This window comes from Bufo bufo, chromosome 10 (genome assembly GCF_905171765.1).
Source record: "Bufo bufo chromosome 10, aBufBuf1.1, whole genome shotgun sequence".
NCBI classification, from domain to species: Eukaryota; Metazoa; Chordata; class Amphibia; order Anura; family Bufonidae; genus Bufo; species Bufo bufo.
In genome coordinates, this window is record NC_053398.1 from 100,564,727 (window position 1) to 100,636,815 (window position 72,089).

Consider the following 72,089-nt stretch of genomic DNA (forward strand, 5'->3'; position numbering starts at 1 on the left):
AAAAAACCACAAATGATTTTAAATAAGATCGTCTGCAGCCTCATTTATTATCAGGGGACACTTTTAATATCTGACTGCTGTATAATGCATTGCACTTAGAGTCTTTTCAAATACAGAAATCACAGCCACATTAAGTCACATTGCAGCATTTTCATTTTAGCTAATGTTTATCTGTGATTTGAATTTCTTGTTCTCTTGTTAACTTTCTACAGTGGTGGCACAAAGCAATTAAAAATGACAAATTGAACCTGCTGCTATATCTTTGTTATAAGAGCACACTTCACCTCCCAGTCTGCTATCTAATGTGCAGAAAAATTAGGTTTGGAGACTGAGATTTGGGACCTCTTATTGTTATGGTGGTTGCTTTTTCACAGAAATAAATGTCAATGTGTGGTTGTAAAGGTTCTATTTATTTTGCACTTCTTGTAGAGGTGAAACAAGTAACCACTGGCGCCCAAAGCCAGGGCCGACCTACGGTTAAATGGCACCCTATGCAAAAAGTATTTTTTGAGCCACCCAACACACAGAGCACACACCTCCATAACTATTATAGGATACTAAATAAGGATGAGCTGACCCGTGTATGTATGGGTTTCGCCGGGTTCAGACGAACTTGACCCAAACCCCATTGAAGTCCATGGGGACCTGAACTCTGGTGCACTAAAATGGCTGTACAATAGTCGTTGTAAGGGCTAGAGGGCTACAAAAGGAAGCAAAATGGGGGTAAGAGCAGAACAGTTGCCCTGCAAACAAATGTAGATAGGGAAATGACTTAAAATAACATAGAATAGAAAAAAAAATAATAATAATAATCTTGAACTAGGAGGTGGAGGTCAAAGTGGAGTAGGAGGTTAAGGAGGCGGTGGATGTGGCGGTGTAGGTGGAAGCAGTGGTGGAGGAGGAGGAAGTAGCCAACACTGTTTTTGTTATTTTTTTATTTTTAGTTTTTTCCCCCCATTTATTTATTTATTTTTTATTTATTTTAATAAATTTGGGAAGACCCCAAAACATTGGAAAATAGAAAAGAGAATGCGAAGAGACTGGAGTATAACAATGGCTGGGTGCGGCCGGTATACTTGTCTACTCAGCACAAGGTACGGACAAGTCCTGTAGGACCCATGCCTTTTTAATTTTAATGAACGCGAGCTTGTCCATGTTGGGTGTGGACAGGCGGCTGTGCTTGCCTGTTATTACCCCCCCTGCCATGCTAAACACATGTTTGGACAATACACTGGCTGCAGGGCAGGCCAGCACCTCCAAGGCGTAAAGGGCAAGCTCAGGCCAATTTGGAGACCCAGAAGTTGACTGGGGCAGACCCATCAGTGAGTAAGTGTAGGCATGTGCACATATACTGTTCCACCATGTTGCTGAAATGCTGCCTCCTGCTAAGACGTTCCATATCAGCTGGTGGTGCTGGTTGTTGTGGCTTGTTGGCAAAGCTTTTCCACATTTGGGCCATGCTAACCCTCCCTTCTGAGGTGCTGGCGGTGCACCAGCAGCACGTTTACCAGCGTGCGCTTGTGTGGCGTGCCAGAACCGCAGGGGCGACACGTGAGGTGCACGGTGGGCTGATGAAGGGCCAGTAATAATACAGTTCATCGGTTTACTCACGGTTAGCAGAAAGCCTCCATGGGCCAGCAGCACAGTGATGAGGAAGACAGCACGAAATCCTCCGGGGCACACTCTGTGGTAGGGAAGCACCAGCCTAGATGGAGGTTGAGGTGCCCTTGATGACAGCGGTGTTTAGGGTGCTTGTGTTGGCTGGGTCCCTTGGTGGTATTTGTCGTGACGCCAGTACCATTTTTGGTGGTACAACCAGTTGTAGTAATATTGAAGAATGAAGTAGACAGTGGTAGGATACAACTCACAACTTTTACTGTAGCTGGTTTTTAGTTGCGGCATATACATCAGAATACAGTCTCTTGATATTTAGAGGAATTCTGTTGATCCACTGTTAATAGGTTTGGCTGGGTTCTGACTCAGGCTGTGGTTCTGTAGGTCTTACTGGTAGGTGACTTTGCTTCTAGGTCCCTTTTAAACCAGTGCAATTTGGTGAGGTTGCCTATGGCTAAAGAATCCTTCACCTAGACTCCCAAAGGTCTTTAATGCCTGGGTAGTGTAATGCCCCACTCTGACGATGTGCGGAGGTCAGCCAGGATTGCAGCACGAGTCTAGTATTTGTTTTGATGCTGTGCTGGATCTGCCTCGCATCAGGTGCACTGGGTGGAGTCATTAGTTTAAATGGTCTCCAGCTAAGTGCTCTGAGTGGATTATACTGTTCATTATGGTCTGGGAAGTTTGGAGGGAAGGTTGGCTGTTTGTTCCTGCTCTCAGCAGATAAGTGTCTTTTCTTGTTGGTTGTTTATGTCATCTATCCCATCCAGGTTCTGTGCGAGCAGGCTGCTCCTTTCTCCCCACTTCACCATCTCAGGGAGTTCAGGGTTCTGTTAGTATAGGCTGGAGGACACAGCAAATCTACCTTCAAGGTTTGTCTGTGGGCTGAGCATTGCACGGAAAGAGGTCAGGGATAAACTAGGAGGTGACCCTTCCCCTGTCTCTCGTCCTGAGCCTGGTTGGTGTGTTATCTGTTAAACTGTGCACGTCCGCCGTGACAGGTGGTGGCTATTATCCTTTGGTTTTAAGTCCTTTCTTTACTTTGTCCCTTCTTGGACTAGACTCTTTACCTGAGCAGATGTGTGCTTGATCTGCACGCTCTCTAACTAACTACAGACTGAACACAGATTAGACCTGAGCTGGGCTGGATATCCCAGAATAGTGCTATCCCCATCTAGTGGTGGGATGTATAAATTACACTTGACCAGCCTATGAATAGGGATACAACAGGTGATGCAATGCAAAATGAGATGCAACACAGTAATGCAGTTTTACAGTAATTTTGCAGTTCCCACATGTCCTGAGCAATGACAAGCTGTCCTCTGTGGAAGGTGTATCGTCTGTGTTTTCTGTATCCCCCCAGACACGCTCCATTGATGCCAATAAGCTGCTTTGGGTGCCACCCTGCTGTGAACACGGTTCCTCTTCCTCATCATCCTTCTTATCCTGCAGAACTGTGCCCCGGATGGACAGTTGTGTACCTGCCCTCTGTTGGTGCAGGAACCCACCCTCCGAGCCACTTGTGAATGACTGGTCAGATAACTGTGGAAATGATCCCTCTTCCTCCTCCTCTTCCACCTGTGCCACATCCTCTTCCATCATCACCGGAAGTGTTTTTTCAAGGAGATAGTAACGCTGAGGACTGCGTCATCGGCACTGGCCATGTTGGTGGAGTACTCAAAACAGCGCAACACGGGACACACATCCCGCATGGAGGCTTACTCCATGTTGAAGTGGTACTGTTCCGCAGAGCGACTCACGCGTGCGTGCTGCAGCTCAAACTCCACTATCGCCTGCTGCTGCTCGTACAGTCTCTCCAGCATGTGCATTGTGGGTACGTTGCATATGTGGCATTGAGCTGGAAGGCTGAAGTTACACTGCAGTGCAGACAGGCAAGCAGCAGCAGGGTGAGAACGCAGAAAGCATGGACACACCGCCTGCACTTTCTGCAGCAGCTCTGACATATTGGGGTACCTGTGCTCCACCAAATTCAGTACATGCGCCAGGCAGGGGATGTGCATCAAACCGGCTAGCCCCAGAGCTACAACGAGATTTCACCCGTTATCGCACACCACCAGGCCAGGCTTGAGGCTCAGCGCCACCAACCACTCATCGGTCTGTTGTTCCATGCCAGTCCACAGCTCCTGCTCCGCGGTGTGTGTTTTTCCCCCCAAACAGATGAGTTCCAAAACAGTCTGCTGTCGTTTCCCCCTGGCTGTGCTGAAATTGGTGGTGAAGGTGTTACGCTGACCGGATGAGGAGGCAGTAGAGAAGGAAGTGGAGTAGGAGGAGGCAACGAGAAATGTCCTGCAATCCTCGTGGCAGTAGGACATGCGCCAAACTGCTATCCGCCCCAGGCCCAGTGGCCACTGCATTTACCCAGTGTGCAGTTAGGGAGATATAACGTCCCTGCCAGTGCTTACTGGTCCACGTAGCGGTAGTTATGTGGACCTTGCCACAGATGGCGTTGCGCAGTGCATACCTGATTTTGTCCGCCACTTGGTTGTGCAGGGCAGGGATGAATCAACTGGAAAAGTAGTGGCGGCTTGGAACCACGTACTGTGGGACAGCCACAGCCATAAGGTTTTTAAAAGTCTCTGTCTCCACCAGATGGAATGACAGCATTTTAAAGGCCAGGAATTTTGAAATGCTGGCATTCAGGGCCAGGGATTGCGGGTGGGTAGGGGAATACTTCCTCTTTCTATCCAGTGTTTGGGGGATGGACAGCTGAACGCTTCCATTGGACAGTGTGGACATGCTGGTTGACAGTGGTGGTGTTGCTGCCACATCCTCTGTTTGCGGAGTGGCAGGTGCCACTTTTACTCCAGAGGGGGAGGAAGAGGCCGAGACTGCAACAGAATAGGGAGCAAGAGGAGCCTGCTCTTGCACCCTGCTCCCTCTTTTGCTGTGCGGCTGGCGCTGTGTGACCACCACCTCTTCCTCCGAACTGCACATGTCACTCGCATGATCTTGATTCCATGTGGAGTCTAGGACCTCATCATCCTCCACATCATCTTCCACCCACTCTTCACCCCTGCCCTCCTTGCCGGTCTGCACACGGCAGAAAGCCGCAGCAGTTGGCACCTGTGTTTCATCATCATCATCATCAGAGACATGCTGCGGTAGTCCTCCCATGTCCACATCCTGAAACATAAGTGGTTAGGCATCAGTGCACTCAATCTCTTCCACTTCTGGGGCAGGGCTAAGTGGATGGCCCACGTAAACCCTGCTGACAGTACCCCTCCCTCTACTGGTGGACTCCGGACACTCAGAGCCCATCTTCTCAGGATGAGACCTATGGAAAGCCCTGATGAGACGAGTGGCCTTAATGTCCGCCACTGGGACCCACATCCTTTCCTCAGGACCATAACCCTCCCAATGAACGAGGTACTGAAGAGAACCGCGGATAATGCGAGAATCCACAATCCTAGAGACCTGAAATTCAAGATTACCATCAACAATAATCGGAGGAGGAGACAAAGAGGAGGGTACAGTGGGTTGGACATAAGGTTTTAATAGGGACTTGTGAAAAACATTATGGATCTTCCAAGTCTGAGGAAGATCAAGACGGAAGGCAACGGGATTGATGACGGACAAGATCTTGTAAGGCCCAATAAACTTAGGACCCAACTTCCAGGAGGGAACCTTCAGTTTGATATTCTTTGTAGACAACCACACCAGATCAGGTCCGGACCAGGCACACGTCTCTTATCCGCCACACGCTTATATCTCTCACTCATCCTCTTCAGATTACCCTGAATCTTTTGCCAAATAAGTGACAAAGACGAGGAAAATCTCTCCTCATCAGGTAAACCAGAAGACCCCTCTCCAGAGAATGTCCCAAACTGCGGATGAAACCCATATGCACCAAAAAATGGTGACTTATCAGAGGACTCCTGGCGACGGTTATTTAAAGCAAACTCAGCAAGGGACAAAAAAGAATACCAATCCTCCTGATTCTCCGCCACAAAACAGCACAGATATGTCTCCAGATTCTGATTGACGCGTTCGGTCTGACCATTCGACTGCAGGTGAAAAGCAGAAGAGAACGACAACCGAACCCCCAAGCAAGAACAGAAGGCCTTCCAGAATCTGGTAACAAATTGAGTGCCCCTATCAGAAATGATGTCTGAAGGAATGCCATGCAATTTAACAATATGATCAACAAACGCTTGCGCCAGCGTCTTAGCATTGGGTAACCCAGGAAAGGGAATGAAATGTGCCATTTTGCTAAAACGGTCCACTACCACCAGAATCACAGTCTTCCCCGAGGAACGAGGCAGGTCCGTAATGAAGTCCATGGACAGATGTGTCCAAGAACAGGAAGGAATGGGTAACGGGAGGAGAGAACCCGATGGCCGTGAATGAGGGACCTTGGCACGAGCGCATGTCTCGCAGGCTGCCACAAAACCCTCAACCGTCTTACGAAGAGCCGGCCACCAGAATCTCAGAGCAATGAGATCCACTGTGGCTCTACTCCCCGGGTGCCCAGCAAGGACAGTATCGTGGTGCTCCTTAAAAACCTTGTTTCGTAAAGCGAGAGGCACAAACAACCTCCCAGGAGGACAAAGATCAGGAGCCTCTGCCTGGGCTGCCTGAACCTCTGCCTCCAAATCAGGATAAAGAGCAGAGACGACCACCCCTTCAGCCAAAATGGGACCCGGGTCTTCAAAGTTCCCCCCTCCCGGAAAACAACGTGACAGGGCATCCGCCTTCACATTTTTAACCAAAGGGTGGAACGTAACAACAAAATTAAACCTAGAAAAGAACAAAGACCATCTGGCCTGTTTCGGGTTCAGACGCTTGGCCGATTCCAAGTATGCCAGATTCTTATGGTCGGTAAACACAATAATTAGGGTGTCTAGCTCCCTCTAACCAATGGCGCCATTCCTCAAAAGCTAATTTGATGGCCAACAACTCCCTATCTCCCACATCGTAATTTCTCTCTGCAGAGGATAGTTTCCTTGAGATAAAGGCACACGGTCGCCATTTGGCAGGAGAGGGACCCTGAGATAAGACCGAACCCACACCCACCTCAGAAGCATCCACCTCAACAATGAAAGGTAGAGAGACATCAGGGTGTACCAAAATGGGAGCGGAAGCAAAACTCTCTTTAATACTAGAAAAGGCTGTTACCGACCACGAGGAAAAATCCACCCCCTTTTTAGTCATATCAGTGAGTGGCTTAACAACAGAGGAATAATTCAAAATTAACTTTCTGTAATTATTGGCAAAACCCAAAAACCGCATCAGCGCCTTCTGATTCTCAGGAAGCTCCCAATCAAGCACAGCGCGGACCTTCTCAGGGTCCATCCGAAAACCAGAAGCGGAGAGAAGAAAACCAAGAAATTGAATCTCCGGAACCGCAAACACACATTTTTCCAGTTTAGCGTACAATTTATTCTCCCGCAGAATCAGCAAGACCTGACATAGGTGGTCCCGATGAGTCTTGAAATCAGGAGAAAAAATCAAAATGTCACCTAGATACACCAGTACAAATTTCCCCATTAAATGATAATGATAAAAAATGCTGTTCACAAAATGTTGGAAGACGGCTGGAGCATTCATCAAACCAAAGGGCATAACCAAATGCTCGAAATGACCCTCAGGGGTATTGAAGGCCGTCTTCCATTTGTCCCCTTCCCTGACCCTGACTAGGTTGTATGCCCCTCTTAAATCCAACGTAGATTTTTTTTTAGCCCCAACAATCTGGTTAAACAGGTCCGGGATCAGAGGAAGCGGATATGGGTCACGAATCGTGATACGGTTCAGCTCCCTGAAATCCAGACAAGGTCTTAAAGAAGCATCTTTTTTCTTAACAAAAAAAAAGAAGCAGCAAACAGGGGACTTCGAGGGTCAGATGTGTCCCTTTCTCAGGCTCTCAGAGATATAAGTACGCATAGCGACCTTTTCAGGTTGGGAGAGATTGTATAGTCGTGATTTTGGCAGCTTGGCGCCTGAAATGAGATTAATAGGGCAGTCGTACTTCCGGTGAGGGGGCAACTCCTGGACACCACTCTCGGAAAACACATCCAAAAATTCAGAGAGAAAAGATGGCACAGTCTTGGTAGAAACCTCTGAAAGAGATTCCGTGAAGCAATTTTCTCTGCAAAACTCACTCCAACCATTTATTTCCCTTGCTTGCCAATCAATGGTGGGGATATGTTTAGTGAGCCAGGGTAGCCCCAACACTGGAGGAGTAGGTAATCCGCTTAAGACGAAACATGACATATCCTCAACATGAGCATCACCCACAGTCAAACGGATATTGTGAACTATGCCCTTTAACAATCTTTGACAAAGTGGAGCGGAATCGATAGCAAAAACAGGTATATCCTTTTCCAAAGTGCATACCTGGAAACCATGCGTTGTTGCAAATTTATTATCAATGAGATTGACAGCTGCTCCACTATCTACAAAAATCTCACAAACAATGTTCTTGCTGTCTAGCGCCACCCTGGCAGGTAGGAGAAAACGGGAACTACAAGCAAACAGCAAACCTTCAATTTCCACATCAACCTTGCCAATAGTAGCAAATGGAAAGGTTTTAGAGTTTTTTTTTGTTTTATTTTGTTATTATTACCATCAGAAAACTTCATGAATCTCCTAGAGGGGCAAGCATTAGCTAAATAATTTATACCCCCACAACAGAAACAAACCCTCCTCTGAGAGTTGAATCCTCTACTATCAGAGGCAAGCAAACCCAGCTGCATGGCCTCCTCCTCAGAGGGGATTGAGACAGACTGAAACCCCTGCACACTTAATGAGACAGCCCCACTGTCCTTGGGCTGAATATGACAGGAAAGAGTAGTCTCCTCTCTCTCTCTAAGACGCCTGTCAATACGAACAGCTAGAGACATGGCTGAGTCTAACGACGCTGGTCTCTCATGAAAAGCAAATGCATCTTTCAATCTCTCCGAAAGACCATGGCAAAATTGACTTCGGAGTGCAGCATCATTCCAACCAGTATCAGCTGCCCATCTCCGAAATTCAGAACAATATATCTCTGCGGAGTGTTTACCCTGGCATAAAAAACGCAGTTTAGATTCAGCTAGAGCAATGCGATCTGGGTCATCATAAATCTGCCCCAGGGCTACAGAAAATTCCTCCACCGATCGGAGGGGCCGTGCCCCCACCGGCTGCGAGAAGGCCCAAGACTGAGCGTTATTTCTGAGCAGCGAGATGATGATCCCCACCCTCTGCTCCTCATCACCAGAGGAATGGGGAAGTAGGCGAAAATGGAGTTTGCAAGCCTCTCTAAAGCGAACAAAATTCTCACTACCTCCGGAGAACGTATCCGGAAGCGAGATCTTAGGCTCGGAACAAACTCCATGAACGCCAGCAGAACCGGTCACCTGAAACTGAGACACAGTTTTACGGAGAGCTGCTACCTCCAGCGAAAGACCTTGCATGCGGTCAATCAAGGCTGAAACCGGATCCATGCTTAAGACGGTTATGGCGGCTTATAATGTCACGGGTGAAGTTTGCAGATAGCTGGAACTTATGAATAAACGAGCGACTGGCTTGATCCCAAACTAAGGAGCTTATAGGTGAGCCCTATAAAACCCTAAGAGCTCTCCCTGACTGCTAAGCACATGCAAGGGTCTCGATGGTAGACGATTGCATGCCCACGTTCCTAAGTCTGTGTGACACCTGAAAACCCTATAATAGTGAGGGGACACGACCACCGGCTCCCTGCACTTAATACGGACGGAGTCAGAGTCACCTAGAATCAAGCCAGCAAGGAAACACAATAAAGTAAAGGACTTATCTGAGCAAACAGCAGAAGCAGCCTCCAGCAGTGAACACTTCATCCAGGAAGTAGTATAAACCGCAAAGTGAGGCAGTATGGGAGGGAATATAAAGGAAGACGATTAGTCTAAATAAGTGACACCTGGCAGAAGGAAAGGAGATGAGAAAGTGAAACCAAAACAAAGAACATCATACAAGAGGTAGAGAAGAACGTCTGCCAGACCTTCTCACAGAACTGGCGGTGACACCCGCCAGCAGAGTCGTCAAAAAGCATGAGAGACTGCTGCATGACTTGGGGCTCAGACTGCTTGGCTGATTTGTAAGGGGGTGAGGTGAAAGACAGATGCCCATGGGCTGCAGGTGCCAACTCTGTGGTTTCAGCAGGGGACCGGGTGGGAGACAATGTGAAGAAACTGGAGGCACTGTCAGCCATCCAATCTACTACCTCATCTACTTGTTCTGGCCTCACCATTCGTACACTGGTATTCCGGCCTACAAAATAACTCTGAAAGTCCGGTCGCCTACATGCACCTGAGGAAGCTGTTTTATTTGGGCATGTAGCTGGCACAGATCGACCATGTCCTCTCCCTGCAACAGGAGCTCCACCAGCACCAGCAGCACCACGACCAGGGCCACGTCGCCTTATTTGATGCTCTCCTCATTCTTTGAGGTCACCCACCGAACTAACATACAGATGAACTATATTAATTTCAACTGTCACGTATGTAGTGCACGTGTATCTCACACCAAAAATGGGTATATCTTACCGGCCAAACTAACAGACGGATTACCAATTATATGTTTGTGTCAGGGGTACAAAAATGGTGCATTACACCCACAAAAAAAAAAATCACTATAGGTCACCCACGAAATTAACAGCCAGATTAATTATTATATTTCTGTGTCAGGGGTACAAATATGGTGCATTGCACCCACAAAAAAAAAATCACTATAGGTCACCCACAGAATTAACAGCCAGATTTATCATTATATTTCTGTGTCAGGAGTGAAAAGCTGCTGTATTGCACCAACAAAAAATTATAGGTCACCCACAAAACAAATAGCCAGATTCCTAGCACTCTCCCTCGCTACAGCTGCCTGCTTCCTGTCCCTGTACTACTTAGAGCTGATGGGCGGTGCTACACGTGATCCAGTTTGTGACTTTCAGATGACATCTACTCAGTTCTTCTCTTTCTATTCAGTTCAGACCACCATGATGACTTTTCTGTGCCATGACTTGTCTCTGCAGAGCATGCCTCCCTCATGTCTTCAACTTCTCGCTTTACCAACACATAAACATTATATATGTTAAAAACACAAAGTCCTCTTAATACCATATGCTGTGCCCAGAATAGAATAGCTACATACATTGTACCCATAAATAAAGTCATGTCACATACTATGACCATACTATGAAGTTTCCACAGTCAGTGATGGTTTGGGGAGCCATGTCATCTGCTGGTGTTGTTCTACTGTGTTATATCAAGTCCAAAGTAAACACAGGCATCTACCAGGAAATTTTAGGGCGCTCCATGCTTTCCTCTGCAGACAACCTTTATGGCGATACTGATTTCATTTTCCAGCAGGACATGGCACCTGCCCACAATGCCAATAGTACCAATACCTGGTTTAATAACCATGGAATCACGGTGCTTGATTGGGCAGCAAACTTACCTGACCTAAACCCCATAGACTCTATAGAGAATATATAGAAAATCTATGGAGTATTGTCAAGAGGAAGATGAGAGAGACCAGACCCAACAATGCAGATGAGCTGAAGGCCGCCATCAAAGCAACCTGGGCTTCTATAACACCTGTGGTAATGTGAGCAGTGCTGTAAGGTGTGTTGTCCCACTTCAGGTACCTCAGATGGGTGAGACAGATAAAATCCAGAGAGTGGCAGTAGTCTCAGCAAAGCATAGTTTGCTGAGACATTTTTGTATACATTTTTTGGGCTGGATTTTACTTGGACTGATGGCTAGGCTTGGTAGAGGGAGTTGCCAGTCCACACCCTTTCAGTACGGGTTTTCCTTTCTACCTGAGGTGATCGCAGATGAGGCCTGCTGTAATCAGGCTGGCATAAAGCGCCTCAGAGTAGGTCAGTCTGCGGAGAGATACGCTGTGAGATACAGAGACCCAGAGCAGAGGCTCTGTGCGTGGTCTCAGCTCGCCAGGCTGAGAGACCCTGGGGCACTGTGACAGCCCGAAGTTTGGGGAACGCCGTGACGCCGGGATTCAAGGGTCACAAGGCTGGAGTCGGGAGGACTGTTGGGCCACACTTCCCCATACAGGTACAGGACTGATTACAGCTGGAGAGGCTGGGGAACTACGGGCTGAGAAAAAGCCGCATATGGGTTCCGTGTGTGAACAGGGTTCTGTAGCTGAGTCAGGGCCACGTTAACAGGTGTAGTGAGAGCCCAGCCGGGCAGGTATTTGTTTTGTTTTGATGTATGTGGGAACCTCACCACCCCCAGTGATTATTAACTGGACTGTTCCGTGTATGAAAAATGTCCCAATAAATGCAATGTTTGGCCTCGAAAGCTGCGGCGGACGACGATTCTTGTGAGAATGACCGCCCAAGTACAGCGATCCCTTACACACCACATCAGTGCCATTTGCCTTACAAATTGTCTCTAGATAAATAGAAACATAATAGATAGATAAATAATCAGCATAAAACATATCTATTTTTCAATCTTGAATCATTTGCTCTTTTTTTCAAAAAGTTAACCATGTCTTTTTACCATTTTTCTTTGAGGTCTCAGACAATGGCGGAACTACCGCCTTAACAGGCATAGAGGTCGAAGCAGGGTCCACAGTGAGAGAGGGGGACTGGGCCATAATGGATGTCTATTATCCGTTACAGCCAGGGCCTTATTCCTCAGCATGTGCTTTCCCCAGCTGAGGCAATGCAGTAGCAACATTGTGCCTGCCTTCCATTAGCCCTACTGCCGCTATAATTTCTCCTACACAGCCGCTACTATCACTACTACTACCCCAACACACCCGCACACACACATTTACTGCGTTGTGCTACTAATGCTGTAGTTACCCCTACATAAGCTGCCCTTTCCTCATGGTCATTGTACTGCTCCCAAATAAAAAGGAGACTTTTTTCAGGCTTGTTCAGCTTCAGAACAAGCTACTGTTTGTTCTGACATTTAACACTTGCATATACACTCACCTAAAGAATTATTAGGAACACCTGTTCTCTATTTCTCATTAATGCAATTATCTAGTCAACCAATCACATGGCAGTTGCTTCAATACATTTAGGGGTGTGGTCCTGGTCAAGACAATCTCCTGAACTCCAAACTGAATGTCAGAATGGGAAAGAAAGGTGATTTAAGCAATTTTGAGCATGACATAGTTGTTGGTGCCAGACGGGCCGGTCTGAGTATTTCACAATCTGCTCAGTTACTGGGATTTTCACGCACAACCATTTCTAGGGTTTACAAAGAATGGTGTGAAAAGGTAAAAAAACATCCAGTATGCGACAGTCTTGTGGGCAAAAATGCCTTGTGGATGCTATAGGTCAGAGGAGAATGGGCCGACTGATTCAAGCTGATGGAAGAGCAACGTTGACTGAAATAACCACTCGTTATAACCGAGGTATGCAGCAAAGCATTTGTGAAGCCACAACACGCACAACCTTGAGGTGGATGGGCTACAACAGCAGAAGACCCCACCGGGTACCACTCATCTCCACTACAAATAGGAAAAAGAGGCTACAATTTGCACGAGCTCACCAAAATTGGACTGTTGAAGACTGGAAAAATGTTGCCTGGTCTGATGAGTCTCGATTTCTGTTGAGACATTCAAATGGTAGTCCGAATTTGGCGTAAACAGAATGAGAACATGTATTCATCCTCTGATGGCTACTTCCAGCAGGATAATGCACCATGTCAGAAAGCTTGAATCATTTCAAATTGGTTTCTTGAACATGACAATGAGTTCACTGTACTAAAATGGCCCCCACAGTCACCAGATCTCAACCCAATAGAGCATCTTTGGGATGTGGTGGAACAGGAGCTTCGTGCCCTGGATGTGCATCCCTCAAATCTCCATCAACTGCAAGATGCTATCCTATCAATATGGGCCAACATTTCTAAAGAATGCTATCAGCACCTTGTTGAATCAATGCCACGTAGAATTAAGGCAGTTTGAAGGCAAAAGGGGGTCCAACACCGTATTAGTATGGTGTTCCTAATAATTCTTTAGGTGAGTGTATATGGGTAGGCATTCTGCCTCCATTAACACATAATTTTTGGATGCTTGTCCAGAACAAGCCATTGTTTCTCATGACGTTAACATGTGTGTGTATAAGCAGGGGCAGCGATCTGCCTCCATTAAGGCATATTTTTTGAACACTTGTTCCCAACAAGCTACAAATTCACGGTGACAACTTTATCTCACTGTGATTTTGTAGTAAAAAGGTCACAGAGAGGCACGGAGCATTATTAATCCCAATCCAGGGGGCCCAGGTCAATTCTTGTGACGGGTTGGGGGGCGACAGGGAGGGGGCCCAATGGATCAGTTTCGCACCGGGGCCCCATGGATTTTGTGTACGCCACTGCTGTCCCTGCTCCACACAGCAACCTCTCCCTACACTGGAAAAAGACTGAATGTAAAATGGCGGCCAGATCGGGTTTATTTATAGGGTAGGGGGTGTGTCCATGTGCTGAAACTTCTCAATTGGCTGTCCTGTCCCATCTGATGGATGTGTTATGGGTCAAAGTTTGGCACAATGCAAAAGAATATGGTGCCGGTGGACATTGCCATATGTTCGCCTATTCGGCGAACTAGAAAAGTTTGCCGCAAAATGACCGCAGGGCGAACCGCAAGGCCATCTCTACTGGTAACATTGTGCTATCGATAGGTGTAATACACAGAGGGGTGTGATATACTGATAATATACTTTCTAACATAGAAAGTATATGATAGTGCATTTGTATGCTTCCAGAAAATAGTGATTGAGGGCTGCGATCTGTCAGCTTCCACAAAATAGTGATAGAGGTTTTCCATATACCTGCGTCCACAAAATTACTGCTTGAGGATGATGTACCAGCTTCAACTAACAACTGATTGAGGCCTGCCATATATCAGCCTTCACAAATACTGCTCTTCTCTAGGGACTTTGGCACAGGGTCATTTTCAAAATGACAGACAGAGGAAGAGGCAGGCCGTTCCGCTGGGGTGGTAGGGGTCCGGCAGGTGCACCAGGCCGGAGCCTAAGCGGGAAGTTGGAGAAGGTGCGTGCGATTATGTCAAAGGATGCACCAGAGTTGGTTGAGTGGCTCACTCAGCCTTCCGCTTTTGCACCCTCCTCATCCTCTGTGTCTGCACCCTCCTCACTCTCTGCTGTGTGCACCCCCCAAAGACAACACCACCACCACCATAGCCCCTCCGCTCGAGTCAGAGGAATTATTTTTCCATTCATTCCCAGACCTTACCGATGCGCAGCGATTCTTGGCATCGGATGAGGAAGAGGAGGTAGCAACGGCCACCACCCAGCGGTCTGACGACAGTACCCAGATCAACCCAAAGAGGGTGGTCCCCGCTGTTGCTGCCTACTCCAAAATTTCTAATGTCAGTGGTGGTGAAGGTGACTATGATGACGTGTCGATGAACGTCACGTGGGTGCTCACAAGAGAGGAAGAGGAGGGGAGTTCAGAGGGAGAGATGGAGCAGCAGATAGGGAGGAGAAGCAGGCAGAACTTGCAGTGCACAGGAGGCAAAAAGCAGACTGCAAATGTATCAGGAGCGAGCTATCCACCATGCACGGTCACATCTTGTGCTTCCCGGACGCTGGCACATTGCTCTGCAGTGTGGGCTTTTTTTAACGTGTCAGCTGCTGACAATAGTGTTGCCATTTGCAGCCTGTGCTGTCAACGCATAAGTCGCGGTAAGCCCAACACTCACCTAGGGACGACCGCCTTAAGAAGGCACCTGGCCTCCCATCACCGAGCCCAGTGGGAGCAACACCGTCATAACCCACAAAGCCACAATCCAGGCACTCCACGTCCTGCCTCTTCTCCTTCTCCTTTCTCCTCCCATTTGTCCTTCACTCCACCTTCCACCGTGCCGTCGTCGCGTTCATCTGGCAAAAGGCCCAAATGTTCCAGCGTAAAAAAATTATGCCGCCAGATAATCCTCTTGCCCAACGGCTGACCGCTGGCTTGTTGGAATTGCTAGCCTGCCAATTACTGCCATATATATTGGTGAACTCGGACGCCTTTATAAAATTTCCCCGGAAGGAAATATTTCTCCCAGAAGGGCATCACTGAACTATATGGCCACGTTCAGCGGCAAGTTAATATATCTCTGGCATACTGTGTCGGTGCCAAGATACATCTGACCACAGACATGTGGTCTAGCAAACACGGGCAGGGAAGGCACATAATGTTTACTGCTTACTGGGTGAACCTTCTGACGGCCATCAAGCATGTAACACGTGGCACCCGTGTGGATTTGGTGTTACCACCACAGATTGCATGAAGGCCTGCCTTTTCTTCTCCTCCTCGGCTGACTCCTCCTTTTCCACTGCTACCGCCTCTTCCGCTGCACCCCCCAAGCTCCCCAGAACCTATTCGATGTGCCAGGTGACACGTTGCCATGCTGTGTTGCGGCTGTGTGCCTGGAAGCCAAGAGCCACACCGGTCCTGCACTGCTCTCAGCTCTGCGGTCACAGGCCGATCAGTGGCTAACCCCGCTCAATTTGACAGTTGGTAAAGTGGTGTGCGACAACGGTGCCAATCTGCTGAGCATGCTGAAACAGGGCAAAATGACACACGTGCTGTGCATGGCACACGTTCTGAATCGTGCAGCGATTCGTTGCCAAATACTCCGGGGTCCAGGACATCTTGGGGCTGGCCAGGAAAATGTCTGGCCATTTTAGAAGATGTTAAACGGCCATGGCTCGCCTTGCCGATGTTCAGCGGCGACACCACTTGCCCATCAGACGTCTGATTTGTGACTGCCCGATGTGCTGGAACACCACCTTGTATATGCTTGATGAGCTGCTCCAGCAGAAACGTGCCGTTAATGACTACTTGTACTAACTCTGTGGCAGGACAGGTTCTGGGAGCTTGGTTTCTTCTCACCATGCCTGTGGCTGCTCATGCGCGACGCATGCTGACTTCTGCGGCCATTTGACAAGATCGCCAAACTGGTCATTCGCAGCCAGGGCGCTATCAATGACATCGTTCCTTATGCCTTCTTTCTGGAGGGTGCATTGCGTTGTGTCATTGATCAAGCCGTTGAGGAGCAGGAGCTGGAAGATGAGGAAGTTGCAATGCTGAATGAATTCACAGGTGGGGGCTAAACACAAAATGGCAGGCATGTTACCAGCATCACAGAGAGCTGTCAGAATTAATCATTTCCAGGACTTGCTGCGAGAGATGCTGCATTCTGCTGTTTCGGGCGCAGGCAGAGGAATTTCCACCCACAGCGAAAAAGGTGCGGGTACCAATCCTACCACACCCGCAAAAAGAGGCTGGTTTGAAGATGTGTTGGTTACTTCGGATATGAGATCATTCTTGCATCTAACCCATCGACAGCCGCCCTCCGGATCCAGCCTCAGGGAATGCCTAAATCGACAGGTGTCCGACTACATCGGGTTAACGGCCGATGTGGATGCTCTGAGAAGCGAGGAACCCCTTGACTACTGGGTGTGCAGGCTTAACCTGTGGCCAGAGCTGGCTCAATTTGCCATGGAACTCTTGGCTTGCCACTCGTCGAATGTCCTGTCCGAATGGACGTTCCGCGCAGCAGGGGGGATCGTGATCGATAAGCGCACTCGCCTAGCTCACGACAGTGTGGACTACCTCACGACAGTGTGGACTACCTCACATTTTTAAAAAAGAATGAGGCATGGATCTCAGAGGAATTCAACACCTGTGATGACCACGTGTAGTTGAACTTTCTCATGCCAGCCCACACATATCCGCCATTACCCAGAACAAAGAATGGTCCTTGCCTTATGTATATACAGCGGCATAAAAGGCCTTTTATGTCAGGTGAATGCCTAATTTTTGGGGCCTGTACTGTCCGACAGTTACATATTTATCCTGTGACCGCCTAATGTACCTCCAGCCACAGAATCTAAAGTTCTTTGCTGTCAGGTGTACGCCTATTGGCTAATTTTTGGGGACTGTACTGGCCGACAGTTAAATTTTTTATCTCTAGTGTTGAGGAAGGGTGGCAGGTATACATAAATGTATATGCATGCCTACTGGGCATGCATATATATATATATATGTATATATTAGCGGTGCATAATGTTCCCCTCAGAGGGCGATGTGCGCAGATGTGCCCAGCACCTGCGCCCATCTGCCTCTGATATTCCCCAGGGGCTCATTCATGCCCCTGTGGGAATTCATATATGTATGTGCCCCCTTAATAGATATATATGTCTCATATAATGCCCCTGTATCATATAATGCCCCCTGTATCCTATAATGCTCCCTTATCATATATATCCCCATACCATATAAATCCCCCCCCCCTACATGGACACAGATGCATCAATGTAAATGTGCCCCAAGCATTTACATTGATGTAATCTGGGTGAAGGCGCCAGAATGACCGGACAAGGTCCGGTCATTCTGGTGAACTCAAAAGGATTCAGATTCAATAGAATTTGAATCCTTTTGTTCTAATTATCTGCAGCCCTGCTGGAGATAATTAAGCATAATAGAGAGAGAGGAGATACCTCCGCTCACTCTATTATGTGCATTCTGGCATCGCAATTACCATTCTGATGTCCGGAATGCTGAGAGCTACAGGCGGGAGATCAAAGGATCTCCCGCCTGTCAGCAAGTGCACGCGGCCCTGCGGCGCGCGTGCAGGGAGGCGCGGGCATTCGCGGTGACGTCATCTCACCGCGCCGGCCCACGTGTCCTTCACTGTGGTGCGCGCTCGCGCGCCGCTGTGTGGGCGGTACGGCAGTGCGGGCGGCCGGACATATAAGTCCGGCAGGCCATGCACTAAGTAGAAGAGAGCCGGCCGCCCACCCTGAAGGAAGGAGACCCCCTGGACTAACGAGCAACCCCTAGACGAACGAGCAACCCCTGGACAACGCACATTATACCTAAGTATCTTGATCCCCTGCTATATACCCCCCTGCACTCTATCTATATACCCCCTTGCTATACCCTGCACTATACCCCCCTGATACCCCCCTACTATACACCCCCTTGCTCACTCACTATATACCCCCCTACTCACTCACTATATACCCCCCTGCTACTCCCCTTCTATATACACACCCCTGGTAACCCTACATACCCCTGGTAACCCTACCCTACATACCCCTGGTAACCCTACCCTACATACCCCTGGTAACCCTACCCTACATACCCCTGGTAACCCTACCCTACATACCCCTGGTAACCCTTTGTATCCCTACCCATTTACCCCTATTACCCCTGATAATCCTACACCCCTGGTACGCCCCTTGTTGCCCTGATCCCTGATTTACCCTAATCACCTCCCGCGGTATATTTATGCTTTGTGGTTGGCTTACACCCTTGTAAGACCACCGTCAACCTTCGTCTACCCCATAGGGATAGTATATAGTACTAGGTGGGTGGGCTGTTAGTATTGCGTGCGTGTTGTATTGTTAGTAATAAATACTGTTGCTTGCAACTATCTGTGTAACGTGTAGTTATTAGCGATAGTTAGTTAGTAAGGCGCATGCAGTTAGCATAAGTGACTAGTGTAAAGCATAGCGAAGGTATTGTTGTTGTTATATAAAGGCATAAATAGGCGGAGTTATCAATAGACGGCTCCTCCTATTTATGAATATTAATTATCGATATTTGCATAAATATTGGTGATTAATATTCCCCCTTTACATTGGCGAGCCAGGCCCACTGCGTGGATTTTGCGTTTATTTTTGGTCTTAAGGCTGAGGGTCGCTGACACTGTGAATTAGCGGGCAGGAGAGACGCGGTCAGCGGAGTGTCTGAGCGTCTAGGACCCGATAATTCGGACAGGAGAAGCGATACTTCCCTTAGAGTACCAGAAATAAAACAAAATCTTTTGCAGAGAATCTATAATCTATCTGTGTATTAATATTTTTGTATTTGCTTTACACGGTCACCGTCGCTGGGGTAAGAGAAGAAGGATACGTCACGGAGAGAGATCCATCTTTGTTGGAGGTACATAAAAGTCCAGCTGGTCGGGAAGAAGCGATCCGGAAGAAAAGGACTTCTTTCAAGCAGCTGCAAGGGACAAGAAAGTACAGCACCAACAAGAAGATGGAGGCTCAGAAAAATGTGAGTATGAACTTCTCCACACTCCAACACTTAGCCAAAAACAGCACTTTTAATCCCATTGTTCCTACTACATATAAATCCGCTGAGCTGCTGTGGTCCGCTTTACTGGACCAGGTGTACGCTCATGACCGGGTTTGTATTAGTAGGAGTGTCTTTAACAAGACCACCAAACGCCTCCAAATGCTAGCCAAATTGGTTCTTTCCTATGAGGATACCATTTGGAGGGCGGAACACACAGAGATACTTGCCAGCACAAGAAAGACAGGGGAGGTTGCGGACAAAGCAAACTTCCACTGCAATTGTTGTGTTGATAACTATAGAAGAATGCACACACTAGAGGTTCAATTACAAGAGGAAGCCCAGTGTACAGTCGAGAGGGGCAGAGAAATCTGTGTGTTAGAGTCGAGACTCTCGGATAAGGACAGTCTCTACTCTGACATGGACAGAGAGCTACTCCGGCTGTACACTGAGATTAATCAGTACAGGAACAATACGGTATCTACGGATTCCCTGATTGTTCAGATGAGGGAGGACCTGGCTGCAAAGACGCAAACCATTGCAGACTTGCAGCGAGCAATCTCCAATTTGTCCAGGCCTAGTACCAACGGTATGGTGCCCGCGAAACAAGTTTGTGTTTCGGAAACGGCACAGGGGGAGACAGCGGCGGCAGCGCCAAAGTCTTCGACAGATAATACATCCGCAGTGGTAGACACTAGGGGACAGGTGGAACGGTCTCTACAATTCACCCCATCACCCGGGGAGAATAGGGGTAGCAACCGTTACCAGGACAACGGTTGGGGAGAGGAAAGTGGAGGGGTATATTCCGCTTCCAATCCGCCAACACGTCCGGAGAAACAGGAAGAGGTGTATCCTAACCATTCCAGTATGGAAAGGATAAACTTCCTGTTACGGATCTGCAAGGAGATCCCGAAATATGATCCCCATGTAGATCCGTTCGCTTCATGCGATATTTTCGAAGGTCACTGTAACAAATATTCAGTGGCTCCGGAATATCGCATGGAGCTGTTCAGATTATGGTTACCAACACACCTCAATCAAAGGTATGAGGTAACGGGGAGGATGCGACCCACGAATGGCCAGTTTCATGATAAGGAGGAGCGCCTCTCCATACTCACGAGACTGGCCACGGGTCATTGGGATGTCACTCCAGAGGTCCTGTCAAAGTTCAAGCCTACTATACATGATGAACCCTTGTCAGTGTGTAGTCGGTTTGAAGCGATGTACAGGAGGGTCACCAAAGATCAGGGTATTGGGATTCCACAGGGCATGGTGCGCATGTTTGTGGAAAAGTTCCCATATCTTGATACTGCAATCCGGCTGAGTGCAGCTAGGGAGCCATCCCTCACGGACGCAGCCATGATTATTGAGCAGTGTAGACAAGACATACTGCTCAGTAAGAAGCGTGTGCCTGTATACGGTAGGTCGCAAGACGACCGGGTACAGCACACGAGGTATGCATCAACTGTCCGCCCCACCGCTGGAAAGGGCAGGAAACTTTTGTTGTTTCCTGTGCTTACAAGAGGGGCACATAAAAAGAAATTGTCCACAGTGGTTAAAGATTAACCGGACAAATTCGGAGAAAAATGGCAATAATAACGGTTTCAGGATGAAGCCTAATTTTGCCAGGCCTGTGGGGGAACAGGTTGATATGAATCTGGGACATTCATCAGGGCAAGCGCCAAAATGCGTCGCTGTCATGAATGTCCCAGGGGGCGTGGAATCAAGAGATTCCACACCTAAGGATCAGGAACAGAGCGCAAGAGTGGCAGTATGTACCACACAAATACCTACTGGGAGTCTGGTGGATATCGATTGAAGATTAGGGGTCCCTAAAGAATTGGCACCAGTATGTCCAATCATACTGGATCCTTCAGGGAGACCCCATATAAAAGCCACGATAAAAGATAAAGAAACAGAAATTATGCTTGATACTGGGGCGGAAATTTCCATTACCAATATCAAACATGATCTACTCCCCAACAGCCCTCAATGTGTGGTGATCGGATTTGATCACCAACAAGGGGGGGTGAAGGCCCACAGAATTGATGAGGTAATCGTTCAGATTACCAGGTGCACTACCCTCAGGATACCCATGTGGTATTACCCCGGTTCTGATAACATTATCGGAACCGATGTAATGACACAAAATGGGTGGATCTTGGATCTGGCAAATTGCATTGTGTGGAAGGGTCCCAGACGAGCCAAGGTGTTTGTCATTCAACGCCAGTGTCTGGGACCTAGATAACTCTACTGATGTGCTGGAACACAAGTGGCCTGAGGTCTCACACAATCCAGACCTTGAGCCTATTGTGTACAAGCACCCTGATCTGTGGGCCCAAAATAAGAATGACTGTGGCAGATTGATTGGTGTTTTGGTGGACATACAGGGTCCTGACCCTCCACCTCAACGCCAATATCGATTTCCACCAGAGGCCACCCATTAAATTATGGACACTGTCCTTGAATTGAAGACTAGGGGTGTGGTCATTGAGGGCAACTCGAAGTGCAACAATGCCCTCTGGCTTGTTAAGAAAAAGGACACAAACGCATGGAGGCTGACCATAGACCTCCGTGTCCTTAACAAATACACCCCAATGTCAGCCCCAGTGGTGGCCCAAACTCCCGACATCATGGCCAGAATAAGTGGCGAAAGCCGCGTATTCTCGACCATCGATGTTGCCAACGGGTTCTTCTCCATCGAACTCACGGAGTCGTGTCGGTACAAATTTGCTTTTACGGTGGGGGACAAACAGTACATGTTTGCTGTACTGCCCCAGGGGTTCCATAGCAGCCCCACGTATTTCCATCAGGCGTTGGCGGCTGTGCTGAGTGTGTTCTCACGGCCGGAATGCCTCCTACAATACGTGGATGACCTGCTTTTGCATACAGAAACCTTGGAGGAACACTTGGTTCTGTTGAAAGAGCTGCTGGGACTCCTGGCAAAGTCAGGACTCAAACTGAGTCCCCATAAGGCAAATTTGGCTAAAGCGGAGGTAACTTTCCTTGGGGTCCAAATTTCCTGTGGAACCAAAGGAATCATGACGTCCCGTGTGGAAGCCATGGTAAAGTTACCCAGGCCTGGCACCCTACAGGATTTGAGAAAATTCCTGGGGGTTGCCAACTTCATGAGGGAATTCATAGAGGATTTTGCGGCCAAAGCGAAACCTCTCTACGAACTCCTTCGAGGAGAGGAACCCTCAATCAAAGGGTGGTCCGATGCGCAGGAGGAGGCCTTTTCAACCCTGAAAAGGGACCTCTCCTCGGCGCCTGTGTTGGCCACTCCACATTCAGATGGGGAAATGGCCATACAGGCGCATGCAGGGATGGAGTCTATCTCAGCGGTCCTTGTACAGAAAGTAGGTTACGAGACCAGACCGCTGGGATATTTCTCCAGGCAGCTTTCGCCTGTCGAACGAGGGTTCGATGAATGCGCCAAGCAATTGGCAGCCATACACTATGCGGTTAAGACCACAGAGCATATTGTTGGCTTCCGGCCCCTCACTTTGCAGACTCCACATTCACCGCTGACCCTTTTGCTCCGTGATATTCTCCCTGGAGTCTCCCAACAGAGATTCGGGAGATGGATCATGGATCTCAGCGGCCGGAATCTGCAGGTGGACCACAAGGCCAAGTATGTTCTATCCCAGTTGCTGAACCTGACTGGAACTGAACATGACTGTGGCCAACCGGTAATGGACGACTCTCCACAGATGTTCAGGACTGACAAGCATCCAGATGACAGAGTCATCTTTGTTGATGGCTCTCGGTTCTATCTGGATGGGGAATATGTCACAGGTTTTGCTGTGCTGGATGAGACCACTGGTACCCAGAGTCTTGTCCGGTTACCAGGTCACATGTCAGCACAGCGGGCAGAGCTGGAGGCTGTTAAAGAGGCTCTGCTTCTTCACCCTCCAGGGAAACGAGTTATATATAGCGACAGCGCATATGTAGTTCGCTCCCTCACATTGCACCTGGACGTTTGGAAGAGAAGAGGATTTGTGGACAGCCAAAACAAACCTCTGGCTCATGTGTCGGTCCTGAAGGAGCTGTGGGAGTGGGGTATGGCACACGTGGCGGAAGCAGCCATCATCAAAATCCCGGCGCATCAAAAAGGGGACGAACCTTTAACAGCAGGTAACAACCAGGCAGACGAACTGGCAAAACTAGCCGCAGTGTCTGGGACCTTTAGGGAACCAGGCACTGAGCCACTGCCCGCATACCGGATTGCAGCGCATACCCATCTGAGTGACAGCCCGGTGTCATTCGAGGAGGAACAAGCTAAGGATCCTCTTCTAATGACACACATCCAAGTACCACAGCATCCCTGGTCCTTACAACAGGGGATCCTGTGTTACGACACCGGTACACAGTCGCTTCCTCTCCCGGTGGTTCCACAGCATCTGCAAGCAGAGCTGACGCGGTTGAACCACCAAATGTTTGGACATCTTGGCCGGAATAAGCTCTTGCCTCTCCTGAGAGACAAATTGTACTGGCCTGGAATGTCAAACACAGTAGAGGAAGTTACGCAACAGTGCCTGGTGTGTGCTCAGGTTAACCCAAGGGCGTCTGCCCTGAAGCCAGTGTTACAGCGGGTTCCTCCTGCTGATGGTCCATGGTCCGCTATCCAAATTGATTTCATCGGACCTTTGCCAACTGGGAGTCGTAACTGTCGTTACGCCCTGGTGGTAGTGGATGTCTTCTCGAAGTGGGTAGAAGCCATCCCTACAGTCAATTTTTCGGCCTCCACCACTGCCCGTGTTCTCTGGGAACAAGTTCTGTCACGATGGGGGATCCCCAGATTGATAGAATCCGACAGAGGGACTCATTTCACGGGTAAGGTCATGAAAGCGCTTTGTGGTCTCCTACACATAAAGCAAAGGTTTCATGTCCCTTACCACCCTCAGTCAGCGGGCATCGTGGAGCGGATGAACCGGACCATCAAAACCCGGCTTTCCAAGGCACTGCTGGAGAAAGGTTCCTCTTGGGTAATCTCCCTTCCAGCTGTGCTAATGGGTATCCGAGCCACAGAGGCCTCTAGTACCGGTATATCCCCATTTGAACTCATGACCGGACGTAAGATGCCCCTATGTCTACCAAACAAACCCCAAGTGTCGGAGCCCACGAAGAACGCCATTGCCAGAGACTTGTTTCTTCAACAGGTTCAGCAGAACCTGAAGGAGTTACTGCCTCATGCAGCTATACGGTTACACAAACCGTATCTACAGGGGGAAACGCCTATGCCCTCTGTAGGAGAAATGGTAATGGTGAAAGTCTTTCGTCGGGTCGGCCCATGGAACGCAAACTGGGAGGGACCGTACAAGGTCCTTGAAGTGATGGGGGACACCATGCTGAAGGTACAAAGGCCTATCACGAGCAAGAAGAAATCCCGTAGACGCCAGGAAGTTTTTTGGATACACATCGACCAGGCCAAGGCCACCCGAGCCTCCCCAACTCAATAACGCATACCGTTCCGAGTTGGGTGAGGGGGGGGGGGGGCTTGGTGGGTCGAGTGTGAATCCAATTCACTTAACACATTCCATCTCATTGCAGAACACAAAAGGGAGACACTCCATGGGACCACACTGCCAGGGAAGAGCTACGCATCCTCTGAATGAGATACGTATCCAGCTTGTGACACTAGTGGTAAGCATGTTGATGGCGGGCTCAGCCTCTTCAGGGGAGGACCTGGGGACTAATATTGGTATGGCCAGCATATCACTTGATGGACCCGGCCTTTTAATGGTGGAATGTTTGAATGGCAAAATCCTGGAACCATACAAGAACGTTACCTTTACACCAGGTCAATGGTATCTGTATGGTTTCCAGAGAGAGGGTTTTGCCAACGGTGTAATTCAGCATTATACCCCGGTGGAGAATGTGTCTGCCATACAACATGACTTGCACGCCCTCTGTCTCAAGGAATACAGGCATTTTCAGGACTTGGACCCTGTTCCTATCAAATCCTTAAGATGGGTGTCTAGGAATCCACACTTGCACCCTTACCAGCAAGTGAGAGCCAACACTACCACAGTGTTGTGTACCAAGGAGGGTTTGCTGAGACGGGTTGAGGGTTAGGACATATTTCGATAGGCCCATTACGGTAAAAGGCACCCTGAAGGCTTATTGTATGTTGAGGGATTCCCAGATGATTATCACCAGGGAATCCAGTTATGTACAGGGACATGTATCCACAGATTACTTGCGAACCAGCATAATGATGTTAAAGTTAAACTGCAGTGACTCTGATCAGGCCATTTGGAATGATCAGAGTGGTCTGGTAAAACTGGAGGGTTTGTATCGAGCCACAGTTTTAAAGGTACGGACCGATGCCACGGACCCAAGGTATGCGCAGTTAAAGGGGTCTCCATCCATACGGTCTTTTCTCTGGGGTAATCGGGGTTCTCCCCTGCTGCTCTGCGATGTTCAAACCTAAAACGGGACTAAGGGTTGGCCTTCATCTCACAGGACCCCTCGGTGTTCCAACACTGGTGTCTGAGCATCCGCTCCCGACTACCCTGACAGAGGATGGCATTCTCCCTTATCCGACATCCCTCTGTATCAAACAAAGAGGGATGGCCCTCCTCATAGGTTAGAACGCCCGAGGGGAGCTGGGGATGAAGTCACCGTCTGGTTGTTAATCATTGTTCCTAGATTGATGACACTGTATCCTTGTCTGATGCGACCGGATACAGGTGCCAGGGATGAAGCAGTGCAGGTTAAATTTTGACATCCATGCCACTGAACCACCCACCAGTTGGTGTGATTAATGGCAAAAGGAGAAATCAGTGGACTTGACATCCGCCCCGATGTTCCTGTAAGACTTCAGAAGATTCCTCTTGGCTTCGGCAAAGAACTTAGACATCTCCTGATGGATTTCGGCCAAGAGGAAGAGATCATACAACGTCTTCGGGAGACGGAGAAGCAAGCCACCATTCAACTCACCCATGACCGAACAAAGATTATCGCGGTTGCCACAGCATTGGACAAGAACTCAAAGGTTTCGTGGTGGGAGAGTCTTTTCGGATACAGTCCTAAGGCAACGTCATTTTTCAATTTATTGATTCACCCGGTGATAGTGCTTCTGGTTCTGGTTGGACTCATGTACCTTGGACTATGGTGGATGTATCGGAGAGTCAAGAGACTAACGGGCCTTTTAGTGCGTTTACTAGGCGAAGAGGAGGCTGAGGACGCCGAATCAGAGGTCTCTGAAACTAATTGAGAATGAAAAATAGCAGGGGTATCTGGCATGTCCTGCGGTAACATCTGTTCCATCATGGGGTGGGGGCACTGAATTGTAAGGATCCTATGGTGGCCAAAGGGGGCGACCCTGTAATGTTGGTTTGCCGGGGCTGCAACTGAGGGCCTGCTACATCAGGCACCAGTGTCTTGAGAGGGTTTCCCCCCAAAGTCTCTGCATAAAGAGAGGGCGATGCGGGTATCTGTGCCCGTCGCATCGCATGACAGGGGGAGTCAGGCGGCGGCCTCACCTCTGTTCCACTGCTCCCTGTAGCCCGTGCAGCGGGCGGGGAGGCCGATTGCATCGAGGCCCATGTGCCGGAGGTGACGGAGAAGGAGGCCTTTGCAGGCACCATCGGGGCCCCATCAGAGATCCGGTCTGTGATGGCAAGGGAGCCGGAGAGCAGGTCAGTAGGTGCTTGGGTCAGATGGAATCGCGGCTGTTCCAGCGCGTCCGGCCCCGTCACTTCCATCGGCGCCATCTTGGTGGTGTCGGCGTGTGGTACTGGCGGCGGTTGCTGGGAGAAATACTGTGCTATCTGCGGTTCAGCCGGCACAAAGCGGGTCCCTCGGCATCCAGAGCGTCTCACCATGCCCAAAAGAGGAGAGAAGGGCCCTTAGGAGACTTGTAAAAGGTATTAAAGAGGGCCCAGGGTCTGTGAGCTCTGTACCCCGGCTGCTCACACGTTCATGCTCCTCAAGTCCTTTTCTTCAGTGCTGACGGATCAAATGCACCAAACTGGAACATGAAGTGCAAAAGCCCTTTGTAAGGCCTCATGCACACGACTGTGCCGTTTTTTGCGGTCTGCAAACCGCGGATCTGCAAAAAACGGAAGCCGCCCGTGTGCCTTCCGCAATTTGCGGAACGGAACGGGCGCCCCATTTTAGTAATGCCTATTCTTGTCCGCAAAACGGGGCCACGGAACGGAGCAACGGATGCGGACAGCACACGGAGTGCTGTCCGCATCTTTTGCGGCCCCATTGAAGTGAATGGGTCCACATCCGAGCCTCAGAAACTGCAGCTCGGATGCAGACCAAAACAACGGTTGTGTGCATGAGGCATATGGCCTCATGCAAACAAACGTTGTTTGTTTCCGTGTCCATTCCGCTTTTTTTGCGGATAGGATGCGGAACCATTTATTTCAATGGGTCCGCAAAAAATGCGGACAGCACACCGTGTGCTGTCCGCATCAGTATGTCCGTTCAGTAGCCCCGCAAAAAAATAGAACATGTCCTATTCTTGTCCGTTTTAGGCATTGTTACAATGGATCCACAAAAACAACGAATGGCATATGGATGTCATACGTTTTTTGGGGCGGATCCGCTATTTGCGGACCGCAAAACACTTACGGGCGTGTGCATGTAGCCTAATCCACGGGAAATAACAATGTCATTAATTGTAATCCACATGGGTATGATATAAAATAGCAGCAAGAGAATTTAGACTAGAACCTTCAGAAATCACAGGTGCATATCCATGAAGCAAACAGGATTATAAAAAATAAAATGGCTGCACACCATTATACATACAAACAATAGAGCTAAGAAATGGGGGTCATTCTAAATAAAAGTGGTACAATACCGACTATAAATGAGTTAGTGGAAGGTTCTAGTCTAAATTCTCTTATAGTATATATTGAGGGTAGCTCCTCTTTTAGACTGAACACGCCCATCTACCTGGGACTTCTGAGCAGAGTATGTATGTAGCTGGTTCCTACACTGCCCTCAATATTGTAGGCTTAGGTAAGTCCAAAGAGAGGCAGTATATTTAGTGTTAGGCTGGTTTCACAGAAGTTGCGGGAAAAGGTGCGGGTGCGTTGCGGGAACATGCGCGATTTTTCCGCGCGAGTGCAAAACATTGTAATGCGTTTTGCACTCGCGTGAGAAAAATCGTGCATGTTTGGTACCCAAACCCGAACTTCTTCACAGAAGTTCGGGCTTGGGATCGGTGTTCTGTAGATTGTATTATTTTCCCTTATAACATGTTTATAAGGGAAAATAATAGCATTCTGAATACAGAATGCTAAGTAAAATAGCTGGAGGGGTTAAAAAAAAAATAAAAAAAATGTAACTCACCTTAATCCACTTGTTCGCGCAGCCAGCTTCTCTTCTGTCTTTAACTGTAAGCAATAGGACCTTTGATGATGTCACTGCGTTCATCACATGGTCCATCCCATGATCCATCACAATGGTGATGGATCATGTGATGAGCGTAGTGACGTCATCAAAGGTCCTATTGCTCACAGTTAAAGACAGAAGAGATGCCGGCTGCGCGAACAAGTGGATTAAGGTGAGTTACATTTTTTTTTTTTTTTTTTTAACCCCTCCAGCTCTATTTTACTTAGCATTCTGTATTCAGAATGCTATTATTTTCCCTTATAACCATGTTATAAGGGAAAATAATAATGATCGGGCCCCCATCCCGATCGTCACCTAGCAACCGTGCGTGAAAATCGCACCGCATTCGCACTTGCTTGCGGATGCTTGCGATTTTCACGCAACCCCATTCACTTCTATGGGGCCTGCGTTGCGTGAATATAGAACATGCTGCGATTTTCACACAACGCACAAATGATGCGTGAAAATCACCGCTCGTGTGCACAGCCCCATAGAAATGAATGGGTCATGATTCAGTGCGGGTGCAATGCGTTCCACTCACGCATTGCATCCGCGCGGAATACTCGCCCGTGTAAAAGGGGCCTTAGGGACCCATCCGCGGAAGCCTCCTTGACGCCTGGTAGATGGGCCCGACACACGTTTGATCAAATATGTGCGCTAAGAGCTTCCATTAACTCATTTATAGTCGGTATTGTACCACTTTTATTTAGAATGACCCCCATTTTTTAGCTCTATTGTTTGTAGGTATAATGGTGTGCAGCCATTTTATTTTTTATAAAATAGCAGCAATTATGATGAGAACCCTTTTTTTGCAATGGGGGCTCCCACTTAACCTGAGAAGGGGGAAAAAAGGAATTGACGCAGACGTGCGCAACTTTGGAATATTTTGCAGATGGGGCAGTCCTGACAATCCATGTCCATCTGGATGAGAGCAAAGTAGGGCCACAAAACAATAAAACAATGGCCAACAAACTCTGACCCTTCAGCCTTCTCCACTAAGTCACCTTCTCCACTAAGCATCCTCTCAATCTTCTTACTTTTCTCCTCTTTCTTTATAAAGTCCTGTAATGCACTCCTCCTGTGGGCCTTCTGCAGCGTACTCAAGTGGTGTGTAGAAATGTGTTCCTGGGTGTAGTAGTGCAATAGACACTAACCTGAGACGGCTGACTCTCTGCATAGGCAGGTGATGGTAGGAAAATGTTCGTGACGCCAGTGCCAATTAAACGGTGGCACGCCGTTTGCTGATAGCAGGAATAACTGAGGAACCGCGTGATGTTAAAACAAAACTCCAACTTTAGTAGTTTCCATATAGAGACATTAACGGAAGCGCAGTTCCTTTGCATACAGTTGATTTTTCAATACGGTTGATGCAGGCAATACAGATGGAGCAAGGTGACTACAGAGTGTTAAACACACAGGACTTGCAGTACAGGAGCTTGCACTCTATTCCTGACTGATCCTGGGACATAGAAAATCTTCTCCAAGGCCCAATACCTTAACTCTGGCGTATATCCTTGGTTCTCTCTTTATAAAGTACCTCCTCTGTTATCTTGAGTACCTCTTGCTTTCCTTGACATGTCTCTGTCTCTCCCTCAGCTTCCTCAGCCTCTAGAAACTTCAGCACACTCTAGAAACTTCTGACTCGAGGTGTTCCTGCTTCTGCATAGATGAACTCAGGAGGGGAACCTTCTCTTTGAATCTGGAACCCGGTTACAGGGACTGCAATACCCTCTCCTGGTCTGCAGGCTTCCGGCCTGGACTTGACTCTGACATAGTCTAAAACTCCAACTGCTGTAGACTGGCTTTAGACTAGACTCACTTTCCTTTCCCTGACTGGGCCTTATATAAACTAGGGCTCCCTAGCTCCCTCTAGTGACTAAGAGCTGGAATGACTCCCCTAGCAGGCCTGTACATGCAAGTTTCACAGTAACAGGGAAATACATAGCATTACATTACATGACAATTTATAAAGATGACATATACCAACTTCCCCATAATTAAGGAGGGACGACAGCACACCAAGTGACACTTTTGTAGTGACGGGCATTACAGTCCCCGTACACTACATACCCCACTGCTTTAAGCTGAGTACGCCCTCGTACTCCATCAGGGCTCGCCCCCAACTGGAATCTCTACCTGAAACAGAAAAAAGAGACATGCAGGCATACATACATGTAATTCATCTGCATTTACATTCATATCAGGTCCAATTGGCAAAGGTGAAGGGTGGTGACAAGGGGCGTCGTTCTCTTCTTCAGGATAGTGAATGGAACTGGGGCGCTGACCTGGCACAGCGTAACATTATAACCAGGATAGTCCATGACAATGAATAAGTCCATAATAGAACAGCAAAATAGATAAAACAGTATAAAAGTTCTTGGAGGCTCAAAAACAAACATGAGTCCGTACCCAGGTTATTTTCCTAATAAATCACAGAGGCTCTCGTGCGGTGGAGTCCATCTCTGGGCACATTTCCTTTTAAAAGAGCAAAAATCTCAGAGGCTCAGGTTCTTTTGAGTCTGTCTCCGGGCACGGTTCCTTAGTATCAAGTTGCACAATAAAATGACAGCAAAGACAAGTGCTGTAATACCCCTGATCAACCTGAAAAGGGGGTTAAGGGTAAAAGGTGCAACTCAGGAACAGGCACAACTTGGCGTGGGATAGCAAAAGCAGGCAGGAGGTCCTGGAAACAAACTTGGCTTTGTTGACTTTAATACTTCAGTGGTCAACACCCACCACTGAGCCATGGATAAACTGGCAGCAGCAACAAACGACCAGGGAACATAGGACTCCTCCTGTCCTGGAAGGGTTAACAGCATTTTTCGTTGGTGAAATAAATCAAAGGCCTAGCAGGCTGATTCACAGGGGTATGTCATCATTACCCGGCTCTGCTGGCAAGTATGGCCTGTAGTAGTCCTCTACAGGAGGATGTGCCCACATAACGGTGTCAGGGGGAAGCTGCAACGTGAAGGGACCCCTAATTGGTATTGGCCCCATGGGCCTAGGGGTAAACCTTTGGGTGGACCGTACCGGTCCCGGCATGATAATTGTGGGATGAAGTGGAGTGGATACCGCCGCCGCAAGCGGTCCGGTGGGCTCTGTGCAGCAATTCACAGCAACAGGGGGTCTTCTTTGGGGCGCTGGCGGAGCGGTGGCAGCAGAAGGTAGTCTACGGGTGGTGACAGGCACCCTTACCTCGTCCTTCTTCGGCGGCGTCTGGATCCTGGCGGTCGCGATCTTGCGCAGCTCCCGCAACTTCTCCTCCAGCCGGACAATCTGCTCACCGATGCTCTCCGTGTCAGAGTCGCGGTCATCTGCAGCGTACTCAAGTTGTGTGTAGAAATGTGTTCCTGGGTGTAGTAGTGCAATAGACACTAACCTGAGATGGCTGACTCTCTGCATAGGCAGGTGATGGTAGGAAAATGTTCGTGACGCCAGTGCCAATTAAACGGTGGCACGCCGTTTGCTGATAGCAGGAATAAATGAGGAACACTGTGATGTTAAAACAGAACTCCAACTTTAGTAGTTTTAAATATAGAGACATTCACGGAAGCGCAGTTCCTTTGCATACAGTCGATTTTTCAATACGGTTGATGCAGGCAATACAGATGGAGCAAGGTGACTACAGAGTGTTAAACACACAGGACTTGCAGTACAGGAGCTTGCACTCTATTCCTGACTGATCCTGGGACATAGAAAATCTTCTCCAAGGCCCAATACCTTAACTCTGGCGTATATCCTTGGTTCTCTCTTTATAAAGTACCTCCTCTGTTATCTTGAGTACCTCTTACTTTCCTTGACATGCCTCTGTCTCTCCCTCAGCTTCCTCAGCCTCTAGAAGCTTCTGAACAGTGGTCTTCCTGCTTCTGCATATATATATATTCAGGAGGGGAACCTTCTCCTTGGATTCGGAACCCGGTTACAGGGACTGCAATACCCTCTCCTGGTCCGCAGGCTTCAGGCCTGGACTTGTCTCTGACATAGTCTAAGCTCCAGCTTCAGACTACAGGCTGCAGCTTTAGACAGACACTTAGACTAGACTCCCTTTCAAGTACCTCCTCTGTTATCTTGAGTACCTCTTGCTTTCCTTGACATGTCTCTGTCTCTCCCTCAGCTTCCTCAGCCTCTAGAAACTTCAGCACACTCTAGAAACTTCTGACTCGAGGTGTTCCTGCTTCTGCATAGATGAACTCAGGAGGGGAACCTTCTCTTTGAATCTGGAACCCGGTTACAGGGACTGCAATACCCTCTCCTGGTCTGCAGGCTTCCGGCCTGGACTTGACTCTGACATAGTCTAAAACTCCAACTGCTGTAGACTGGCTTTAGACTAGACTCACTTTCCTTTCTCTGACTGGGCCTTATATAAACTAGGGCTCTCTAGCTCCCTCTAGTGACTAGAAGCTGGAATGACACCCCTAGCAGGCCTGTACATGCAAGTGTCATAGTAACAGGGAAATACATAACATTACATTACATGACAATTTATAAAGATGACATATACCAACTTCCCCATAATTAAGGGGGGGACGACAGCACACCAAGTGACACTTTTGTAGTGACGGGCATTACAGTCCCCGTACACTACATACCCCACTGCTTTAAGCTGAGTACGACCTCGTACTCCATCAGGGCTCGCCCAACTGGAATCTCTACCTGAAACAGAAAAAAGAGACATGCAGGCATACATACATGTAATTCATCTGCATTTACATTCATATCAGGTCCAATTGGCAAAGATGAAGGGTGGTGACAAGGGGCGTCGTTCTCTTCTCCTCAGGATAGTGAATGGAACTGGGGCGCTGACCTGGCACAGCATAACATTATAACCAGGATAGTCCATGACAATGAATAAGTCCATAATAGAACAGCAAAATAGATAAAACAGTATAAAAACGGAACTACCCATGATTTTCCTGTGGGTGTATCACAGGCAAGGGCTCACGTGGAGGAGTCCATTCTTGCGCACAAATGTCAAGTAAGGTATTGCCAGTAGCAACTGTTTGGGAGGAGACACCACCAGAATAGTCAAAGTCTCCTAAACGGACTGGCGGGCGTCCCCTGGTCATCCGGGTAGACCTTCTCAAAACAGGGGTCTCCTCTTCCCTCAGAAACGAGGTAGAAGAGAGAGGAGCAACAGGAGGGTCTCCAACAGGGAGATCTTGGTCAGGAACAACTGGAACAACTGGAACAATTAGATCCACTAGAGGGGGAACTGGATCCGGTGCATCTTGAACCAGCTCTTCCGGAGGTGAAGCTACAGTAGGTGCCGGAGCAGGCACCAGCAAGTTCAACCAAGGTGTCAGAAGCCAATGCATGGGATCAGCGTCATACCTCAGATTACTAACAGCCTGCATAGGATCCTCGGGCTGTATTGCTGACTCTGACACAGGATATTCAGATCCAGAACTCTCGGCACTAGGTTCTGGTGTCAGGCAGAGCTTTAACCGGTTTTGGTGTACAATTTGGGATCCCTTGTCTTCCCGGGTGATCTCATAAGTGTGAGTTCCAACATTTGGGATTGCCGTGACAACATAGGGACTTCGCTCCCATTTACTGTCCAATTTACTGGTACGGCGGTTATTCTTTAACCATACCACGGCCCCTATTGTCAAGGGTTCAGCATGGGCTGCTTGATCATAGTCTCTCTGCTGTCGGTCCCTAGCATAGTCCATACGCTCCTGAACAATGGCTTTGGCTGTATTCAATCGCCTTTGATGTTCAGCAACCCAGTCGGTGTTAGGTAATGGGTTAATGCAATCAGGCACGTGTATGTCCAATGAATGATCAGCAGGCAATGTCCCTTGGCGCCCAAACATCAAGTAAAAAGGGGTATACCCGGTGGAACAATGTATGGTATGATTGTATGTGAACATGAGCTGTGGCAACAGACTGGGCCAATCTCCTCTGTTCTCAGGAGGCACGGCCCTCAGCATCTCTATCAAGGTCTGATTCATTTTTTCACATAATCCGTTACCTTGAGGATGGTAGGCCGTTGTCCGGATCTTCTTACAGTTGTGTAAGCAACACAGTTCATGGAACAGATGGGACTCAAAAGCAGGTCCTTGATCGGTGAGGATCTTTTCCGGACATCCATAGGGCAGGAGGAAGTGCTTCCAGAACATTTCGGCTGTAGTCTTGGCTGTCTGGTCTCTCTGGTCTGGCACTGCTACAACAAACTTTGTGAAATGGTCAATAATAGTCATGGCATAAGCATACCCTGAGCGACTAGGCTCCAGTTTCACATGGTCGATGGCGACAAGTTCAAGAGGACGGGTACTTACAATGGGTCTCAGTGGTGCCCTCTGATCATGGTGCTCACTCCGTTTTAAGGCACAGGCTACACACTCTCGACACCACTTCTCCATGTCTTCTCTCATGCCCACCCAGTAAAACCGCTGGCGGATTGTAGCCTCAGTCTTTTGGACCCCAAAGTGACCGGATTGATTGTGGTACATCTCCAACACCATACCTGCATCTCGTCGGGGTATGAGAATCTGGTGCACTCTCTCGTTGGACACTGGGTCTAGGCTTCTCCGTAGCAATAGGCCCTTTTGTATGAAGAGTTGATGGCGCTGTCTCCACAGTTTGATGAGCTCAGGATCTGCACTCTTACGCCGAATCCTCTCAGGGGCTCTGCCACTAGTAATGAAGTCCAACAACTCACCTAGCACTCTACTTTCAGACTGTAGTCTCACCCACCTTTCCTCTTTAGGATCAGGCCTACTGGAGGGTGAAGGAACTGCAGCTCTGTTATTGGTAGCTCGAGCCTGATCCTGTTGAGCAAATTTGTTATAGAAAGCCGGCATCTCTACATCTTCCCAAGCATCTCGCACATCATCAGGAGCTGTCTCTGTGGGAAGCCTGGATAAAGCATCAGCATTATCATTAGTACGTCCAGCACGATACTTTACAGAGAAATTATAGTTGGCAAGGCGAGAGGCCCATCTCTGCTCCAAGGCCCCCAATTTAGCTGTATTTAGATGTGCCAGAGGGTTATTGTCAGTGAATGCAATGAACGGGGTGGCGGCTAGATAATCCTTGAATTTTTCTGTCACCGCCCACACTTATGCCAGGAACTCTAGTTTGAAGGAACTATAATTCTGGTCATTTTTCTCAGCTCCTTTCAGGGAGCGGCTTGCATATGCTATCACTCTCTCTTTTCCCTCTTGGATTTGGGCTAACACCGCTCCCAGGCCTCGCTTGCTAGCATCAGTATAGAGATGGAAGGGCTTGCTATAATCTGGATAACCTAACACTGGAGGCTCGGTCAGTTTCTTTTTTATCAATTGGAACGCTATCTCTCTTTCCTCATTCCACTCAATGGGCACAGGAGTTCTAGGACTTTTCTTGGGTTGCCCCCTCAAGAGTTCCTGGATAGGATCAGCTATTTGAGCAAAATGGGGGATAAAACGTCTATAGTAGCCGGCAAAACCAAGGAAACTCCTCACCTCTTTGACGGTAGTAGGAACCGGCCAATTACGGACAGCTGCTAATTTATCAGGGTCAGGTTGCACTCCCTCTCCGCTTACTACATGCCCCAGGTATCTTACTGCAGGTTTGAGCAGGTGACACTTGGATGGCTTTACCTTTAAGCCATATTTGATAAGGATTTCAAATACTTCTGCCAAATGTTTCAGATGGTCTTCATACGTTTTTGAGTACACAATGACGTCATCTAGATACAGCAGCACTGTTTCGAAGTTTTTGTGAACCAAACACCGTTCCATTAGTCTCTGGAAAGTTCCTGGGGCATTACATAGCCCGAACGGCATACAATTGAATTCGAACAGGCCCATGCGAGTAGTGAAAGCAGTCTTTTCCCTATCTGCAGGGGCCATGGGTACTTGCCAGTAGCCACTGGTCAAGTCCAAGGTGGAGAAATAGGCAGAGGAGCCCAGAGCAGTTAGCGACTCCTCAATGCGGGGCAGTGGGTATGCATCTTTGTGGGTTATTTGATTAATTTTCCTATAATCCACACAGAAACGGATACCACCATCCTTTTTCTTTACAAGGACCAGGGGTGCAGCCCACGGGCTACGGCTGTCCCGGATTACATTAGAGTCTTTCATCTCTTGGATTATTTCTTTTACAGTCTGATATGAAGTAGGCGGTAAAGGTCTGTATCTCTCCTTGATAGGAGGATGAGAGCCAGTAGGTATGGTGTGTTGTATGGCACTAACCTCTCCATAGTCAGTAGCATGCTTACTGAAGGCCTGGTGGTGCTCCTTGACAAGCTGTAGAATCCCTTCTTGTTGATGTTGGGGGGTAGTCTCGTCCCCTACATGGAGCTCTTCCCACCAGGGCACTTGTGGCTGGGTCACCGGCGAACATCCGCTGACTGCAGCTGGCGGCTTTTCTGTCACTGGAAGACGAATGACGTCTTGGAAGGACACCTGGGACAGCTGGGCAACACGGCAATGCTTAGTAAGCGCAACAGGATGATCACTCAGGTTAATCAGACGGACAGGTACTTTACCTTGGGAGACGGTCACCAGGCACTTGGCAGCTCTCACATAAGGGTAATCCTCCATCTGGATTGGTTCTACCAGGGCTGGATAATCTCGGCCTTGGACTCCCAGGACAGCACGACACCATAAAAGAGTTTGAGAATTAGGAGGCAAAGTCACAGGCTTAATATCACTAATCCTGGCAGTACAAATTTCTCCTTTCCCATTAGCAAACCTCTGCTGGGCACTTAACACAGTAATAGTCTTTTGAATCACCCTCCTGGATGCAGAGGAAGCAGTGGGCAAAGTCTGATGTAATACAGCAAGTATTTCTGAATAACAGTTTTTGAAGACATTGGTGCCTAGAATGACAGGGTGTCCTCCTCTGTCACCGGCCTGTACTACGATCACTCCCTGTTGAGGCAGGGTTACTTCTCCCACCTGCAGGGTGGGTTCCCAGTATCCATGAATCTTTACTGGTTTGCCATTGCTGGCGATAATTTCCACCCAGGATTCAGGCGGTTGGGTCAACTGGTTGGTGTCCCAGAACTTTTCAAATGCAGGCAGCTGAATAGTAGTGACCTGAGACCCAGTATCTAATAGGGCTTCAAAGGGGACCCCGTTGATCTCTATATTGATTTTAGGATGGGATCCTACATAACGTGGCATCCAATTTGGATCCTCTGGACCTAGTGTTCTACCTCCCGAGGGGTGGTCCTCAGCCTCAGGGGTTGCCCGTTTAACTGCCAGCACGTGGATTCTGTGTGTCCCAGCTTTTTGCAGTATGTACACACGGGCCGCTTGCGATCTCTATTACGCCTCCCAGGATCCCTGGGGTGAGTCTCTTGGTAAGGAGGTGGGAACGGCCTAGGAGGTGACAGGAATTCTTCATCTAGCATTATGGGTTTTTCCCATTCCTCTATTTTTCTGCACACTTTCTCTAGACTTTTAGTGAGGTGATTTACTTGCTCTGTCAGCATGGCAATAGTATCGGTAGCTGACACTTGAACAGCTTGGCCGGCCTCAGCTCGGTTAGTGATAAGCGGTTTTGGCATGCAGGCTGATGACTCAGGTGGGGTGCTCAACTCAGGAGATACTGCGGACCCCAGAATTTTTATAGCCAGTTCTTTAAAGTCCAGAAAGGCACTGTTAGGGTGCTGGGCGGCCAGCATCTTTAACTGGGTCCTTATTTGTTCACTAGACACCCCGTTGATAAATTGTTCCCTCAGGGTCTGGTCCTGGTTATCAGCCTCTTTGGGATCTATCTGAATTACAGCCCCTAAAGCCTCCTGAAGTGATAGGGCATAGTCACGGAGGGACTCACCGGACTTCTGTTTCTTGCCAAAGAAATGCATCTTTATCTCTGAGGCAGTCCTAGTTTCAAAAGTGGCCCTGAGGCGGGTGAATATCTGTTCTAGAGTACTCCGCTCAGTAGCAGGCCAGGATAATACCTCCCTGCGGGCAGCTCCCTCCAGCTGCGCTAGCAGGATTTCCATTTGCTGGTCGGCATTTATGGGGTACAGTTTGAATAATGCCAGCAACTTTTCTTTAAAGTCCCTTAGGATATGGGTCTCTCCTCTGTAGCGGGGGAACCATGGGGCACCGAAATAGTAAGGCATGGTAAAGGGCATCATGCTGGGGGCTGTAGGATGATTAGGAGCCGCAAGCTCTCCCGGGGCCGGCTGCTCAGGCACTCCCGGTTCTGACACGGTAGCTTATTGCGATGTGGCCGCTGGTGACTAAAGGGGCCGGAACAATCCCCTTCCCTCCGGTTACAAGTTCTTACCGGTATCGCCGGGTTTGCGCAGTCCAAGTCTCGAGAGATTCCGGACGTCCTGAGTACGCGGTGACGTAGAAGAAGCAGGGCCGCGGCGGTGCGATGATGACGAGGGGCGGGATTCTCTGTGTCTTTGCAGGGCTCCGCCCACGAAGGTCCTCAGCAGCGCGGGAAACTTTACTCCAGGCGGCCGGTGGCCATCTTTAGCAAAACGCTGTCCATTCACTGACAGCAAGCAGGATTGTAAAAAGTCCACAAAACCACACTCCAATGTGGCGATTTTCTTCCTCTTGGTAGCGCAACACTGCACAGCGCTTTTTAGAGGTTTTAGGAACACTTTTGGTATGATTTTCAGTCCACAAAGTCCACTTTAAATAAACAGGCAATTTGTCACTTTGGTCACAGGGCAACTGTATAAGGCACAAAGTTCACGCTTCTTGCACTAGAAAGCGTGCGTATCCTGTTCGTGACGCCAAAAGAGAGGTGCAGCGTACTCAAGTTGTGTGTAGAAATGTGTTCCTGGGTGTAGTAGTGCAATAGACACTAACCTGAGACGGCTGACTCTCTGCATAGGCAGGTGATGGTAGGAAAATGTTCGTGACGCCAGTGCCAATTAAACGGTGGCACGCCGTTTGCTGATAGCAGGAATAAATGAGGAACATCGTGATTTTAAAACAGAACTCCAACTTTAGTAGTTTTAAATATAGAGACATTCACGGAAGCGCAGTTCCTTTGCATACAGTCGATTTTTCAATACGGTTGATGCAGGCAATACAGATGGAGCAAGGTGACTACAGAGTGTTAAACACACAGGACTTGCAGTACAGGAGCTTGCACTCTGTTCCTGACTGATCCTGGGACATAGAAAATCTTCTCCAAAGCCCAATACTTTAACTCTGGCGTATATCCTTGGTTCTCTCTTTATAAAGTACCTCCTCTGTTATCTTGAGTACCTCTTACTTTCCTTGACATGCCTCTGTCTCTCCCTCAGCTTCCTCAGCCTCTAGAAGCTTCTGAACAGTGGTCTTCCTGCTTCTGCATATATATATATTCAGGAGGGGAACCTTCTCCTTGGATTCGGAACCCGGTTACAGGGACTGCAATACCCTCTCCTGGTCCGCAGGCTTCAGGCCTGGACTTGTCTCTGACATAGTCTAAGCTCCAGCTTCAGACTACAGGCTGCAGCTTTAGACAGACACTTAGACTAGACTCCCTTTCACTTCCCTGACTGGGCCTTATATAAACTAGGGCTCTCTAGCTCCCTCTAGTGACTAGAAGCTGGAATGACACCCCTAGCAGGCCTGTACATGCAAGTGTCATTGTAACAGGGAAATACATAACATTACATTACATGACAATTTATAAAGATGACATATACCAACTTCCCCATAATTAAGGGGGGGACGACAGCACACCAAGTGACACTTTTGTAGTGACGGGCATTACAGTCCCCGTACACTACACATCTGCTGGCGCCGCCGGCGCAGGTACTGTCACCGATGGCACGGACTCGGCCTCTGCAGGTTCTAGTGATGCATCGGGTCTCCGACCCCTCCGGAAGTTCTCAAAGGTATTTCGAAGTCCCTTTAGATTTTCCATCTCTTGCATGGTCTTCTCCCGACGAGGCAGCTCGGGGGAAGGGTAAGGGCTCACCCATTTTTCCAACACGGTTGGCTGCCAGAAGACGTTAGGCCCAATGAAGGAGCTCCGCTCCTGGAAGGCGTGATGGGCCAGCTCTGGAGAGCGTTCCGGTTCCCGCTCGCAGCCAGAGTAGTCTTCTTCTTCTGCCTCCCAGTCCTCAGGTTCTCGCTTGGGACGGGTCACGGCAGTGGCATAAGGGCCTCTCAGGCTCTCGGCAGGGGTAAACTCCACTTCCTCTCCCTCGCGGAGGCTGTGCTGATAGGAAGGGAGGTAGTCTCTCTTGACAGACCTTCTATTAACATATAAGTCTCTGCCAGTCAGGTAATCTTGTATGAACCCGTAGCCACGGGCTTTGTCAAAGGACACCACCAACCCCTTTCTCCTTTCCAGGCGGGGTTGGGTGTTGGTGTGTCTTTCATGGATTGTCTTGGTCAACTCTTCATAATAGATCTTGGTCTTTGTATTCCGCTTTATAGCGGCCTCCCGGATCTCTGCCATAAGTGACGACCACTTGAAAGAGGGTTGAAAGAAGTCTCTCCAAGAGCCATAGCAGGGCTCTGGTTCTTTCTCCCGTGGCGGGCAGGCGGGTTTCTCCGGTCCCGGAGAGTAGGCCGGTGGAGCCTCCTCTGGCTCTACACCAATAGCACTCATTTTTGAAATCTCAGGTGCGGACGTTGCAGCAACGCTCTGTTCACTTTCCAACATGCTCGATCCTTCTCTGGAGAGCGATAGGGTCGCGTCAATTAAATCAGCCAGCTCCTCCCCTCGCACTGGGAGGCCGCCCCCCAGGTATTCCAGTATATGGAAGGCGGTGTCCATGCTGGCAGACATGCAAATGTCCAGATAAGCAGTGGCGCCTGACCTTGAACTCCTTCCCGCTATTTCCTCAGAAAGGCGCCAATTTTCCCCGCCTTTTCGGGACGAAGATGACGCAGCAGTAAATTCAGCAAGCTCAGCGGCCATCTTTAGCAAGAAACGCTGTCTATTCACTGACAGCAAGCAGGATGATGAAAAGTCCACAAAACCACACTCCGATGTGGCGATTTCTTTCCTCTTGATAGCGCAACACTGTACAGCGCTTTTTGGAGGTTTTAGGCACACTTTGGGTATGTTTTTCAGTCCACAAAGTCTACTTTAATAAAACAGGCAATTTGTCACTTTGGTCACAGGGCAACTGTATAAGGCACAAAGTTCACGCTTCTTGCACTGGAAAGCGTGCGTATCCTGTTCGTGACGCCAAAAGAGAGGTGCAGCGTACCCAAGTGGTGTGTAGAAATGTGTTCCTGGGTGTAGTAGTGCAATAGACGCTAACCTGAGACGGCTGACTCTCTGCATAGGCAGGTGATGGTAGGAAAATGTTCGTGACGCCAGTGCCAATTAAACGGTGGCACGCCGTTTGCTGATAGCAGGAATAACTGAGGAACCGCGTGATGTTAAAACAAAACTCCAACTTTAGTAGTTTCCATATAGAGACATTAACGGAAGCACAGTTCCTTTGCATACAGTTGATTTTTCAATACGGTCGATGCAGGCAATACAGATTAAGCAAGGTGACTTCAGAGTGTGAAACACAGGACTTGCAGTACAGGAGCTTGCACTCTATTCCTGACTGATCCTGGGACATAGAAAATCTTCTCCAAGGCCCAATACCTTAACTCTGGCGTATATCCTTGGTTCTCTCTTTATAAAGTACCTCCTCTGTTATCTTGAGTACCTCTTGCTTTCCTTGACATGTCTCTGTCTCTCCCTCAGCTTCCTCAGCCTCTAGAAACTTCAGCACACTCTAGAAACTTCTGACTCGAGGTGTTCCTGCTTCTGCATAGATGAACTCAGGAGGGGAACCTTCTCTTTGAATCTGGAACCCGGTTACAGGGACTGCAATACCCTCTCCTGGTCTGCAGGCTTCCGGCCTGGACTTGACTCTGACATAGTCTAAAACTCCAACTGCTGTAGACTGGCTTTAGACTAGACTCACTTTCCTTTCTCTGACTGGGCCTTATATAAACTAGGGCTCCCTAGCTCCCTCTAGTGACTAAGAGCTGGAATGACACCCCTAGCAGGCCTGTACATGCAAGTTTCACAGTAACAGGGAAATACATAGCATTACATTACATGACAATTTATAAAGATGACATATACCAACTTCCCCATAATTAAGGAGGGACGACAGCACACCAAGTGACACTTTTGTAGTGACGGGCATTACAGTCCCCGTACACTACACTTCCATCGGGCAAGGTCATTCTGCCATGTGTCATCCTCCTCTTTTAGTAGATCACTGACATACTGTGGATGTTCTTGGTGGGTGTCTCCTGAATAATATGGGAGCCAAGGGGCCCCAAAGTGGTTTGGCATAGTAAGAGGCATGATGCATGTGGCTGCTGCTGCTGCTGGTGGAGCTGGTCGATCAGTTAGGTTCAAGTGGGTGCTATCTTCTCTGTCAGACATGGCTTCTGATACCCTGTACCATACTAAAGGGGTCAGTGTAAGCAGAAAAGTGCGCGTTGCTATGGGCAACGGCAGCAGAATTGGTGCGTGGCTTCTTTAAGTGTCGCTGCAACTGAGCAATTTTGTGGAGTACGATGCTCTGGCAGGCAGATAATGGCCCCAAACAGTCTTTAGCAAGGTTATTTTCCCCAGCAGTACTCACTCAGACCTCTGGATGTTGCTTCTCAGGATCTAGGGAAGAAGGAACTGCATTTTCCCTTTTCCAAAATGGCCGCTGCTTCCACTTCCTGTATTGGTGCAGTCGATTTCTTTGTCCTCCTGGAAAACTTGTACTGAGCACTTTAGTTCCTTCTGCTGCAAGAATGGTTCCTTTGTGGAGGCGGGCTGTTTGGTTCCCTCCCCTCTGCTGGGTGGATGTCTTCCTTTCAATACATGATGCCCAAATACAAGATGGCCGATTTACCTCTGTTTTGCCACAGTGCTGCAACTGATGCAGATTCACACTCTCCAGAAGTAAGTAGATGCTATAAATTCTGTTGTAGGGGGTTTTACAGAAAGAGGGGGCCTTCCAGGCGCAAAAGTTGATCCTGTTCGTGATGCCAAGATTGCAATGGGCGCCTCCGCCCAGGGCCCTCTATATAACGCGCCCCAGGTGTAGGAATGCAGAGTGGTATAGTGCAGCCTAAAATGTCTCTTTGTGTGTCACGGTGCTTCTACCTGGATACCGATGGACCCCAGGCATTGGCTCCGAAGCAATAAATAGGGGGAATAATTGAGGGATGTAAGAATAACTTGAGTCCAGACCTTAAGATGCAGTTAAAAAGCAGCTTTACTTTGGTAGACTTTCATCAAACACAATCTTCCAACTTTGTCTTGGTCCCAGCAGGCATTAAAACTCTGGCAGGCAAACTCGTCCCTGCTACATCTGTTGCTCTCTGGCTCTGCTGTACTGACAGGTTGGCTGTATAACTCAGCTTCTTCTGTATGCAGCTCTTCTTTCTTTGTAGTCTGTCTCTAGATTATGCCAGGGAATTATGCTCCTGGCTTTAAGGGTTCTGCCTCCATGGGCAGCTGAGGGTGCTCTGGCTGGCTTGGGCACGTCCAGCAGAGACATCCCCTGCACTTGCTTCCCTTAGCTGGGGGTAAGCTAGACCAACTAGCCCTGGTCTCCACCCTTACTATAGGAAATAGGACTCGCCCACTTCTCCACAGAGTGAGGGTTTAGAATGGAATGGAAATCTCTATTCTATGTAACTGTAGCTCTGACATGTTTGCTGCCACCTGCTGGTGAACCAGGCACATTACATTTGAACATAACAATTGCAAACATTAGAAATGAACAGTGTATAGGACCTGAACAAAATACACAAGATGACATTATATTAGACCAATAAAGACAGTAGCAGGGTGAAAAAGTGGTAATGCCACTCTGGAGCATTACATATGGGCCCCTTGGAAAGCTTACCGTCACAAACATGCTAGCTGACTCCTCTGACCCCAAATGAGGACCAAATCGGATCCTGAAGTGAATCGTTACATCCACTGCCCATATTACACTGATTTGTCTGTACTAATCTTACTATGGAAACCTTCAATAAAAAGAGATTTGTAAAAAAAAAATGGATGTTGGATTTAATCAGGCATGTGTGAATATACACTTTTAGGGCTCATGCACAGGAACATGTCCGTGTGCACGCCGTTTGCGGATGCGGACCAATTCCCTTGAAGAGATGGTCTGCACTGCAAAAACAATAGGACATGTTCTATCTTTTTGCAGTGCGATGGCACGGACTGAAATCCCACGGATGCGCTTTGTAATGCTTCTATGGACTCTGTATCTTGCAGATTGTAGACCCATTCAAGTCAATATGGTGTGCACAGGTCCGTTGCCCGTATTTTGTGGACCCGCTGTTTGCGGGTTGCAATACGGGCACGGGGCACACACGTTCGTGTGCTGTCTGTAGAACACCAGGAAGATATTTTCTTTGAAAAAAGATGGTGCAGCATAGAATAGCCACTAGGTGGTGCTGTTTTTTCTATATTGATTTACTTGGGAGTATAAACTAGGCTACAGCACAGAAAGCTCTACTGAGTGTCAGTACAGAGAAGACACAGCCCCAGAAGTTTTAATTGGTAGTAAGCAAATAATACGTTAGGAAGTAAATCATAAACGACCGGTTTAATATGCACCATAACACAAAACCTAATTATTTTCTCTGGGATTTATAGCATAGTGCACCCAATACAAGAATGCTCTATGAATACCATATGGCGATATAGAAACATAGAATGTGTCGGCAGATAAGAACCATTTGGCCCATCTAGTCTGCCCAATATACTGAATACTATGAATAGCCCTTGGCCCTATCTTATATGAAGGATGGCCTTATGCCTATCCCATGCATGCTTAAACTCCTTCACTGTATTTGCAGCTACCACTTATGCAGGAAGGCTATTCCATGCATCCACTACTCTCTCAGTAAAGTAATACTTCCTGATATTACTTTTAAACCTATAGAAACATAATATGTTGTATTGATGAATTATATTGTTTCATTGAGGACCTTCCACTAACAATAATGCTACTAGTTATTGACTGTGTGCAATAGGTATTATGCACAACACTTAAAGGGTTTCTGTCATCAGAAATAACGTTATGTAGCTGACTGACATTAGCGATGTACTAATGTCGGCAGTACATACCAGTATGCTTTATAACTCCCTGCCTGCCGCCGTTCTCTTAAAATGAAGACTTTTAAAATATGCTAATGAGCCTCTAGGTGCTACTGGGGCGTTGCTTCAGCACCTAGAGGTCTACTCACCCTTTGGCATGCCCAGGTCCTCTTGAATGACTGTCGAGTTCTCCTCATCGTCACATAAATCCCGCGCCGTCCCGTTTAGTATTCGGCGCAGGTGCAGTGAGTGAAGGACGCCCTACTGATGCCAGCTTCCTCACTGCGCCTGCACTGAGGGAAGGAAGCCGGCAATAGGAGCGCATCCTCCACTTACTGCGCCTGCGCCGAATACTAAACGGGACGGCGCAGGCGCAGGATTTATTTGACGATGAGGGGAACTCGACAGTCAATCATCCGGACCTGGGCATGCCAAAGGGCGAGTAGACCGAGCCTCTAGGTGCTGAAGCAACGCCCCAGTAGCACCTAGAGGCTTATTAGCATATTTTAAGTCTTTATTTTAAGAGAACGGCGGCAGGCAGGGAGTTATAAAGCATACTGGTAGGTACTGATGACATATTAGTACATCGCTAATGTCAGTCAGCTACATAACGTTATTTCTGATGACAGAAACCCTTTAAAGGGGTTGTCTCACCTTGTTATTTCCAGTTTCCCTCGCTGCTCCCAGGGCCTCTATTCCCTGCTTGCTGGGGGTGGAGATGAAATTTAAGATACAAACCACAGCAAGCAGGGCACGGAGGATGCAACCCTGCCCCTTGTTTTCACGTGCTTGCTCCCGAGGTTGTCATTGTAGTTGAATCAGCAGCAGCCTGTGGGATAGCACTGCAGATTGTGCTGAGAGAAATCGGGTACCTCCATATAGCACAGCTACAGGGATGTAGCGCATGTGCAATGAGCAGGACACTGGGTCAGTTGGGGCTGCTATGCAGTGGGTCAGATTTAGGTGTAATTAAGTTTGTGACGCCAGTTGCAGCTTGCGCAGGTACTGTAAAAGGGCCCTTTAAGATGGTATAGCTCATGAACTAGGTGAGGAATGCCAGAGGGGGATAATGTCTCTGTATAGCAGATTTGGTAGTGTCAACGGTGTCTCCTACCTTTAGTATGGCTGGACTCCTGTATCCTGGCTCACATGCAACAAAATTGAGTGTTGTAAATAGGAGTAATTGAGGAATGATGGAATTCCACACAGAAAAGAGGGTCCAACTTGTCTTTACTTGATGTGATAAGTGGCAGCTTTGGTTCCATACAATGTTACAGCATTAGTCTTTAGGTCCCAGCAGGTGTTGGCAATATGTGGCAGGGATTATATCTATATATTCTGCATCTGGACATACGCCTTGTAGAATCTGGCAGGTATCTATCTTCTGCTCTGTCTTGGGTTCTGCTTGGTTTGGGCCTGACTAGCTATGGAGGTACTTATCTTCTCCTTGTTCTGGAATCTGTACTTACAGGACTGCTCGCAGGGAATGGTGGTTTCGTCCTGGAGATCTAGAAGTTCTGCAGTTGCTGCTTTCTTTGTCATCCAGCTGAGGTAAGGAACTCAGGCTGGGAATGTTGCTTTGGGCCTCAGGTTAGGCCTGAATCCTTGGTTGGGATCCCTGTTTCTCTGGGAGCTCCTATTCACACACAGCCTACCCCAACAGGGGGGCTGGTGCACACTCACTAAAACTTTCTGTCCTCCCTCTGAAGTAAGAGTGGGAACATTCCACTCCTCCTCAGATGGGGGAAGCTAGCCTGGAATAGTCTATTCCAGTCTAGGTATACTAACTCTAACCATGGTTTGCCTTCATATTGCTGCCACCTGCTGGTGTACATTTGGAATTACAGCAAATATATAAAATACTGACATAGATATGGCAATGCACATTGAGATTACATAGGATATTAACACATTCACATCTTAACATAATGAAGCTGGGTGACAGAGAGTTTAGTGACATACTCTGGGATGTTACACATGCCCTGTAGCCAGTGGCGTACATAGAAAAGTAAGGGCCCCATAGCAATAATAAAACCAGGCCCCCCACACAGGACAGAAGGGTTTCTGCCTAAACCCTTTTCAATGACCCTTGGGCCTTTTTCCACAGCTTTATTTGTTAAAAGTTCTTCCTGTAGAGGGTAGAGTCCTGACCAAGTTTTCACATCCAGTAGAAGAGGAGAAAATCCTAAATAAGACTGGGCCCCCTTTTGCCCTGGACTTCATAGCAGTCGCATGGTCTGCCACTATGGTAGTTACTAGAGATAAGCGAATAAAATAAAAAAATCGTTTCGCCGGTTTGCCGAATTTTTCAGGAAAAATTTGGTTTGATCCGAATATATTCACAGAAAATTACTTTAAAAACGGCTATTTCCTGGCTGCTGAGAGCCTTTATAGTGGTGTAGAACACTGTGCCTTGCAGTAACACGCATAGGAAGTCTGCTTTGGTAGTGAAATAATACTGTGAGTCCGTATGACATGCATATGACAGGCGTCGCTCTTAGAATCACTGCACACTTCACAGTCACGGGGCCAAAACTGACCAAATAACTCAAGTATGAACTCAACCTTACAGGTTGATGTTAGCGCCAAGAAGAAGCGCACACCGTTGCCAGCTGATTCCACATAGATGTCTACAGAACCTGTTCTATTAAACGTGTATACAAGTAGAGCCCCCCGGACAGAATGGAGAGGGTGTCCGCAGTAAGTTTTTATTGACGTCACTAATTTGCCCTTCCTCTGATCCGTCAGAACAATAACGCACAAAAAACGGATCCTGTCTGTGGAGCATACGCCTTCACTCGGTCAGCATTTGTTCAGTAATCCATCAGTATTGCTAATGCCCCCCAAAAAAACAGGAGTGGATCTAAAACAGAGATGACACGTAAATTAAATATTTGCATGTCTTCTGTGTTTTGTACCCACTCCTGCTTTTGGCTAGTGATGTCGCGAACATAAAATTTTCAGTTCGCGAACAGCGAACGCGAACTTCCGCAAATGTTCGCGAACTGGCGAACCGGGCGAACCGCCATAGACTTCAATAGACAGGCGAATTTTAAAACCCACAGGGACTCTTTCTGGCCACAATAGTGATGAGAAAGTTGTTTCAAGGGGTCTAACACCTGGACTGTGGCATGCCGGAGGGGGATCTATGGCAAAACTCCCATGGAAAATTACGTAGTGGACGCAGAGTCGGGTTTTAATCCATAAAGGGCATAAATCAACTAACATTCCTAAATTGTTTGGAATAACGTGCTTTAAAACATCCAGTGTGTGTATACGATCAGGTATGATGTTGTATCGATCAGGTAGTGTAAGGGTTACGCCCGCATCACAGACATTGACAGACCAAACTCCCCTTTTAATGCACCGCAAACAGTTCATTTGCACAACCGCAAACTCCCCATTTGCACAAGGTTGGATACCAAGCTAGCCACGTCCCGGTGATGTCATTGAAGGTTTCTTCCTCCACCCAGCCACGTACAACACCAAGGGTCCCCGAAAGGTCAATTGAATTGATTTTTCGAACGGGGAGATGGTTAAAAAAACGCTGGCTCCCTCCCCTTTGTTTTTATCCACGGTGACTGCGTCTGCGCCGTGCAATTTACTGTCACACCCGATATGAGTGGTATTTTCTGTAGTACTATTCTCATCAGTTTAATCCCTCTAACGTCCCCAATCTGGGTGCCATTTATTGAATAGATTTTTCGAACGGGGAGATGGTATCAGTGGTTGGCACTGGCAGTGGGCACACTACAGTCAGTAGAAGCGGGCCTGACACACACTGGCAGCAGGCAAGCAACTGAAATTACACTAAAGTGTAAAAATTAAATGCCTTATTTATCGGCAAGCTACTGTGCCACCCGGTATGAGTGGTTGGCACTGGCAGTGGGCACACTACAGTCAGTGGAAGAGGGCCTGACACACACTGGCAGCAGGCAAGCAACTGAATTTAGACTACTGTCTAAAAATTAAATGCCTTATTTATCGGCAAGCTACTGTGCCACCCGGTATCAGTGGTTGGCACTGGCAGTGGGCACACTACAGTCAGTGGAAGCGGGCCTGACACACACTGGCAGCAGGCAAGCAACTGAATTTAGACTACTGTCTAAAAATTAAATGCCTTATTTATCGGCAAGCTACTGTGCCACCCGGTATCAGTGGTTGGCACTGGCAGTGGGCACACTACAGTCAGTTGAAGTCGGCCTGACACACACTAGCAGCAGGCAAGCAGCTGAAATTACACTAAAGTGTAAAAATTAAATGCCTTTTTTATGCAAAGTCCTGTGCCAGCCGGTATGAGTGGTGGGCACTGGCAGTGGGCACACTACAGTCAGTGGAAGTCAGCCTGACACACACTGGCAGGCAACTAACCTTAGATTAAAGTGTAAAAATTAAGTGCCTATTTTTTAAGCAAAGTCCTGTGCCACTCGGTATGACAGGGGTGGGCACTGGCAGTGGGCACACTACAGTCAGTTGAAGTCGGCCTGACACACACTAGCAGCAGGCAAGCAGCTGAAATTACATTAAAGTGTAAAAATTAAATGCCTTTTTTAAGCAAAGTCCTGTGCCAGCCGGTATGAGTGGTGGGCACTGGCAGTGGGCACACTACAGTCAGTGGAAGTCAGCCTGACACACACTGGCAGGCAACTAACCTTAGATTAAAGTGTAAAAATTAAGTGCCTATTTTTTAAGCAAAGTCCTGTGCCACTCGGGATGACAGGGGTGGGCACTGGCAGTGGGCACACTACAGTCAGTTGAAGTCGGCCTGACACACACTGGCAGGCAACTAACCTTAGATTAAAGTGTAAAAATGAAGTGCCTTTTTTTTAAGCAAAGTCCTGTGCCACACGGGATGACAGGGGTGGGCACTGGCAGTGGGCACACTACAGTCAGTTGAAGTCGGCCTGACACACACTAGCAGCAGGCAAGCAGCTGAAATTACACTAAAGTGTAAAAATTAAATGCCTTTTTTATGCAAAGTCCTGTGCCAGCCGGTATGAGTGGTGGGCACTGGCAGTGGGCACACTACAGTCAGTGGAAGTCAGCCTGACACACACTGGCAGGCAACTAACCTTAGATTAAAGTGTAAAAATTAAGTGCCTATTTTTTAAGCAAAGTCCTGTGCCACTCGGGATGACAGGGGTGGGCACTGGCAGTGGGCACACTACAGTCAGTTGAAGTCGGCCTGACACACACTGGCAGGCAACTAACCTTAGATTAAAGTGTAAAAATGAAGTGCCTTTTTTTTAAGCAAAGTCCTGTGCCACACGGGATGACAGGGGTGGGCACTGGCAGTGGGCACACTACAGTCAGTTGAAGTCGGCCTGACACACACTAGCAGCAGGCAAGCAGCTGAAATTACACTAAAGTGTAAAAATTAAATGCCTTTTTTATGCAAAGTCCTGTGCCAGCCGGTATGAGTGGTGGGCACTGGCAGTGGGCACACTACAGTCAGTGGAAGCGGGCCTGACACACACTGGCAGCAGGCAAGCAACTGAATTTAGACTACTGTCTAAAAATTAAATGCCTTATTTATCGGCAAGCTACTGTGCCACCCGGTATCAGTGGTTGGCACTGGCAGTGGGCACACTACAGTCAGTTGAAGTCGGCCTGACACACACTAGCAGCAGGCAAGCAGCTGAAATTACACTAAAGTGTAAAAATTAAATGCCTTTTTTATGCAAAGTCCTGTGCCAGCCGGTATGAGTGGTGGGCACTGGCAGTGGGCACACTACAGTCAGTGGAAGTCAGCCTGACACACACTGGCAGGCAACTAACCTTAGATTAAAGTGTAAAAATTAAGTGCCTATTTTTTAAGCAAAGTCCTGTGCCACTCGGTATGACAGGGGTGGGCACTGGCAGTGGGCACACTACAGTCAGTTGAAGTCGGCCTGACACACACTAGCAGCAGGCAAGCAGCTGAAATTACATTAAAGTGTAAAAATTAAATGCCTTTTTTAAGCAAAGTCCTGTGCCAGCCGGTATGAGTGGTGGGCACTGGCAGTGGGCACACTACAGTCAGTGGAAGTCAGCCTGACACACACTGGCAGGCAACTAACCTTAGATTAAAGTGTAAAAATTAAGTGCCTATTTTTTAAGCAAAGTCCTGTGCCACTCGGTATGACAGGGGTGGGCACTGGCAGTGGGCACACTACAGTCAGTGGAAGTCAGCCTGACACACACTGGCAGGCAACTAACCTTAGATTAAAGTGTAAAAATTAAGTGCCTATTTTTTAAGCAAAGTCCTGTGCCACTCGGTATGACAGGGGTGGGCACTGGCAGTGGGCACACTACAGTCAGTTGAAGTCGGCCTGACACACACTAGCAGCAGGCAAGCAGCTGAAATTACATTAAAGTGTAAAAATTAAATGCCTTTTTTAAGCAAAGTCCTGTGCCAGCCGGTATGAGTGGTGGGCACTGGCAGTGGGCACACTACAGTCAGTGGAAGTCAGCCTGACACACACTGGCAGGCAACTAACCTTAGATTAAAGTGTAAAAATTAAGTGCCTATTTTTTAAGCAAAGTCCTGTGCCACTCGGGATGACAGGGGTGGGCACTGGCAGTGGGCACACTACAGTCAGTTGAAGTCGGCCTGACACACACTGGCAGGCAACTAACCTTAGATTAAAGTGTAAAAATGAAGTGCCTTTTTTTTAAGCAAAGTCCTGTGCCACACGGGATGACAGGGGTGGGCACTGGCAGTGGGCACACTACAGTCAGTTGAAGTCGGCCTGACACACACTAGCAGCAGGCAAGCAGCTGAAATTACACTAAAGTGTAAAAATTAAATGCCTTTTTTATGCAAAGTCCTGTGCCAGCCGGTATGAGTGGTGGGCACTGGCAGTGGGCACACTACAGTCAGTGGAAGTCAGCCTGACACACACTGGCAGGCAACTAACCTTAGATTAAAGTGTAAAAATTAAGTGCCTATTTTTTAAGCAAAGTCCTGTGCCACTCGGTATGACAGGGGTGGGCACTGGCAGTGGGCACACTACAGTCAGTTGAAGTCGGCCTGACACACACTAGCAGCAGGCAAGCAGCTGAAATTACATTAAAGTGTAAAAATTAAATGCCTTTTTTAAGCAAAGTCCTGTGCCAGCCGGTATGAGTGGTGGGCACTGGCAGTGGGCACACTACAGTCAGTGGAAGTCAGCCTGACACACACTGGCAGGCAACTAACCTTAGATTAAAGTGTAAAAATTAAGTGCCTATTTTTTAAGCAAAGTCCTGTGCCACTCGGGATGACAGGGGTGGGCACTGGCAGTGGGCACACTACAGTCAGTTGAAGTCGGCCTGACACACACTGGCAGGCAACTAACCTTAGATTAAAGTGTAAAAATGAAGTGCCTTTTTTTTAAGCAAAGTCCTGTGCCACACGGGATGACAGGGGTGGGCACTGGCAGTGGGCACACTACAGTCAGTTGAAGTCGGCCTGACACACACTAGCAGCAGGCAAGCAGCTGAAATTACACTAAAGTGTAAAAATTAAATGCCTTTTTTATGCAAAGTCCTGTGCCAGCCGGTATGAGTGGTGGGCACTGGCAGTGGGCACACTACAGTCAGTGGAAGTCAGCCTGACACACACTGGCAGGCAACTAACCTTAGATTAAAGTGTAAAAATTAAGTGCCTATTTTTTAAGCAAAGTCCTGTGCCACTCGGGATGACAGGGGTGGGCACTGGCAGTGGGCACACTACAGTCAGTTGAAGTCGGCCTGACACACACTGGCAGGCAACTAACCTTAGATTAAAGTGTAAAAATGAAGTGCCTTTTTTTTAAGCAAAGTCCTGTGCCACACGGGATGACAGGGGTGGGCACTGGCAGTGGGCACACTACAGTCAGTTGAAGTCGGCCTGACACACACTAGCAGCAGGCAAGCAGCTGAAATTACACTAAAGTGTAAAAATTAAATGCCTTTTTTATGCAAAGTCCTGTGCCAGCCGGTATGAGTGGTGGGCACTGGCAGTGGGCACACTACAGTCAGTGGAAGTCAGCCTGACACACACTGGCAGGCAACTAACCTTAGATTAAAGTGTAAAAATTAAGTGCCTTTTTTTAAGCAAAGTCCTGTGCCACACGGAATGACAGGGGTGAGCACTGGCAGTGGGCACACTACAGTCTGTGGGCCTGCAGCTCCTCACACACAGGCAGGCCAGGCAACTGCAATATGTATATAAAGGAAAAAAAAAAAGCAGACTAATGTTGCAGCCCTAAAAAGGGCTTTTTGGGGTGCTGTCAGGACGCTGTCCTTACAGCAGAGATCAGATGAGTCTTTCAGGACTGGAGTGGACACTGAATTCACTAGCCTAGCTATCGATTTCCCAATTAAATCAGCAGCAGTTACAGTCTCCCTCCTCTCACTAAGACTGCAGCTTCAGAATGAATCTAAAATGGATGCTGTGCAGGAGGTGGGAGGGTCTGGGAGGGAGGGTATGCTGCTGATTGGCTGGAATGTGTCTGCTGACTGTGAGGTACAGGGTCAAAGTTTGCTCAATGATGATGTATAGGGGGCGGACCGAACATCGCATGTGTTCGCCCGGCAGAGGCGAACGCGAACAAGCTATGTTCGCCGGGAACTGTTCGCCGTCGGGTAGTTCGGGCCATCTCTACTTTTGGCTACCAAATCATAAGCCAGTTCTGATGGGACCATGCAGGCCTTACAGCTGCTACACAGACAGGATCCGTTGTGCATCTCATTTTTCCTTCTTTCTGACAGATAAGAAGAAAGGTCAAATAAATCATGATGTCAGCCAGGCCGAAAGGCAAAATAGTGGCCCAGTCATGAAGTGGGGAGGGTGGGAACAGCATGAGAAGTCCACAGAGTGGACCTATGACATATTGATGAGGTGGAAGCAGCATGAGGAGACCACAGAGTGGCCCAGTGACATAGTGGTGAGGTGGCAGCAGCATGAGGAGGCCACAGTGTGGCAAGGTGACATAGTGTGGAGATGGCAGCAGCAGTATCAGGATACCACAGAGTGGCAAGGTGACATAGTGTGGAGATTGCAGTAGCAGCAGCATCCGGATACTACAGAGTGGCAAGGTGACATAGTCTGGAGATGGCAGCATCATCAGGATACCACAGAGTGGCAAGGTGACATAGTGTGGAGATGGCAGTAGCAGCAGCAACATCAGGATACCACAGAGTGGCAAGGTGACATAGTGTGGAGATGGCAGTAGCAGCAGCATCAGCATTTGGATACCACAGAGTGGCAAGGTGAAATAGTGTGGCGATGGCAGTAGCAGCTGCATCAGGAGACCAAAAAGTGACCCTGTGACAGAGTGGGGCAGTGGGTGTCAATACTAGTACCCGCTGACGAAGGTGGATGAAAGAAGGAGCACTTGGCATCAGATGTGTGACATCAGGTGGATGGCAGCATCAAAGTAGTAGCTGAGGCAGGTAGCCATAAGAAACCGGTCTCTTTTGTCAAAGTGTTGGTGTGGCACCATGGATGATCTAGTCTGATGCATCAGGAATTGGTGGTTGGAAATCCTGGCTGATCCTGTCACCTGAGTAGAAAAACCACCCATTTCGCTACACATTGCCTGTGCTCCAATGTCCCCCTCCTCCTCCTCTACCAGTTCAGCCCCCGCAGGGCTAATGTGGCCGTGAGATCTAGCCACCACGTCTCCAGTCCCCTGACCGGCCATTGTTACCACCATCTGTTCCAGGACATAAAGCAGTGGAATTACGTCATTCATACCGTAGTCCTGGTGACTGACAAATAATGTGGCGTCCTCAAAAGGCCTGAGCAAACGGCAGGTGTCACGCATGAGCTGCCACTGACTAACATCGAAGTTACATAAGGGAGTACTCCTATCCGCTTGCATCATCAAGAAATCGTTGATGGCCTTTCTCTTTTCGTATAGTCGGTCCAACATATGGAGGGTGGAATTCCAACGGGTGGAAACGTTGCATATCAGCCTATGTTGGGGGATGCCGTTCTGCATCTGTAGCTAAAGGAGGGTGTGCTTTGCGGTGTATGAGTGGCTGAAGTGCATGCAAAGTTTCCTGCCCATTTTTAGGATGTCTTGCAGATGGGTGGAAGACTTCAGGAACCGCTTGACAACCAGATTGAACACGTGTGCCTTCCTTGACACAGCGCCGACACTATGTTCTTCCCGTTGTCAGTCACCATGGTTCCGATTTTCAGTTGCCGCGGAGAAAGCCAGGATTCCATTTCTTGATGAATCACACGAGCAGTTCTTCCCCTGTGTGAACAGCGTGACACTGCTGTGCTTTGCACATGTGGTATGCTAGAGGAGCACTGTGACTTGTCCCTGCAGTGGAGGCTGAGGACATGGTGGAGGATGAGGAGGCAGAGGCGGACATTGTCGCAGGATCAACGGCGTTACCTGGCCAAGTTGCTGGTGTTGCTGTGCCGGAACCACATTCACCCAGTGGGACGTAAAGGACATGTATTGTCCCTGACCATAGTTGCAGCTCCACACGTCGGCGCTGCTGTGCACTTTGGCAGACACCGACAATCTCAAGGACTGGCCCACCTTCTGTTCTACATATTTGTGCAGGGCTGGTACTGCCTTTTTCACAAAGAAATGACGGCTTGGGACCCTCCACCTTGGCTCGGCACAAGCTATTAGTTCTCTGAAATGTTCAGAGTCCACCACTTGGAAAGGGAGGGACTGCAGCACCAGCAACTTGGACAAGGGCACGTTCAGCTTCTGCGTCGTTGGATGCATGCACGCATACTGCTGTCTCTTGGCAATCGCTCCGGTGATCGATTGCTGATGGAATGACTGACGAGGAGTAGGACGAGCAGGAGCATCTGGACCAGCAGAAGATGGGAATGACAGACCAATCACCGGGTGTGCGCCACTGGGTGATGTAGCGGTTGCTGCGGCAGCTGGACCGCCACATCAGAGCCACGGTTCTCCCAGGCCACTTTATGGTGACGCTGCATATGTTGACGCAGGGCCGTGGTGCCAACATTGGCATCCTGGCCACGCATCACCTTCTGCCCACATATTCTACATATGGTCACGTTAAAGGGTTTCTACCACTTAGTTTTCACATAATTAGCTTTCAGACACTAGCAATCCCCTAGTGTCTGCTCTACCGAACCATCCTAATATAATTGCTTTTGGGGCAGCCGTTTCGTTAAAAAAAGAACTTATATTGATATGCTAAAGAGCCTCTAGGTGCTATGGGGGCGCCATTAGCACCTAGAGGCTCGGTCTACCTTCACAAAATGCTGCCGCCCAGCGGGTCCCTCCAGCCTGCCCATCTCCTCCGGAATGCGATCCTCCCTGTGAACGTATGTATTCGGCGCATGCGCAGTGAATGTCTGACCGCTTCCCTGCTCAGACATCTCCACTGCGCCTGCGCCGATGACGTCATAGTGATCCGAGGAACAGGCGCAGTGGAGATGTCTGTGCAGAAAGCGGTCAGACATTCACTGCGCATGCGCCGAATACATACGTTCACAGGGATGATCGCATTCCGGAGGAGATGGGCGGGCTGGAGGGACGCGCTGGGCGGCAGCATTTTGTGAAGGTAGACCAAGCCTCTAGGTGCTAATGATGCCCCCATAGCACCTAGAGGCTCATTAGCATATCAATATAAGTTCTTTTTTTAGCGAAACGGCTGCCCCAAAAGCAGGATGGTTCGGTAGAGCAGACACTAGCGGATCGCTAGTGTCTGAAAGCTAATTATGTGAAAACGAAGTGGTAGAAACCCTTTAACCTCTTCTGGCAGCTTAAAAAAAAACGGCCACACCGCTGAGTAGGTGATTTTCACCCCAACAGTCCTCACTGGCTGACTGCTACTGCCGCTGCCACCCTCTTCTCCGGAAGATGATGAAGCCTCTTCTGCACCCGGCTCCCAAGTGCGATCGGCTTTATCATCATCGAGTAGTGTCTGCACGTCACTGATGTCCTCCTCAACGGTCTCTGGGTCAGGAGCCTGACCGCTCGCAACACCACCTCCCATGCCACTCTCCTCATCACTACTTGCCCGCCAAAGCGGAGGAAGCGGCGGATGTCTCCTCCAGATCTTGGCTGGGCAGTAGCTGCTGACTGTCCTCTAGTAGCTCTCCCTCGCTGAAAAGTGTAGCTGAGCTTAAAGAGGACCTTTCACTAGAATAAAAAAATGTAAACTAAGCATACAGACATGGAGAGCGGCGCCCAGGGATCTCCCTGCACTTACTATTATCCCTGGGCGCCGCTCCGTTCTCCCAGTATAGGCTCCGGTAGCTTTATATGTTCAGTTCAACTAGGTGGAGCCTGCCGGCGTCTCCTTCTCCCAGGCTGTAGCGCTGGCCAATCGCAGCGCTCAGCTCATAGCCTGAGAGTTTTTTTACAGCCTGGGAGAAGGAGACGCCGGCAGGCTCCACCCAGTTGAACTGAACATATGAAGCTACCGGAGCCTATACCGGGAGAACGGAGCGGCGCCCAGGGATAATAGTAAGTGCAGGGAGATCCCTGGGCGCCGCTCTCCATGTCTGTATGCTTAGTTTAAATTTTTTATTCTAGTGAAAGGTCCTCTTTAAGCATATAATACTTCTCGTGGTGAGGGAACAGAAAAGGGCAGAGGCAGATTGAGGACAGGTGAGGGCACAGGGCCTGCTCCCGGGCCATGCCAACTAAAGGTTGTGTCTGACGAACCCAACGACGGTTGGCTGGGGGTGTCTGATGTTACTTGGGATGAAGTGGATGACCGAGTTAACCAATCAAGAACCGCTGGGTTGCTGGTCAAGAACGACCACTAGATGACACCGGGAACCCAGGCCTCTCGCTGCGACTCCAGCTGCCACACCCCCTTACTGTGCTGAGACCTCTGCCTGCGGCAGAAACATTTATGCCTCTGCCACTCCTCTGTGCATGGCCTGGCACTTCTCTGTCGGACATACTTTTACCTGAACTAAATAAATGAAAATCAAATTAAAACACCCCTAAAAACGACAAATAGATTTTTCTTTTTGTACTGAAATAGGCCACTAAACGCTTTCGCAAAAAAAAAAATGCACCAGTGAAGTGCGTAGATTTTTTTCTTTCTGTACGCTTTTAACACATATAACTGCAGAAGTGAACTGAGAATATACACTCACCTAAAGAATTATTAGGAACACCATACTAATAACTGGACCCCCTTTTGCCTTCAGAACGGCCTTAATTCTACGTGGCATTGATTCAACAAGGTGCTGATAGCATTCTTTAGAAATGTTGGCCCATATTGATAGGATAGCATCTTGCAGTTGATGGAGATTTGAGGGATGCACATCCAGGGCACGAAGCTCCCGTTCCACCACATCCCAAAGATGCTCTATTGGGTTGAGATCTGGTGACTGTGGGGGCCATTTTAGTACAGTGGACTCATTGTCATGTTCAAGAAACCAATTTGAAATGATTCGAGCTTTGTGACATGGTGCATTATCCTGCTGGAAGTAGCCATCAGAGGATGGGTACATGGTGGTCATGAAGGGATGGACATGGTCAGAAACAATGCTCAGGTAGCCTGTGGCATTTAAACGATGGCCAATTGGCACTAAGGGGCCTAAACAGTGCCCAGAAAACATCCCCCACACCATTACACCACCACCACCAGCCTGCACAGTGGTAACCAGGCATGATGGATACATGTTCTCATTCTGTTTACGCCAGATTCGGACTCTACCATTTGAATGTCTCAACAGAAATCGAGACTCATCAGACCAGGCAACATTTTTCCAGTCTTCAACAGTCCAATTTTGGTGAGCTCGTGCAAATTGTAGCCTCTTTTTCCTATTTGTAGTGGAGATGAGTGGTACCCGGTAGGGTCTTCTGCTGTTGTATCCCACCTTTCTTTCCCATTCTGACATTCAGTTTGGAGTTCAGGAGATTGTCTTGACCAGGGCCACAACCCTACATGCATTGAAGCAACTGCCATGTGATTGGCTGACTAGATAATCGCATTAATGAGAAATAGAACAGGTGTTCCTAATAATTTTTTAGGTGAGTGTATTTTGCTTTCTGTACTGAAATAGGCCACTAAACGCTTTTGCCCCAAATAAGTGCATCAGTGAAGTGCATTTATTTTTTTCTTTCTGTACTGAAATAGGCCACTAAACACTTTTGCCAGAGTTCCTTGCCCCATGTCCTCAGTCCTCACATGTGTAGCCACCATTTTAGGAAAAATTGGAGCAGTATATTGTGCTGCACTGTGGTATTTGGTTCTGCTAGAGAAGTATATTGTGCTGCACTAAGGTATTTGGTTCTGCTGGAGCAGTATATTGCGCTGCACTATGTTATTTGGTTCTGCTGGGACAGTATATTGTGCTGCACTGTGGTATCTGGTTCTACTGGGGCCGTATATTGTGCTGCACTAAGGTATTTGGTTCTGTTGGGGCAGTATATTGTGCTGCCCTATCGTATTTGGTTCTGCTGGGGCAGTATATTGTGCTGCACAGTGGTATTTGTTTCTGCTGGGGCAGTATATTGTGCTGCACAGTGGTATTTGTTTCTGCTGGGGCAGTATATTGTGCTGCACTATGTTATTTGGTTCTGCTGGGGCAGTGTATTGTGCTGCACTGTGGTATTTGTTTCTGCTGGGGCAGTATATTGTGCTGCACTGTGGTATTTGGTTCTGCTGGGCTGTATATTGTGCTGCACTGTGGTATCTGGTTCTGCTGGGGCAGTATATTGTGCTGCACTGTGGTATTTGTTCCTGCTGGGGCAGTATATTGTGCTGCAATGTCAGAAATTGATGGAAACACCACCGAAATAGTTCGGGAACAGCATGGGGAGGATGTCTGGATGCATCTTGGACTCCCAGGTGCTGCTATGAACGATGTTGTCCGAGTAGTACACCACTTTTACACACTAACAATAATATGCACAAAACCGAAGATAAAAACGATTTCTGAGAAAAAATTGTTAGGAAACATTCTTTCTTGTATATTTACTTGTATATAAAGTGCAAGTGCTGCCAAAAATTACAAGGAAGAGGCACTCCAATACAACCTGTATATCACATAATGGAGGGCCTCATTCACATTGTGGTACCATACTCTTGAAGCCTGTGCACTAAGTAAAAGGGCTTCCAAAAATTACAAGGAACCAGCACTCCAATACACCCTTTATTACACATAAAGGAGGGCATCATACACCCTTGAAAAATTATGATTGATGGCCTGTTAGTGAGCTGACCCTCTAAAAAATTATATTCAAGGGCCTGCAGGTGAGCTGACCCTGTAAAAGATTTTAGGTGTGGGCCTGCTGGTGAGTTGACCCTGTAAAACATTATATGCGAGGGCCTGCAGGTGAGCTGACCCTCTAAAAGATTGTACATGAGGGCCTGCTGGTGAGATGACACTCAAACATTATATGCGAGGGCCTGCAGGTGAGCTGACCCTCTAAAAGTTTGTAGGTGAGGGCCTGCTGGTGAGCTGACCTTCTAAAAAATTATATGCGAGGGCCTACAGGTGAGCAGACCCTCTAAAAAAATTATATGCGAGGGCCTGCAGGTGAGCTGACCCTGTAAAATATTGTAGATGAGGGCCTGCTGGTGAGCTGACCCTCTAAAGAATTATATGCAAGGGCCTGCTGGTGAGCTTACCTTTTAAAAAATTATATGCAAGGGCTTGCAGGTGAGCTGACCCTGTAAAATATTGTAGGTGTGGGCCTGCAGGTGAGCTGACCCTCTAAAAAATTATATGCGAGTGCATATAGGTGAGCTGACCCTGTAAAAGATTGTAGGTGAGGGCCTGCTGGTGAGCTGACCCTCTAAAAAATTATATGCGATGGCCTGTAGGTAAGCTGACCCTGTAAAACATTATATGCGAGGGCATTATATGCGACGAATAAGCATGTTGATATGATGGAAGAGGAGGGGGAGGATGAGAAAAAGAAGATTCAACCATATAACCTTGTTTGTGGTGGAAGGGGTGCATGGGAATACAGTGTATTCAGTACATTATAAACAACACATTTAAAGGGCCTTTATGTTCATCAGCTTTCCTCTGGTGGAGTCGAGAAGTCATGGTCAATCCAGGCCTTGTTCATTTTTATAAGAGTCAACCTGTCAGCATTTTCAGTTGACAGGCGGATACGCTTATCTGTTATAATGCCACCAGCAGCACTAAATACCCGCTCAGAGAAAACGGTGGCGGCAGGGCAGGCCAGCACCTCCAAGGCGTAGAGCGCCAGTTCGTGCCACGTGTCCAGCTTGGACACCCAGTAGTTGTAAGGCACTGAAGGATCAATGAGGACGCTGACACGGTCTGCTATGTACTCCTTCACCATCTTCCAAATTTTTCCCTCCTTGTGACAGTAGGCCGTGCATCAGGGTGAGGGTGCTGGCGGGCTGTCATGAAACTGTCCCAGGCTTTGGAGAGTGTTGTCCTGCCTCTGTTGGAACTGCTGTATGTTCTTCTTGTCTCCCCTCCTCGGTTGCCCAAGGAACTACCGCCAGCGTTGTCAGATGGAAATATTTGGAGCAATTTTGTCCTCCCCACCAGAGGAATGAGAGATGAGGTTCTCTTTGTAACAGGGGTCGAAAAGGGTGAACAACCAGTAATTTGTGTTGTCTAAAATGCGTATAACGCGCGGGTTGCTGGAAAGGCAGCCTAACATGAAGTCAGCCATGTGTGCCAGAGTCCCAACCGGCAAGACTTCGCTGTCATCATCAGGAGGATGACTCTCAATCTCCTCATCCTCTTCCTCCTCTTCTGCCCACCCACGCAGAACAGATGGAATTAAACTTCCATGGGTACTACCCTCTGTACCTACCTACTGTAGCGGAGGCAACCGTCTCCTGCTTCTCCTCCTCTTCATCATCCAATTCGCTGAGAAGACGAACTGAGGGTGGTCTGGCTATCACCCTGTGTATTGTCTTCCTCCATTTCCACCTCTTCCACATGAAAAGCGTCGTACTTAATTGTGAGCAGCGAGCGTTTGAGTAGACACAGAAGTGGGATGTTACGCTGATAATATCGTTATCACCGCTCACCATCTATGTTGATTCCTCAAAGTTGCGTAAAACCTCACAGAGGTCAGATATCAATGCCCGCTCGTCGCTTGTGAAGAGCGGAAGCTGATTGGAAAGGCAACGACAATGTTGCAGCTGGTATTCCACTACTGCCCTCTGCTGCTCACAAAGCCTGGCCAACATGTGGAAAGTCCAGTTCCAGTGCGTGTTCACGTCGCACAACAGCCGGTGAGCTGGCAAATTCCAGCGCTGCTGCAGCGTTGACAGACCGGCTGAAGCAGGCACAGTTTTACCGCGCCCAGGGCCACGGCCTCTGTGTGCACCATCAGCATCACGGCCACTGCCTTCTTCATATTAAATGTTATATATACTTGAAAGTCTATCACACGTACAGTAGCGTAGGATTTGGAAGTGTATGCGCAAACAAATTAAAAAAGGTATTTAGGATGTGGAAACGTCACACAGGAGATATCCTGCAGATAATGTCAATGCTGTCACCAGCAGCTAATAAAATATTACACGGAATGTCACAGTTATTTGGGATGAGGAAACGTTATACAGGAGAGGTACCACCGGTAATGTCACCGTCCGCAGCGTCTACGAAAAAAGTACACTGGATGTCACAGATAAATTTTTTCAGCGCACACGTTACACTGCAGATGTGGCGCTGGTAATGTCACTGTCAGAAGCGGACACCGTCTATTGAAAAAGTACACTGTATGTCACAGTATTTTTTGGATGCGCACACTTTACACAAATGTGGCGCAGCTAATGTCACTGTCCGCAGCAGACACCGTCTACAGAAAAAGTACACTGGATGTCAGATATTTTTTGGATGCGCACACTTTACACTGGAGATGTGGCACGGCTAATGTCACTGTCCGCAGTGGACACTGTCTATGGAAAAAGTACACTGGATATCACAGATATTTTTTGGATGCGCACACTTTACATAGGAGATGTGGCGCAGCTAATGTCGCTGTCTGTAGCGGCCTAACTATTGCACGCTATTTAGCGCAGGAGGCGCTAAAAATAGATATTGCTGCCACACACACTAGTCCTTAAAAGGACTTTATGGTCTGTTAAGTTTTAGCAATTTAGTGCAGGTTGCGCTAAAAATAGATATTGCTGCTGCCACACACAACAATAGTCCTTAAAAGGACTTTTGGGTCTCTGAAAAGTTTTTCTACAAAAAATATTTGTATATCACTCCCTACACTGTCTGTCCCTTCCTCAGCACAGCTTTTCCTGACTAAGACTGAGCCGAACATGCGTCATTGGGTGCCATATAGCACCCGATGACGCGTTTCGGCCAGCCAATCACTGTAAAGCCAGTAACCAACATGGTTACGGTAGTACAGTGAGGGCAGTACTTACCTGCATGTTTATAGGCTGCATAGCAGCCAAGAAATGTGCGGGGGGGAGACTCGAGTATTGCGCTCGAGCATGCTTGATCAACACTACTCCTGTGGTTTTCCTGCGTTTTTGCTACTTTTGTGTATCCTGTGTTCCTGGTGCTTGCACCAGAGTCCCTGACCCTAGTGGGCCAGCTGCCAACTATCCTCGGACTATCCCAGGATGTAGGGGTCTTTATAGAGATTAGAGGGTAAATACCGGGAGAGTGCCAGAATCGTTGCCTTGGGGTTAGTCCAAAGTCAAACCACACAGTGGGTCCATACTCACTGATCCGTAACAGAAATGTAGAACCACTGAGTTATTCAATTAAATGCATCTGTATAGTGCCACCTGCGATTTGTTCTTATCTCTGTCCACCTGTCACCGCCAGCTCTCTGAGAAGGTCTGGCAGACGTTCTTCTGTACCTCTTGCATGATGTTCTTTGTTTTGGTTTCACTTTGTCATCTCCTTTCCTTCTCCCAGCTGTCACCTATTTACACTAATTGCCTCTCTTTATATTCCCTCCCATACTGCCTCACTTTGCGGTTTATACTACTTCCTGGATTGAAGTGTTCACTGCTGGAGACCTCTGTTACTGCTTGTTCAGATAAGTCCTTTCATGTATTGTGTTTCCTTGCTGGCTTGATTCTAGGTGACCCTGACTCCCTCCGTATTAAGTGCAGGGAGCCGGTGGTCATGTCCCCTCACTATTATAGGGTTTTCAGGTGTCACACAGTCTAGGTACGAGGGCATGCAATCGTCTACCTCTGAGACCCTTGTATGTGCTTAGCAGTCAGGGTGAGCTCTTAGGGTTTTATAGGGGTCACCTTTATGCTCCTTAGTTTGGGATCAAGCCAGTCGGATGTTTATCCATAACTTCCAGCTATCTGCAACATCATCCGTGACACCACCTCAGTAACATTCAGGTGGACACACATGCTCAATTCCATCTTTCATCTGCCACTAGCTGTACCATCTTTTAGAAGCTGATAGTTGCAGAGAGTGAGCTGCAGCAGAAAGAACATGCCCCCTGAGAAAGGCTAGATCCTCTGAGCTGCCATCTTGTATTAAATTTAGCTGAGCAATTGGAGTAATGAATGGAAGAAATTCTGGATTCATGTAAGGTACAGGGCTGGTTCTGGTTTTGTTAGAAAGAGATTGTCATGTACTATATGATGTCTGGTTTTAATTGTTTACATTGATCATGGAATAACTCATTTAAAGAGCCCAGCTTACATGGCTTCTGATGGAACCTGTAGATGGCTCCTTTGCGTTTGTATCAGGAGGTGTTGAATACACTTGAAAAATTGGGTCCATAGATAGAAGTTTATTCAGATTCACTAAGAGAAAAGGTGGATTTGGTCTACTAAAACTGTAAACTAACTTTTTTCTGTCAGGTCTTGGAACAACTGATCTGACTGAGATGTCCTTCCATAGAAGCATGGTACCTGATGTGCGGTGGAAATATTTCACTTTAAAAAACTGCAAAGAGAAGAAGAAAAAGTAACATGATATACAAACCTCTTCCACATTTACTAATGTATAGTTTTTTAAATTACATATGTATAATGCTTTATAGACCACCAGACCCATACAGTGCAGCAGTGCAGATTCATGTAACTAGTGTTGGTCTTTTTGGACATTGTCTGTGCTACCTGGAGCGAGATGACCGCAGATTTGGCACATTTTAGAACTAGACTTTGTTCTTCCTAAATACCTCATATACAATGTCGTGCTCATTGTTTTTAACTCTATCCAGAAGTTGTCGCAAAATGTGAAGGGCCCTCCAGAGTGTTTAGCTTAGGGGACACATGGTGACACAATCCCAAACTGTGTAAGTACTTGGGCTTGTTTCTGATATTGCTATAGTGTTTTGAACCTGATAGTTTCTTCCTACAGTTTTCCTTTTATCTTTTATGATTGGTCTTACCTGATTGGCATCACCCCCAGGTCAGCTGTACAGAATGTACAAGCAGCTTCCCGAACCTTCCAGCCCGTTTTTGTATAAGCCCAGATGTTATCTAATTGGTGGCAGTGGTGGGAAGAGTTCCACTATTTATGTTCTTTTCACAGGTGTTTTTCAGTTTCAGTCTGTGAAGGTCTTCAGGACCAGCGCCTTGCCCACTCTCCATTGAAAAAGTAGATATAGGCAAGTCACAATGTTCGTTGGAGTGTTGTCTTCCACCTAGTGCTGGACAGACTTGGTCCAAGAGTGCAAGCTGATTGGTTAAAGGGATTTTTCCAAGTATTTTTTTTAGCTGATGACATATCCTCTTGATAGGTTATCTGTATCTGATCGATGGGGGTTCGACATCCGAGACCCCCACCAATCAGCTGTTTGAAAAGGCAGCGGTACTCACAGTAGTGCTGCAGCCTTCTCACAGCCTACCAAGCACAGCTCCGTACATTGTATAGCTTCTGTGGAGCTGAGGTGCTCCTAGGCCAGTGATGGCGAACCTTTTAGAGACTGAGTCCCCAAACTGCAACCCAAAACCCACTTATTTATCGCAAAGTGCCAACATGGCAATTTAACCTAAATACTACAGTCCAATATAGTATATATTCCATGTACTTTATCATTTAGCTATAATAGCCTGCATTCAGTGCGCTGCCTGTGCCATTTATAGTGCGCCCTGTGCTGTTGAATGGCAGGAAAAGTCTAAGGCATATTGGTAGACCATATACTTTTTCCAGGGTGCAGGTGCCTACAGAGATGCAAGTGCTGCTGCCTTCTCAAACAGCTGACCGGCGGTGGTCCTGGATGTCGGACCCCCACCAATCAGATACTGATGACCTATCCAGAGGATGGGTCATTAGTAAAAAACACTTGCAAAACCCATCATTTATTCATGTTTTTAATAAATATAAATTTACGCTATTTATAATTTTTTTTACCAATTTTTGCTTTTGGTGTGTTATTCATTTATTATTTTTAGGTTAAGTGTTGGTTCGATAATATAGGACTTGTGTTACTATAAACAGTCATATTTGACGGGTTTTATAAAAATGCAGTTTCTCCAAAAATCCCCCCTTCCCCCCCCCAAAAAAATATTTTTTAAAAACAGGTCCAATGATGTGGGAGCTATTAATGCGTCACTGCATAACTAGACTAGTCTATTTTATTTTTCTGGTTTTCAGTTACATAAATTGAATTGATTTAGGGAGTTACCTACTATAATGAAAGGGAATGTGTGATATTAAAAGGGTTGACTTTTTTTTTTTTTTACTGCAGATTAATTTATTCCGACATCAGTGTGACCTTGGAGCTGCCGGACTATCAGATGGTCAATGAAAAGTATATATAGTTTACTTGCATAAGATAAAGGGGAGGTTTACTAATCAAAGTGCGGCAGGATACTGGAGCAATTGATGTGTTTTAGGCACTTTTTTTTTACTTGTTTAACAAGGAGTGCGTCTTAGTGGGGAAGGGTGTGGGTTAAGATGCAACAAAGGGGAGTATTTATAAACAAATTTCTAAAAGAATAATTTTGTTACCCATAGCAACCTTTTGGAATATAGATTTAATTTCTTAAAATGTTTTGGCAAAATCAAAGCTGTGCTGTGATTGGTTGCTACGGACAACCGTGTCCTTTTTGTGGTCCACAAACCACGGATCCGCAAAATACAGATTAGGTCCTGGTGCATGCCACATTTAGTTGCAGACCCTTTGACTTCAGTAGGTCCACTGTCTGCACTTTGCGAACAAGTATATGACATGTTCTCTCTCTTGTGAGACGGACACACAGATGCAGAAAGCACACGGAAGTCATCTGTGTGCTTTCCGCATTCGTATGTCCGTTCCGCAAAAGTTAGAACATGTCCAATACTTGTCCACAATCTGCGGACCCTGGATAATGTTTTTCCTCCCCAAAGTACCCCAATAGTGCTGTCCCAATTATAATAATGACCCCCTACTGTGCCCCAATAGTGCTATCCCAATTATAATGACCCCTACTGTGCCCCAATAGTGCTGCCCCAAATATAATGACCCCTACTGTGCCCCAATAGTGCTGCCCCAAATATTATAATTATCTCCCTATAGTGCCCGAATAGTGCTGCACCACTTGTAATAATGACCCCCCACAGTGCTCCAACAGTACTTCTTCAGTTATAATAATAATCTCCCCCCCCCCCCAGTGCTTCCTCAGTTATAATATTGCCCCCATATAATGGCCCAATAGTGCCAGAGGACAGTGATACAGTTGAATATAGAGAGGTCCTAGGGACCAGCAATGAAACATTGCAGGCTGCTAGGGCAGCGTGTACCCCTTGGGCTACATGTACCACAAGTTGAGAACTACTGTTTTAGGGGGTGATCCTCTGAAATATACTATATATCCACCATGCCTAGTAATGAATTAATAAAAACCATCATGCAAGAGACAAGTAGAGAATGGAAATCGATCTGGCTTTCTCAAGGATGAGATATGTTGTGGTGAATCAGCGATTACTGGATGGTGAAGTGACCAGTCAAGGAATTTACTTCATCAAGACGGAAATTAAACTCATGTTTGCAGCTTTCAGCTCTGGCTCTTACCCAAACCCATTTTTTACGGGGCTCATTCATTAGCAGAATGAGTCTAAGAAATTTATCCTTCAGAGACAAACTTGAAAATGAGTTTTGTCTTGATTAAAGAGGATGTGTCATCAGAAAATGATGTATAGTTAAACACAATTTTTAAGAATGTTTGGGTGATTTTGGCAGGGTGCCAGGTGTCCTGAGGATATATCATCAATATATATGGCTGGACAACCCCTTTAAAACTTGTCTTTTGAGAGCAGCTACATGGGCCATAGACACAATGGACAGGAGCTGGTTTCATTGACCACAATTGTATGGGACAGTTTTCTAGGCATCCTTTGTGCAGAGGTCAGGAAGGAACTGATAAGCTATGACTTTATGTATTGTGAATGGTGGATCCTGTGCTATCTATACAGAGGTGTTACTTGTCATTGCAATTTTGGCTGGTATGATAATGACTAATGAAATGTTATCTGTATATTGTGGTTTAACCACTTGCCAACCTCCCATTGACTAGATATGTCCAGGTGGTCAGCACATATTTCTGAATGGATGTTTTAAAGTGTCCGTCCAGAGACTGCAGCAGCACGCTAATTGTGCAGCTGCAGGAGTGGGGAGCCTTTTGTCAGTGACAGCTGGGCTCCCCATAGAGAAAGCAGGGCTGTTTATTTTTACCGTCCATGCCTTCCCCATTCACTTTATGCACAGCACTCAATAAGCAGTGCATATAAAGATCAGGAAGTGGCAACGCTGCTTCCTGCTCCTGTCAAAGCAGTCATGTGATTGCTGGGAGCAGGTAGTCTGCAAGAGCTGGTGGGTCTTCTCAGACTCAGATGAGCACTGCAGTAAGGTTGCACAAGCATGTACAACCTCTCTGGGGGCTGTATTCTCCCAGTAACTGGGACTACTATGTCAGCCACAGTTACAGGAGAAATTAGCAATAAAAATATTTAATGTTAAATGTCCCCCAAACGTATGACCTTAAGGGGACACAAAGTGTAAAAAAAGACAAAATAAAAAATATATATAGATAAAAAAATGCCACCACACACCACTTTGCAGCCACCATCCCCCAGCTACCATAACCCATGCATCACATATATCAATGAGATCATTATGGAAATGGAAATAATTTTAAAAAAGTATATATTTTAGTTACATGATATGTTATTAACAAAAAAAATGAAATAAAAAAATTATGAAAAACAGACTATTCCCTTTTATTACAGCATAAAAAAAGCCCCATATACTGTATGATTGAAAAAGGGGCAAAAATTATTTACATAACCAAAGGAAAAAAAAGTTATCTCTTTCTAAGACGCATGTGCTAAATAAAAATAGGAAATTGAACCCAGTCATGAAGGTGGTAAAAAGTCCAGTCTTGAACTCTTATGGAGTGGGCCCAGCCTTTGTCCCACCCCATAAGACCCTTCTACCATTATGACATACAGGTGAAACTCGAAAAATTAGAATATCGTGCAAAAGTCCATTTATTTCAGTAATGCAAATTAAAAGAAATTGCATTAATGCAGCTTAAAATTTGAATTTTGTGAAAAGGTTCAATATTCTAGGCTAAAAGTATTACACACTAGTCAGCTAATTAATCCATACCCCGTGAGCAAAGGGGACCTGAGATTGTGACTTTGGGGTTTCATAAGCTGTAAGCCATAATCATCCAAATTATAACAAATAAAGGCTTGAAATATCTCGCTCTGCATGTAATGAGTCTATTTCATATGTTAGTTTCACCTTTTAAGTTGCATTAAGGAAATAAATGAACTTTGCACGATATTCAATTCAATTCAAATATATTTTTTGAGTTTCACATGTACATCTATGTCAAATGTTATGGAGGAGTTAAAGTGCACCTCTGATTATATGCAACTTTTGATATATCAATAGACTAAGCAAAGATAGAAAATTTACAGCTTCATTGAGAGTTACCCACTGGCCATAGAAGTCAATAATAAGGAGGGAGGGATGTGCAGGATGAGGAGACTAGCTGCTATACTGTATCTTTTATAAGGCACATATAGAGAAGAGGTGATCCTGTTCCCCTATCTCTCTGTAGTACCCTATCAGAATCAGCTGCATCATGGAGGACATTATACAGCAGTACTGGGTAGTGTAACTATAAATCCAGAACTGGGGTGAAATACAAAATCTACCAACATCTGTAACTCTCTGCCTTTCTTTCACTTCATAGTTGCTTTCTCCTCACCCCTTTCCTCTCCATAGGTTTATATTGGCAACATGTTACCTGATCTCTCAGTGAAGCTTTAAAGCCATCTCTCTGAAGCCAGATTTGAATGAATTCAGAATTAGTGAACAACTAAGAAAGTAGGAGGTGGGAAATAAAGAAGCCTGATCAATGGAGAAAGAGGCATTTTCTCTAATAATATGCAATAAAATGATAATGTACTATTGATATGTGGAAAGTTGTTTGTAATCAGAAGTACACTGTAAGGCTTCCCGTTCAAATGATTTTCAACAATGATTATTTTGTTATTTTATTATACATATTTGTCGCGACAGCCATAAAAGTTAATAAAACTGTAGATATTGAAATAAGATATAATGTAGTGATGTTTGATGTCTGTGCCATGTTGATGGAAGTGCCAGGTTATGGGGAACGGTTTATCTCAACCCAACAATGCTTCCCAACCCAACAATGCTTCCTTGTATTCTACCGGTGAGGTGACAAAGTTACAAGAGGAGCTACAGGAGCTGGTAAACCCTACTACAGATACAGGGTACATACAGCCTGGCATTGACAACTGTGCATGTGAGTTGAACTAAGATAATAACAGAAGTGCTAGATTCAGCACATAACAGAGACAAACGGTGCCGGACTGACAGCTTTCATTATAATGGCATCTGTTGGGATTCAGGAGTCCAGCATTTTTTAAAGAACAGAGCCTAACAGAGTCTCCGATGGAGACATGAAAAAAGCCTCAGCTGAAAGGGGACCATTAAACAAATCATTGTGTAGCCAACATGTATCATACTGTGCTTTCTAGGCACTTTCTGACGCTTCTGTCTTGAATGCCAAGAGAGCTTGTTTCACTCACTACATTTCTTCAGAACATTGTAGAGAAATGGCTGGAAATACAACTTTCTAGAGTGAAGGCTATTCTTTATACAATATAAAGTTATACACATTCTTCAATATACTTTCTACATAAATTCAGATTCTCTGTTTGCAGACATTTAAAGGAGTTTTCATCATGATACAAATTGG